General features: G+C 60.4%; 1 protein-coding gene across 8 annotated transcripts; it reads right to left on the bottom strand.

The window, feature by feature from the left end:
- Positions 1 to 352: 352 nt before the first annotated feature.
- Positions 353 to 45,278, bottom strand: SH3BP2 (SH3 domain binding protein 2). 8 transcript variants are annotated; one of them, XM_003776416.5, is made up of 14 exons: positions 45,159 to 45,278; positions 28,353 to 28,403; positions 16,060 to 16,199; positions 13,646 to 13,748; positions 11,952 to 12,069; positions 11,486 to 11,556; positions 10,042 to 10,130; positions 9,689 to 9,757; positions 7,227 to 7,887; positions 5,697 to 5,805; positions 5,398 to 5,453; positions 4,980 to 5,061; positions 4,328 to 4,387; positions 353 to 3,679 (listed from the first exon to the last, which is right to left on the bottom strand). In XM_003776416.5, exons 3-14 carry the CDS (start codon positions 16,193 to 16,195, stop codon positions 3,542 to 3,544), a joined length of 1,692 nt encoding a protein of 563 aa, XP_003776464.1. In that variant the 5' UTR covers positions 16,196 to 16,199; positions 28,353 to 28,403; positions 45,159 to 45,278; the 3' UTR covers positions 353 to 3,541. The 8 variants fall into 8 exon arrangements, with proteins under 8 accessions (XP_003776464.1, XP_003776463.1, XP_054410898.1 ...); XM_003776415.5 differs by lacking the exon at positions 28,353 to 28,403 and having other exon boundaries at positions 45,159 to 45,270; XM_054554923.2 differs by lacking the exons at positions 28,353 to 28,403; positions 45,159 to 45,278 and adding an exon at positions 24,322 to 24,416.
- Between the last annotated feature and the right edge of the window lie 7,034 nt (positions 45,279 to 52,312).

Raw genomic sequence — 52,312 nt, 5'->3', positions numbered from 1 at the left:
GCTCTGCACAACATGGCCCAGAAGGAGCAGTGGGAACCGAGGCTTCTTCTGGTTCTAAAAACATCTTTTCAAGGCTAGGCGCAGTGGCTCACGCCTGTAATCCCAGCACTTGGGAGGCCAAGGTGGGCGGATCAGTTGAGGTCAGGAGTCCAAGACCAGGCTGGCCAACATGGTGAAACCCCGGTTCCACTAAAAATACAAAAATTTGGCAGGCACCTGTAATCCCAGCTACATGGGAGGGTGAGGCAGGAGAATCGATTGAACCCTGGAGATTTGCAGTGAGCCGAGATCACGCCAATGCACTCTAGCCTGGGCGACAGAGTGAGACTCTGTCTCAAAAAAAAAGAAAAAATCTTTTCACAATAAAAATCTTTATTCACGGAAGGCACGGGGCTTACCACAGTCCTTCGGATGGAACCACAGGAAAAGAAGCAGCATGTTTCACCCTGGGCTGGGGGTGCTTCCCAAAGCCACCCTTTCCCCAAGCCCCAGAACTAAGCCCACCTGAACTCATCTTGAAGGTAGGCACGTCAGTGAGTCCTCTCAAAGCCTCAGTTTCCCTACCTATAAAATGAGGAAGCAGGACTGCCCCTGGGGCAGGGCCTAGGCCTCCTGCCAGCCCGCCCTCACAGACCCAGAGGGCAATGCAGGCTGAGGCGGGGCAGTTTCACTCCCCAGTACCATGGCCCCCTTGGTTGAGTGAAAGCACCTCCAGAGCCCTAACCCTAGCCCTGGGAGCCAGGCAGAGACCCCCACAATGACCATCAGAGGCCGTGAGGGGTGGCAGGGAGCCAGGCAGGGGCCAGGGTCTAGGATCAGAGCAGTGAAGGATAGATAGGGTCACATGCCAGTTAGTGGGAGAGGTGGGACTTGAACCCAGGCCTCTGTGAGACTTGGTTCTCTCACCTGTAAAATGGGTCTAATAGCAGCTGCTTCTCCAAGCAAATGATGTCAAGCACCCAGCTCGGCACCTCACAGATGTGCTCAGTAAATGGTAATCCCAACCCTACCCTTATATGTGGACTAGAACATTTATGGCAAGTCTCGAGAAGTCGTGGGAACCCCTCATGGCTCCTTCTTCATGCTGGAGGACCATGGCCTGCCCCCTACCCCACCCCAACACACTCTTGAAACTGAGGCCCTCGGCCTAGAGCAGCTCACACAGAGGTGGACAGCTGTGCTAGCAGGTGCAGAGTCTGGGAGGCGAGGCTGGACCAGGACCCCAGCTGGGCTTCAGGTAACCATAGGCCTCAGCTGTCCAGTTGGCCAGAGGGACCTATCACCTGGCTCTAGGCCCCAGGATGCTTTAGCCACTTGAGCCGGCTCCAGGTGACCGTGTAAGTGAGATAAAGCAAAGGTGTCCTGGAGTGCACCACTCACTAGCTCAGCAACCCAGGCACCAGGCTGGAAACCACATCTCGTACCCAATTCTCCATTTAAAAATTTTACAGGAAGTGGCTGGGCACAGTGGCTCATGCCTGTAATCCCAGCACTTTGGCAGGCCGAGGTGGGCAGATCACCTGAGGTCAGGAGGTCAAGACCAGCCTGGCCAACATGATAAAACCCCGTCTCTGCCAAAAATACAAAAAATTAGCCAGGCATGGTGGCGGGCGCCTGGAATTCCAGCTACTCGGGAGGCTGAGGCAGGAAAATCGCTTGAACCGGGGAGGCGGAGGTGGCAGTGAGCGGAGATCACGCCATTGCACTCCAGCCTGGGCGACAGGGTGAGACTACATCTCAAAAACAAAAAACTAAAATAATAAAATAAAATTTTACAGGAAGAGAAACTATGGCCACAGTGGGGAGTGGCATGACTCCCTAAGCAAGTTCAGGTCAGACAGGGCAAAGAATTCTGACCGCAGGGAGGAGGAATGGCTGGTTTTCCAGAGATAGATCAGAACAACAGAAGCTCCCTGTGCTCCAACCTCGCCTGTGGTGCACCGACCTCTCACCCCAGGCAGGCTGAAGAGGAAACCCCTGCAGAGGTGGCCTTGGACATCTGGTTCCTGGAAGCAGCTGGCTGCCGTCATCTGCAGAGCCTGCAGTTCCACCGCACCCTATGGCCCCCTAGGGCCACAGCATCCCACATCCGCTAACCAGCCTCATCACTTGTTTCCGTCAGCAAACCACAGGCCCCCAGAACACACCCGGGGGAAGGGGGCCGCAGGACCTTCTCCCCCAGTCAGTCACTGTCAGTGGGCACAAGTGCTGGCCTCAGTTTAGGTTTCCCTGACATAAAGTTATAAGAAAAATCACAAGGATCCTAGGGTCCCTGCCAGCCCCTACCTCCCCGAGTCTGTTTCATTAAAAATCCAGCCTGGAAGATGTGCCAGGGAGAGTGACCTGCTGGAACTCCATGGCAGAAAGTAAGGGGATGGATTGGGGCTGGGCCTCAGCCAGGTATTGCCTGGAATACTTGGGCATCTGGGTACCACCGTCCCTACCCACACTTGGCCTGCTTAGGGTCCACTGTTCCTGTCCTATCATAGCTGTCACTTCCTCCAAAAAATCTTCCTGGAGCCCCCAGTCCCTGCACACACCCAGCTGCCCTGGACACTATGCCGTAAGCACCTCATACCCAGCTGTCCCCAGACTGGGCTGTGAACTCAGCCAGGCCAGAGGCCCCTGTATGGAATGGGACCGGGCATGCAGGAGGTACCCAATAACTGCTCACTAATGCAAGGAATGAAGCAGCTGTAGCTGCAGGGCCTTCTAGCTCTGTAGCCCACTCAGTGTATGCAAGTTCTGAACGGGGACAGCCACTCAGGAGGTATCCAGTAACCAGGCACTAATGCAGGGAATGAAGCAGCTGCTTCTAGCTAGAAGCAGAGCTTCTAGCTCTGCAGCGGCACTGCCCTGGCCTGACCTGAGGCAGCAGAACTGGTGCGTGGGGTGTGGGCTCCCAGCCCAGACTGCCCAAGTTTGGGTCCTGATCTGTTACTCACTGTGCACCCTGGGGAAGTCACTCAGTGACCTGCACCCTGGAAGACAAGACAACCAACTGTTGGGGTTCCTGGGTACTGCTGCGGTCACCACTTGGACATCAGCGTAGGCACCCAGTAAGCTGGTAATCCCCTCCTTCCCAATCAAGCCCCAGCCACCAAGACAAAGCTCACTGCTGCTTTATTGGAGGCAACAGCCCCTACTGGAGCCTGTGTCTTAGCGTTCCTGAGGGTCCCAGGGCCAGCCCCGGCCCCCACCCAGCTGCCCTGGCCCTGCCTGGGGTGAGTGTGATGAGGGGAACCAGTGTTCCTGTCCTCGGAGCCCAGGCACGGCTCGGTCCTGGGTTTCTGGGATTGGGACAGGGCAAGTTAGTGTGGGGCAACAGAGTCCCCTCGTCCTCTGGAGCCTGGAGCCTGGTCCAGCCCTCATCAGCCTGCTGGATGAGACTGGCTGGGTCCTACGAGACGTCCATCACTGAGGCCCTAGGCAAGCACGGCCTTGCTCCTGCTCACCCTCCCATGTGGGCCCGTGTCCATCTGTGTGGCCTGGGGTCAGGGCCCCTGTGACTGCCTTGGCCTGGCAGCCACACGGGCTGGCATCACCTAGGCCCGGTGTAGCCGTAGGGGTGCCGCAGCAGCAGGCTCTGGTGGCTGGGCAGCACGTGGGTGTGGTAGTGCTCCACCATGCTGCCCACACTCACAAACAGGACCTCGCCCTCCAGGTAGAACTTAGAGTCCTATAAGAGAAGAGAGGGGGAGCGTCAGCAGGGCCAGGCCACTCTGCGGCTCTAGGCCTCAGTCTCCCCGTCTGTAAAACAAGGCAGCAGCAGCAACAGTGGCATCGCCAGGCCAGCCCCTGGCTGTCGGTGGTGCCCCCGAGGTGGCCTCCGCATCAGGCCTGTGCTCTCCATGTTCCCACCTCACTTCCCCTCCGTCCTCCGTGTCCAGGAGCCTCTGCACCCAGAGCACTTCAGACAAAGTCAGGAAATGAACCTAGGCCAGGCACGGTGGCCCACGCCTGTAATCCCAGCACTGTGGGAGGCTGAGGTGGGAGGACTGCTTGAGCCCCAAAATTTGAAACCAGCCTGAGAAAGACAGTGAGACCCCTGTCCCCGCAAAAAGAAAAAGACAAGACAAGCAACCCAGGGTCTAGGGCTGACCACCCACCCCCACTAGGGTCAGTGGAAGACAAAGGTAGGCCAGGAGAGGAGGGAGGCTGAGCAGGAGGGGTTGGGGGTGAGCGATGGTGGAGGGGAAGGGGAGGGCGGTATCCCGGAGGTGCCAGTCTCAGTCTACCCGCTGCCTATGCTTGATCAGGGAGATTCTGCCCTGCCCCTTGTCAGGCCATGCGGCCAGGGTCCCCGTCCCACCCAGAGCCCTCTCACCTTCTCAAAAATGCGATAGTTCCTCACTTTGTTAGAGGTTTCATCCCACACAACCAGGACCTACAGGAGGGAAGCGGGAAGCTGACGGCTCCCTGAGAAACAGCGGGACCAGCCTCGGGAGATCATGGGCTGGGGATAGGGGGGCAGAACCATCAAGGCTGGGTGCTGTGGCCCTTGGGGGGTGGAGAGGGACTCCAGACCACCTGCACAGGGACAGTGGGGACGACACTGGCAGCCCTCAGAGAGCCTCTGATGAGCAACAGTTCATAACCACCAATAACCACTCCGACACACCCGGCAGAGCATGGCTCAGTGAGGTCACAACTTCACGCTCGGAGGGACACGGGCAGACCTGGCGTTCCCACTGCCCCACGTGGCCTCCCCCACCCCAGAGCATGAGCTCTACCCCACCCGAGTCCTGACCCCCACTGGGAGGTGACCATCATTGCCCCCAATTTGCAGATGGAGATCTATTAGGGAATAGATTGGGAGGTGCTGCTGGGCAGAGAATTCAGCTGAGACACCAAGTAAGAGTCCACAAGGGGAGTGGTTTAGGAACTGTGGAGTCCTGGGCCCACCCACAGCCTGGGTGTGTGGAGAGCCAGAGGGGCCAACCGCATGGGGCCCTGGGGCATCTTCCCCTGGCGCCTACCTTCCCTGACTTGGTAGAGGAGTTCCGGATGCAGTAGAGTCCATCCTGGGGCTCTCCCCGGGGGCTTGTAGCCTTGAACAGCCTAAAATGAGACAGTCATATTGGCGGGTCCGGGCAGCTTTCACAGGGACCTTCCCGCCCCGCTCCCAAGCCTGGCTTTCTGTCCTCTCGCTCTTGCAGGTCTCAGGCGCTGAGCGTGTCAGGCTGCCGTGAGGCTGACAGAAGCAGCACAGCAGAGCCATGGCCAGCCAGGGTGCCAGCTGGGCATGGGACAGAGCGGGGGGGTCCACTCCTCTGGTTTCTGCTGCATGCAGGGCCATGTACTTGTGCCAGCAACTCCCCAACACAGAAGCTAGTGAGAGGGACACAGAAGCCAGGCACAGCGGGGGCCCCAGCACATACAGGGCTTTGTGCTGACCTTTCCACTTCGCAGGACTCCGTGGTGTTGATGAAGACCGAGTTGGGGAGTGGCACCTGCAAGAGGCTGACGGTGTCAGTGCCAACATCGGAGTGATCCACCCGCACCACCACTCCCTGGATGGTGGCCAGCCGGTGCTGGGATCCGGGGCTTTACATGGTGCCGTGTCCCCCTAGGCTCCCGGGTTCTCAGGGGGTCCTTGCTCAGGACGGTCTGTGAGGGGCCGCCCTGGCCTATGGCTTTCCCACCACCTGTCTACCTACTGGCCACTGGGACCCGGGCTTGCTGCTCAACCTTGCCTTCTCATAGTCCTCGTCCGAGTCGTCCCCGCCAGTGTCAGCCGGCAAGGGTTGCCGGGGCTTTTCAAAGGAGAAGCTCCTGAAACTCTGCCCATCAGGGGGTGATCGCCTGGAGGGGCAGGGAGAGGAAGGCAGGACCATTTCACTGTCAGACACGGGGCAGGCCACCCTCTGCTCCCCTCCCCACTCCACCCTCTGTGTGAGGACAGCAAGCTGCCTGCTATGGCCCCTGTGACCATAAAAGGCCCAGGACAACAGAGATCCGGGTAGGGCCCGTGCTGACTACCCTGGGACAGCAGGAATCGCCCGACACCTGAGTCAGGGGTCAGGGCTGCCACGGATGCTGGCAAGGGGGGCCAGGGGCCCGAGCTCGGTGTCATCACACCGTCAAGTGCTCTGGATGCTCGTGGGGAGGGGAGGTCCGGCCATGGCCAAATCACAGCCCACTCAGAGCCACAGGGGAGCGGACGTGAACTGGATGAACAATGCAATGTGACCCCAAGGGACGCCCATGGCGTCCCTGCACCCCTCCCTGTGTGGCTAGCTGGTCCTGCTCAGCAAAGCCTCAAAGGCTCTAGGGAGGATTAACAGGCCACGCCAGCACGGGCGGCCAGCCTGTGGGTGAGGCTGAGCCCTGGAACCGCTATCCCCACAGTCATGGAAAAACGTGACTTCCGAATATCTGCACCTCTGCAGCCCTTGGTGAACTAGAACCACGAGTGTGACAAGGGCTGCTCACAGGCACTTCCACGCAGGCAGCAGTCACCTCAGAGGTGTTCGCAGAGCCCTGGGAGAAGGGCACTGTGGGCAAGGGCATTCGGGGGTACGCGTGCCGGCCAGCACACCCATGCAAAACCTGCCCCTGCAGTTCCTGGACCCATTGCCTGCCAGGCAAGGCAGGAAGCCCACCTGGGGTCCCAGATGCCTTTGACCACAGCCATTGGTGTAACTCTGTGGGAGTGGGGGACAAACTGGTCTCCTGGCACTTCCCAGAAATAAAGTGGAAAGCATTTCAGCCGGATGCGGTGGCTCACGCCCGTAATCTCTACACTTTGAGAAGCCAAGGCAGGTGGATCACTTGAGGCCAGGAGTTCAAGACCAACCTGGCCAACATAGTGAAACCCCTGTCTCTACTAAAAATACAAAAATTAGCCGGGCGTGTTGGCAGATGCCTGTAGTCCCAGCTACTTGGGAGGCTGAGGCAGGATAATCACTTGGACCCCGGAGGTGGAGGTTGCAGTGAGCTGAGATCGCACCACTGCACTCCAGCTTGGTTGCCAGAATGAGATCCTGTCTCAAAAAGAAAAAAAAAAACAAAGCATTTCCAGCAAGCTTCAGGGCTGAGTCATGGACATGCTCCACATATCACCAAGGTGGACTGCAGGCATCACGGAACCTTCCTACCTCTTGCACCTGGTACCCCGTCGTGGGCTAAGAGTGCCAGGAGCAAGGTGGGCAGAGTGCCTGTCAGAGGCCAGGCCAGGGTCCCTGTAGCTGGAGGCAGGGCTTGCAGCCGCCACACAAACTCACTGGAGGTGGGGGAGCTGCGGCTTCTCTGGCCTGGGCAGGACTGCGGGCCGCGCCGTGGCCTCAGGCACTGGCAGCTTCAGCGCAGGAGGCCGGGGAGCCACGGGGGACACAAAGAGTCCGGGCATGGCTGCCTCCCTTGGGGGGTCCTCTTCAGCTGTCTTCAGGAACTTGGGCTTGTTGGCTGGCACAGGTGGGGGCTGAGATGTGGGCGGTCCTCGGGGGGACAGGTGGAAGGACTTGAGTTTGTCACAGTTTCTGGAGGTGGCAGTGGCCATGATGGCAGCACTGGAAGTGGAGCAGGCCCCGTGGCCAGGGGTCCAGGGCTCCGGGCTGGGGCTGGGGCTGGCACTCTCCCGGAAGCAAGGGGGTTTCCGTAGGCCGGGTGCGGTGGGCATGGTGCTCAGAGGGGGATCACTCATCCTTCGGGGGGTAGCAGGTACCCTGGGGCAAGGCTCAGCCCGCCTCGGGCACAGGGGGTCCCTCTTGGAGTCCTCGGCAGCCAGGCCAACATCTGGGAGGCCGTGCTTAGGGGGCGGGGGTGGCAGCAGGGGACCGGGGCCCTTGGAGGTAAAGGAGTGGGCCCGGGGCATGTCAGAGAAGGCTGGCTTCCTGGGCGTGGGCACTGGGGGTGGTGGGTAAGCCGGTGGGTGCATCAGGGCATCTGCAGAGCAAAGAGACCCAGGTTGGACCCTGACAGAGACTGGGCCAACACTACCCTCTGCTGGCAGTGGTCAGCCAGCCCAACCAGGAGTGCAACCCATGGTAGGCCCACCCCACAGCCTGCCCACCCAGCAGCCCAGCACCCAGCACTCCCATCCTGCCTTCCCCAGGGTCCTAGACCACCCACCACCCCCAGCCCTCCCCATTCATCCTCCCTGTGTCAGCCTGTGGACGCTTCCTGAAGCCTAGAGGACACCTGAGGAGCCCATCAGGTTCCCAGAGGCGGAAGGAAGTGAAAGGAAAAGAAGTCAAGAAGGATCTCAGGGCTTGGCAGGAGCGAGAGGGAGGACGGAATTCCCAAGGACAGGGGAGGGGAGCAGCTGGGAGGAAGGTGAAGGCCCGTGTTTGCTCAGAACACGTCCAGAAAGCTGGGAGATGCCAGGGGATACGGGGGCAGGGAATGTGTGCAGAGTTCAGAAGTCCCGGCTGGACGTGACTCAGAGCCGGCAGCCTGCAGATGGCCCAGGCTGTCACCCAGGGAATTCAGGAGAGGCGTGAGGCCTGAGTCCCAGGCATCCCTCATGGGCCAGCACAGGAGCTGAGGAGAAAGAGGGCCCCGGGAGCACGGGGCGCCTGGAGGACGGGCTGGCAAGGAACAGGGCAGGCGCCAGGCTGGTGTGGCTCAGGACTGAGCGCTGGAACTGGGAATGGGGAGGCCACAGGGGTCCTGGACGAGAAATGTTTTGGGGAGAGGATGAAGGGGGTACAGAGGGAGGGTGAGTGGAGCAGGAGCACGCAGGAGCACCGGTGGCTCCCCAGGGCCATCTCTAGCCTCACTGGGCCGCAGCTCAGGGCTGGGCAGACGGAGTCCGAGCTCACCAAGGCTTGGCCAGCCAGGCTAAGACGGAAGGCAGTAGTGTGTGGGCGAAGGGACAGGCATGGTGAACACTTTGAGACGAGAGCTCTGCATGGAGGGAAACTGAGGCAAGCGGCCCACAGATCCTGGTGGGCTGAATGACTGTTGGCACTGGGACCCCAGAGGGAAGGAGGAAGGGAGCGGCAGAAGAGGGACTGGACCCGGGAGCCTGAAGGTGGGTGGGGATGGGAGGCAGAGAGGATACGGGGTCAGGGGCTGGGGTTGGCAGAGGCCAGGTCAGTGAGGACAAGAGGCTGGAAAACAAGGAGGCAGGGCGGACGCAGGGAAAATGGAAGGATCAAGGATCAGCCCCAGACATGAGGAAATTGACAAGATGAGGGGGCTGGAGAAACAGTAGGGAGGGAGGGGACAGAGGAGGACAGAGGCACGTCCTCCCCACCCAGCTCGTGCTTCCGTCATCCACGTGTGACCACCTGTATCAGCCTGTCTGCTTGACTAGGCTGTGTGCTGCAGGAGGTAGCTGGACACTGGGATGGGATAGGGTGGGGTGGGACAACGACCTGGCCTGCAGCAGTGTCCACACAAGCTGGCAGCCATGGGGACATGGACCTGCCCTGAGCCCGCACGCTCCTCAACGTCCTTCCTTCCCCATGCTTAGCCCCCAGGGCCACCCTGGCTCCACCTGCCACTTATCGCCATGGCCTGTCCCTCCTCCTGGGAGATGGGAGGAGAAAATGAGCAGAGGTGGCAGCAGGTACACCTCTTCTGCTCCAATCCTCATGATACTTGGGACACAGCAGGGAAACGGAAGCCACCCAGAGCGGTACCTGGGCCAGCATCCCCAGCCTCGGATGGGCTCTGCTCCCGGTCCCGGCCCCTGCTTCCCAGGCACCCAGAGCTCCCCAGGCCCACCCGCCCCACCTACCCTCAAGCCTTCCGGGCTCCGGGGAGTCGGGCTCCATGTAGGAGTCATCCTCGTCGTCGTGCTCATAGTCTGCATGGGAGGGGTGGGTGGTGAGAGCCAAACCAGCCCAGGCCATCTCCGAGCAATGCTCCATGCACGGGGCTGAGTCCAGGAGGCAAGGGGCAAGCACCCGCTGGGAGGACTGTGAGTCCAGACCCTGCTGCTGAAGGCCAGAGCCCAGGGATGCTACTGCACACTGCCAAAAGGCCAGAGCAAGGAGCACAGCCGAACACACCTCCCTCTCCTCCACAGTGGCCAAGAGGAGGCCAGGTGGGGAGAGGCGGACGGGCAGTGGACGCAGAGAAAGACCTTACCTTCATTGTCCGTGGGGTACGGGGAGAGGCTGATATCCACAGGCCGCTCGACTGCGCCGTAGAAGCTGTCTGTGTCCGAGCTGGAGTCGCTGCAATGCAGGGTGCGTTGGGGCGGATGGTGAGCACCAGGCCTGGGAGGTCCCTTGATGCTCACACAAAAGTACACACAGGCACACGCGGATACACGGACAGATACACAGATGCACACACGGATATGCTGACAGACACATGCACACATGGATAAGCTGACAGACACACACATGCACACATGGATATGCTGACAGACACACAGATGCACACATGGATACGCTGACAGACACACATGCACACACAGATACTCTGACAGACACACAGATACACACGTGCACACATATGCACACGCAGGAACACAGGCACACAAACATGGATATATATACACAAAGACACGGGGACACGTGCAGACATGTAGACACACAGACACAAGGACTCCTTCACACAGACATGGAAGTACACAGATAAACACAGATACAGGACAAGCACAGATGTTCACACACAGACACGGAGCAACACGCGGACACGCACACACACACAGCAACACGCGGACACGCACACACACACAGCAACACGCGGACACGCACACACACAGCAACACGTGGACACACACACACAGCAACACGTGGACACGCACACACACACAGCAACACGCAGACATGCACACACAGTTACAAGGACAGACACAAGAACTGGAGGCTGTGGTGCCTCCACTAGGTGCCCCTCCTGGCCCACAAGGATGGCTGCCCTGACTGTGCCCACGTCTCCACCTGCTCTTGCCTCAAGAGGGCTTGGGCGACTCTGGGCTGGGCCCAAGGCTGGACAGCTTGGACCAGGGGACAGGAGCTCGGGGTCAGGCAGGGACCTACAGGGCAGCCTTGGCTGTGCCCAGCCCTCCCTGGGCCTCCCGTCCCCACCTGTGAAAGGACAGGAAGGTTTGTTCCCTCCACACCGTCTCGGGCCAGGCAGTCCCAATCCAGAGAGTATCTGCTGCACATCGGGCCAGCTCACGGGGGAGGCTGCCAAGGCTCAGACTGCCCAGCGGCGCCCCACCAGGAGATTCATTCTGGTCTCACTCTGAGTGAGGCAGGGTGGGCGTAGGGGGCTGGGAACCCAAAGTGCCCAGCTGCTGCCATGCCAGGCCTCCCCGGTGGCAGGCGTATAAACACACATGATCCCCTAACAGGAACTACCCATGGCAGCAACACAGAAACAGATGTGACAAGATGGGGCTGGAGGTAGACAGGAGCAGAGAGGTGCATGCACGCCCATACACGCAGCCCGGCTGGCACCTCCAGGAAACCTTTAAGGAGGGAATTCTATGCCAAGCCCAGGGCTGGGAGGCGGACACCCGGGTCAGGCCCAGGCACCCCAGGGACCCTCACTGCCCGGTACGCCCCGGGCCCGGGCTCACCTGGTGTCCAAGGGCAGGTCTTTCTTTTCGTGGAAGTGGCCAATCTCCCTGCGCAGCAAGGCCATCCAGCTCTGCAGGTCAGCGGGGCTGTGGTGGGCATGGTGCCACCAGGGTGGGCCCCACCGCACCCCGCCACCCTCACTGCCCTGCCTACTCTGCTGTGACTCCCAAGGTCAGGGGAGGCGACCCGGCTGGATACAACATGGCTGTGTGGCTCTCCTCAGCCCACAGGGGCACCTCCCAGGACAGCATGTTCCTTGTGTGGGCACTGGCACCAGGCTCTAGGCATGGGGATGGGGCTGGGGCGGTGCCCACCCAGCTGCCTGTGTCCCGGCCACACCTTCTCTTTGCCCAGGGCTGAGAGGCCAGCGCCCCATGACCAGCGAGCCCCCAAGGCAGGTCCAGCCTGGTGCCTGCAGGCCCACACCCCCAGTCACCTTGCACTCGTCCTCGGACCCCCAGTCACCTTGCGCTCGTCCTCGGAGGAGGCCGAGAAGAACCACGTGCGGTGCTTCTTGCTGATGTGGATGATCTTGAAGGGGAAAACGTTGTTGGACGTGGTCTCCTCCGCCGCCCGCATCACCCTGGGGGCACAGCGCCAGGGGTCACGGCCTGGTTCACAGCCGTAGGGATGGCCTTCCCACAGCACCCCCCTGTGAACGCATCTCGGCACCAGGACCACGCCCCAATGGAAGAGGGCAGATCTGGGTGGGCCCTGGCTGCTGATGCTCCAGGTAGTGAGCTTCATGCCCAGGCAGGCGTAAGGGGGCAGAGAGGGGCGTGAAAGAGGGGTGCTGGGTGGGCTTCCTGGGAGCAGCAGTGCACAGGAGACAAGCACAAACCTGCCTCGATGCCTGCCAATGCCACTTTACATGGATGCCACCCTCCCACCTCTGGCCCCATTTGCCCAGGCCTGCTTGGCCTGCCTGGGGGCCCCCACAGGGCTCTGTGCCCCTGCGGCCCAGCAGCAGCCCTGAGTGCATTTCAGGGAATGACTCGTGCCTGCTCTGTGGCCCACTCACACAGCCAGGATGTGGGGTTTGCGCTGAGTTTATCATGTGGGGAGCCCTGCCAGCCAGGCACCGGGGCAGGTGCACTTATACGGCCCATAAGAGCCTGGCCAAAACTCCTCAGGCCCAGCATTCCCTGATGGGCTAGACAATTCCCTGGGGCATGATTGCATCTGCCACTGGGCCCAGGGTTCAAGGCATGGCTGGCACATGCTGGAGGCCGGAAGGCGCTGTGTCTGTCTGCGGAAAGGGAATGACCTTCCCCAGGGGACCCCAGCACTCTGTGCCAGCCTGGGGGCCTGGCACCGGGCTGGGTGCTCTGGCAAGGCTGCCCTACCAGGCCTGTGGCCAGGGTGCAGGCTGGGGCCTAGAGTCACTCCGAAGGTCCCAGTCCCACTACTGATACCATGTGACCCTTGGTTCCTCATAGGCAGGAGGGGCTGGGCCCTTAAGGGGTGGTAAGAGGCATAGATGAATGCTGTGGGGTGCAGGGCTCCGATGGGATAGCAACCAGAACCAGAGCTGGGTGCCAGCATTAACCCTTTGTGTGGGCCCCAGGCCATGGGCTGTGCCAGTGTACTCCCCCACCCACCTGCCACCTGGCCACCGCCCACCTGCCTGTTAGTGCAGAAGGCTCTCCAGGGCAGCTCATGGCCCATCACTGGATAGAGCCCAGCCCAGGACATGCGTGAAGCTGGAAACTGATCCCGGCCTGGGAGGACCCTGGAGCAGGGAATCCTGGGGCCCAGCCTGTGTTTGGGACAGGGCTTGGGCTGGCTGGGGTCTGGGCTGCCTGGAAAGAGGTCACGGTGGGTGAAAGGGCAAGGTGGGGAGGGAGGAGAGATGCAGAAGTCACTGGGTGGTGGCCGAGTGGAGACCCTGGAGAGCCGCCTGTCCAGGCCTCTGGGACCTGTGCACAAAGCCACAGGAAGACCCTGGCACACCCGAGGTCCTGGGCCTGAGGGCAGGACACGCGGAGAGGGCGAGGCACTGTGGAGGCTGGGCGGGGAGGACAGGGGATGGGTACGAAGGCTGCTTCGGGAAAGCACTTTCCTTGGGCGGGAATAAGGGGCAGGCCCAGCTGGGGCTCTGCTGGGAGGTACCCACTGGCTGTGGGGGCCTGAGGTCAGCAAGCAGGTCGGGCACTTACCGGTTATAGCCACTCAGGGAGAAGGCGCCCTGCGGGGAGGCGGAGGTGCTACTCTTAAAGTAGTAGACGCAGCGTTTGTGGATGATGACAAAGCGCAGGGGCCCTGTGGGAGGTGGCAAGGGCAGGAGGGTGAGCCTGGAGGGGCAGCTGCCAAGACCCACTGTAAGGACCCTCCCCAGGGCAACTTGGGGCCAGGCCTCCTGCCTCCAAGCCTTACCAAATGGAAGAGCAGGGAGCAAGGCTGGCATGCTGCCCCCTCCCCAGGAGCCCACTCTGGGGCCAAATATGGAAAAAAATTGTAGGCACACTGGCTAGCCCCAGAGTGCCACCCGAGGGCAGGCCTGGCTGCCCACAAAGAAGGGGTAGATTTGGGGGCTGTGTGGAGCCAGCACGAGGAAAGGCAGAGCCAGGACCAGAGGCCCAGGGAGGCCACAGCTGACTTGCTGGGTTCTGCAGGGCTCTTGGAGGCTCCCACTACCCCAGAGCTAAAAGAGGGGGACTAAGGCCGGGTGCAGTGGCTCACGCCTGCGATCCCAGCACTTTGGGGGCCAAGGTGGGCAGATCACCTGAGGTCAGGAGTTTGAGACCAGCCTGGGCAACATGGTGAAACTACATCTCTACTAAAAATAAAAAATTAGCCAGGAGTGGTGGCACACGCCTGTGATCCCAGCTACTCAGGAGGCTGAAGCAGGAGAATTGCTTGAACCCGGGAGTCAGAGATTGCAGTGAGCCAAGATCATGCTACTGCACTCCAGCCTGGGTGACAGAGTGAGACTGTCTCTAAAAATAAAAGATGGGGTGAGCCTGAGCAACATGTGAAACTCCATCTCTACAAAAAATACAAAACTTAGCCAGACACGGTGGCATACACCTGTAGTTCCAGCTACTTGGGAGGCTGAGGTGGGAGGATCATTTGAGCCCAGGAGGTCGAGGCTGCAGTGAGCTGTGTTCATGCCACTGCACTGCAGTCTGGGTGACAGAGTGAGACAGAAAAATAATAAATAGGCCAGATGCGGTGGCTCATGCCTGTAATCCCAGAACTTTCGGAGGCCGAGATGGGATCACCTGAGGTCAGGAGTTCGAGACCAGGCTGACCAACATGGTGAAACCCTGTCTCTACTAAAAATACAAAAATTAGCTGGGCATGGTGGCACACGCCTGTAATCCCAGCTACTCAGGAGGCTGAGGCAGGAGAATTGCTGGAACCCGGGAGATGGAGGTTACAGTGAGCTGAGATCAAGTCACTGCACTCCAGCCTGGGCAACAGAGCAAGACTCCATCTCGAAAAAATAAATAAATAAAAAACAAAAATAAATAAAAAATAGGCTGGATGCGGTGGCTCACACCTGTAATCCTAGCACTTTGGGAGACCAAGGCGGGTGGATTGCCTGAGCTCAGGAGCTCCAGGCCAGCCTGGGCAACATAATGAAATTCCATCTCTACAAGAAACTTTAAAAAAATTAACAGGGCATAGTGGCATGCCTGTAGTCCCAGCTGAGGGGATCACCTGAACCTGGGAGATTGTGGCTGCAGTGAGCCATGATCATGCCACTACACTCCAGCCTGGGCAACAGAGCAAGACCCTGTCTCGAAAAAATAAAATAAAAGAGGGAGACTCAGGAGCCCGGAGAGTTTGCCAGTGAGAGCTACTGGTGTGGGGCCACCCCTAGGTGGAAAGTTACACTGAAACCACCCTAGCTCCACTGCCCCAGCCCTGTCCCAGGCTGCGGAACAAGCCAGTTACAGCTCCTCCAAGGAGCCTGTCTGTGCAAAGAGGAGAACAGCTCAACCAGTGCCCACACAGGAACCAATCAGTCCAGCCAGGACATCTCAACCAGGCGGCCCAGGACCAGGGAGTCCCTGGCAGAGAGCACTGCTACCGCAAAGGCATGGAACACCTGCTGCTCAGGCCCTGATGCTCTTGGCCTTCAGTATCTCAGCATTTAGGTATCTCTCAAGCCTGAGGCCTGCTTCTTCCTCCCAGCCAGCTGTCCTGGGGGCCACAGCCTGGGTCTTGTGCAGCTCCAGAGGTCCAGTACCCAGCCAGGACTTGACACATAGGTTCACTGTGGGCCAAGTGACCAACTAACTCGCTGAACACTCACGGATTCAGTGAGGGCAGCACCAGAGGCCAGACCTACCTGGCCACCTGTGGTCCCCGGGTCTTGGCTGCAGGCTGCAGCTCCCCTTGCCAGCTGGCCAGCACTGTGCACCACCCTGGACCCTGCTACAGTCCTGGGGGCTAGGAAGGTCAACCTCTGCTTTTCCAGGGGTGCCAGCCACCAGAGAGGGAATGGGAAAATCCAGAGGGCACACCATGTGAGGAAGCAGAGGCTTGGAGAGGATGCTCACTTACATGGCTGGCCCTGCCCCCACGCCCTCCTACTGTGCTCCCTACCACCTCAGGGACTCACATTTCAGCAGTTGCAGCTGGGTACCGCCCTTCTTGTGCAGGTAGCCAGCCTTGGCCACGCCCCCAGGCATGGTTAGCAGATTCTGGGCACCAATGGCCTTCATAGGGACAGGCCAATGCGTCTCTTCAGCCGCCATGAAGCTGCAATAAAGGACAAAGGCACATCGCTCAGCTACGGTCAGGCAGGAGATGGCTGAGCCAGGGGGCTCAGGGGGACACTGCCAAGATCCAGGACACAGCATGGAAGGTAGGGCCATGACAGGCAAGGAAACACCTTTTCTGAGGGCCTTGGGCTTCCAGGTGGGACCCCAGGGAGAGACAGAGCCACTTGGTCCACTCAGTCAGCCCCTGGTCCACTCAGCCACGCACCCAACCCCAAGATCCTGAGCGCTACATGCAGCCTTTTCTCTCCACTGGTTCATTCTGCACACAGCCACTGAGCGCAAGGCCCCATGGGGGCTGGGTAGAGATGAACGAAGTCAGAAAACCGCCAGCCCAGGTAAGTCAGACCTCAGGCCATAACTACTTCAAGTCCCAGTGCCAGGTAAGCCTATAAGGGGCCTAGACAGGAAGAAAGCAAGTGAGCAGCCAAGAGCCCCCAGTTCCCAGGTCAAACGACCTGGGCTCCCATCCTGGTGTGACTTTCTGGGAGATCCCAAGCCTCAGGTGCTGGAGGACAGAGTGGACACCCAGCCCAGGACACAGCACACTGTTGTCAGCAGTGGCTGTGACCACCATTTGGTGGGTTGGCTGCTATCCACCCCACCAGCCCAGGATATCACTCCCCTTCCCTCTGAGCCCAAGCGAGGACCACACAGTCAGTAGAGGACCAGTGACCGCCTTGGGGCTAACCCAGGCCCACGGGACCCAACATCATGCCCTGCTCCCTACTCCAGCCCCCCTTACTCATGCTCCAGCTGCTCTCCTTGAGATACACCATGCTATTTAATGCTTCCTCCTCTGCCTGAAATGACCTCCACCCCTTCCCATGCAGAGAACTTCTACTCATCCATCAAGACCCAGGTTAAGAGTCTCCTCTTCTGCTAGGCACCCTCGTTGCCCACTTAAATCCAGCATCTTCCTCATCTCTTGTCCCAGTGAACAGTACCCCCCCACCCTGCACTGTTTGGTCTGTGCCTGCCCTCACTCCATCCTGGGTAGGGTCCCTCCTGTGGCCCCAGTGGAGATGGATGGGAGCAGGCCTGTGGCCAGTGTCCTGTTAAGCCCTTAGTGGAGCAGCTAAGGTCAGACCCAGATGCCCAATGGGGCTGGGACTGGTTCCACTACAGCTCCAACCCCAAAACATACATAAAGAAAACTAAGCCAGGGCAACATAGCAAGATCCTATCTCTAAAAAAAATTTTTTTTAATTAGTCAGGCATGGTGGGGCGCATCTGTAGTCCCAGCTGCTCTAGGAGGCTGAGGCAGGAGGATCACTTGAGCCCAGGAGTTTGAGGCTGCAGTGGTCTATGATCGTACCACTGCACTCCAGCCTGGGCAACAAAGTGAGACACTGTCTCTATAAATAAATAAAATAGCCGGACGCAGTGGCTCACGCCTGTAATCCCAGCACTTTGGGAGGCCAAGGCAGGCAGATCACTTGAGCTCAGGAGTTCAAGACCAGCCTGAGCAACATATAGAGACCACCACCTCTAAAAAATAATTAGCTGAGCTTGGTGGTGCACACCCATAGTCCCTGGAGGAGGCTAATCCAGGAGGATCGATTGAGCCAGGAGTTCCAGGAGGCAGTAAGCTATGATTGGCCACTGCTCTCCAGTCTGGGCAACTGAGCTGGAGCTAAAAATTAAAAATTAAAAACGAAATAAATAAAAAGAAAAATACTCTCCGCTTTTAGCAAACCAGCACCCTCCAACAAAAGTGCAAGAGGAAGTCTTCAAGGCATCAGGCTGTCTTCTGCCGGCCTCGGCCTGGGTCACCCGCCTGGACCCCACCAGCTCCTTCTGCACCCAAAGACAGCCCCTCTGGGCGGAGAGGGGTCAGGGGCGGGTCCCAGCCGCAGGACCTCCAACCACAGGCCAAGGTTTGGAACAAAGGCGCCGCCACACCCCGGCGCCCGCCCTACCGCGCCCGGCCGAGGGAGCCCCGCAGTGGGGATGGAGGAGGGAGCCCCGTGCCCAGTCCGCCCGCGGGGAGCTGCCCGCAGACCGACAAGCCCCGTGCCGGCCTGAGTCCCCCATCCGCCCGCCGGGAAGGTCCACGCCCGCCTTTGTTCCCCCAAGAAGCGCGTGGGCGACCAGCAGCGCCCGGGGCTCGCGGCCCCGGTTCAGGGGCTCGGGGTGCGGGGTCCAGACCCGAAAGCTCGCGGCCCGGGTCCCGGGGCTCGGGGTCGGGGGCCGGGGCTCGGTACTCACGGCGTCCACGCGGCGGGCACGGCCGGCTTCCCCGGGGCGGTCCACGACCGCCTCGCCTGGGAGCACCGGCACGGCCCCGGGCCGCGCCCCCCGGCCGCCGCCGCCTCGTCCCGGGCGCCCGCCTCCCGCCGGCCCCAGCTCCGCGGCCGCGGCCCGGACCCCGCCATGCCTCCCGCCGGCCCTGGCCCGGCAGCCGCGGGCTCCTCCCCTCTCGGCGGGGGACGGGGCGGGCAGGTGAGGATCCCGGGCCCGCCCCTCCCGGCCCCGCCCCCTGCCGCGTCACCGTTCGCGGCAGCCCCCTGCCGGCCTCAATTTCCCCACGCTGCAAGGAGGTTGGTGGGCGCTTGGGACAGGAGACCCACATCTGTCGGTGCAGCCTGGAATCAAGAAGGCTTCGATGCAAACGAGGCCTCCCGCTCCACTCCCCCAACACCTGCGAGTCCACACAGCTTGGTTGGAAATCCACGGCGGGCGCGGGAGCCTCGGCTCTGAGGCCCCGCCCAGGTCCCATCTCGCCGGGCCCTTGCAACCAGCTCCCTCGGGAAAGTGGCCTCGGCAAAACGGCACCTGCATGAGGGCGGCAACGGGGCAAGGGATCGGGCACGTGCCCCGCCCTCACCTTCTCCACTTTCCCGTGGGACTCCATGGGCCTCCAGCCCCGGATTCTCCAAGGAGCCAGGGGTCTGGTCCTTGGCACCTCCCACCTGCTTGCCCAAACGCAGGCGCCTCACCCAGGAGAGTCCCCTGGGGTGGCCAAAGGCCAGCAGAGGCCCTTGCTGGCCTCCCAGGCATCCTGCCTCCTCCATCTTCCACCTGCACACAGGCTGCCACCAAGATGGGCCAGGTGCAGATGTGGCTCTAACAGCCTGGGCCTGACCCTACCTAGCTGTCCATCTGGGCACCCACCCTGGTTTCAAGGCCCCACCTCAGGCCCACTCTCTGGGCTTCTTCCCACTGCACCCAGCCTTCGAGGCTCTGTCCCATCTCTGTGCCTCTGTTCTCAGTGCCCTTGTCTGGCCTGCCTCAACGATCCCACCTCCTTCCAGCCACCCTACCAGGCCCCTCTCCATTGCCTCTTGGCAGCCCCCTCCACTTCCTCTCCTCAGGCCTCCTCTGCCTCCAGCCCCCTCCACCCAGCACAGAATCAACATGCACACCATTCCCATCACTGCTCAGTGCTAAACCTCTAGGGCCTCCTCATGCCAACCTGGCCCTTCCTGATTCAGCCACTCCTGCCCTCTACCTTCTGTGCTCTTATGCCAGCCAGACCCTATGGCTCCAGTTACCTGAATTGAGCAAGCACCCACTTGCAGGCCTCAGCCCATGCTGTTGCCACAGCCTAAAGTTGAAACTGAACTAACCCAGCCATCAAGAGTTGGCTCAAAAGAACATGGCTCCTTCACAAACTTCCAGAAAATAGAAGAGGAGGGAACTCATTCTATGAGGCCAGCATTATCCCAATACCAAAACCAGACAAAGACATCACAAGAAAACTACAAACCAATATCCCTTATGGGTATAGACATAAACATCCTCAACAAAATACTGGCCAACTGAATCCTGCAACATATAAAAGGGATTCTACACCAAGACCATGTGGGATTTATCCCAGGAATGCAAGGATGGTTTAATATTCAAAACAATTAATGTAATACACCATATCAATAGAATAAAGGACAACCACATGATTTTGATAGATGAAGAAAAAGTGTTTGACAAAATTCAACACTCCTCCATGATAAGAACAGTCAACAAACCAGGAATAGAAGGGAACTTCCTCGACTGATAAAGGGTTCTATGAAAAACGCACAGCTAACATACCTAGTGGTAAAAGACTGAAAGTTTTTCCCCCAAGAACAGGAACAAGGAAAGGATGTCTGCTCTACTTCTATTCAGCATAGTACTGGAGATTCTCACCAGATTAATTAGGCAATAAAAAGAAATAAAAGGTATCTGGAATGGAAAGAAAGAAGAACAATTATTCACTGATTAGATTATTTTACATACAGAAAATTCCAAGGAATCCACTTAAAAATTATTAGAATAGCCATGTGCAGTGGCTCACGCCTGTAATCCCAGCACTTTGGGAGGCTGAGGCAGGCAGATCACCTGAGGTCAGGAGTTCAAGACCTGCCTGACCAACATGGTGAAACCCCCATTTCTACTAAAAATACAAGGTGGCAGGCACCTGTAATCCCAGCTACTTGGGAGGCTGAGGCAGGAGAATTGCTTGAACCCGAGAGGTGGAGGTAGCAGTGAGCCGAGATCGCGCCATTGCACTCCAGCCTGGGGAACAAGACGGAGACTTCATCTCAAAAAAAAAAAATTATTAGAATAAATGAGCAGCAAGGTGGCAGGATATAAGATCAACATACAAAAATCAATTCTATTTCTATATACTAGCAACAATCCAAAAATGAAAGGAAGAGTTAGTTCAAGCATTCCCTCTTCCAGGCAGTCTCCCATAACCTCTCTGGAGTCCTGTGTCCCTCCCTTGGGGCTGGCATAGCCTTCTCTGCCCCTAATACTAACCACACTAGTTGGTCATTGTCTTCCATCCTCACCGGCTCAGACCCAGCCCAGGGGGGACACCCAGGGAGCCCCAAAAGAAGGATGGAATGTTCACCCCGTGGGTGACGGGGACTGCAAGTTGCCTGGAAGGCACAGGAAGCTGAAACAGAGCCCCTACCCTGGGGCATCACGCCCCACTGTACCCCCGCCACCCAAAAGCTATAAGGCCTGGCCTGTGTGTCAAAGTGGGAGGAGCCACTGTGAGAACAAATGGAACCCACCACCTCCTCCTGGCTCCACACCTGGACAAGGCTCAGCAGGAAGAGTTGCAGGGACAGGTTACAGTCCTACATGGGTCCAGCTCAGTGGCCAGGTAGAGGCAGGCCTGTGAAGGGCTCGTTCCTGCCTGGCTGCTGTCCCGCTGTGGGCAGGATGAAGGCTCTTAGGTGATCATCAGCTGACCCTGGGCAGGGGGGCAGGTCATGACAAGGGCAGGTCATGTGGCACCCTCACCTCCCCTGGGAATTCCTCGCTTCAGGGACAGACGCTGACACCCACAGCCCCTCTCCAGAGGAGGGGCCATTCAAGGGGAAACCCACCCCTGCCACCTTACTATCCTCTGCCCCACCTGGCCCTGCCCTGTGCCAGGGGGTGGTACCTGGCCAGGAGCCCAGTGCCAGGCCAGGCTGAGAGCAGAAAGGGGAAAGGTCGGCTGAGGCTGAGGGTGTTGATGGGCCATGGAGGCCATGGTGACCATGCTGCTCTTGGGGAATTTCAGCCCAGCTTGCAGACTTTGGCTCCACCTGTGCTCGGGAAAACCAAGGGGCATCCCCAAGGAGCACCCACACTCCTAGCTAGCCAGGCCTCCCTGGCTGTGCTTCTCAGTGCCCAGCCCCTCTTCCAGGGACCTGATGGATAAATTCCATTCATTCATTCCAGGGGACTCCACAGGCCTACCTGCCAGCTCTCTGGGTGCTTCAGTCCCTTCCTCTGTAGAGGCAGACACCCTGGGGGGACCTGTCACCATGCTGCTGCGGTGTCGGCTGAGTTAACATGGGCAGGAGCTGTGAAGGAGAGTGCTGAAGATCTGGGTTCACATCCTTCCTGGGGCCCCTTCTTCCCCTGAGCCCCCACCTCCTCCAGTGTAAAGTGGGTATGGAGGAGTCTACTTTCAGGCTCCCCTGACACCTCTGCAGCTACTCTCTGGGGCAGGGCTCTGGAGACACATGGGCCAGTGTTGAGTGGCCAAAGCTGGTGGTGGCTGCTGGGCTCCATGAGCCCTTCCAGACAGTATGTGATCTTTGCATGTGTGCACACGTGGAGATTTGCATTTGAGCCTGTACATTTGTGCGTGTGTGAGTGTGTGTGTGCACGTGCACATTAGGGAAGACGGGGCACCTGGGATACACTCTCCAGGTCTCTGTTTCTGTGCTTATCTCCCTATCTTCTCTCAAAGTTGCAATTGGTTCAGGTGACCCCAAGGCCTGAGGCTGCTGGGGTGGGGGGCAGAGCAGTCAGGTGAAAAGTGCTCAGTCCCACAGAGACACCCCATCAGGTTCCATTTAATGCAGGCTCTGTGGCTCCCACCACCCTGGGGCCCCATGAGCCCTGAGGCGTGTGTGGTCATGGCCTGTGCAAGCCCTCATGTGCGCCGTGTCTCTGCACACTCCGTTAATGTCACAGGTGGTGCACTCACACAGGACGTGCACATGAGCTGCACGGCCCGTGTGCACACAGGCGTGAGCCCCTGCATAGGAGCAGGTGGGGGCTCAGGAAGGCTGGGCTCCTGCAGGATCATCCTGGCTGTGGTGAGGGAGCCAGCACCTCATGTGACCACAGGGTCAAGGACTTACTGTTAGTGGTGATCAGGTTGGCCCCATTTGTGGGAGCCAGAGGGCAAGTTGGGGCTGGGGAGCCAGCCCAAAGGGAGAAGATACCAGGTCACCCTGTGCACTTATTCACACACTCATGCATGCTGTCATACTCACGCATGTACAGTTAACGCTCACACCATCCATATTCAAACATATACGTGCACTCATTCTCCCGTATGCCCACTCGCTCTCATATGTTCTCATACACACTCCATGCACTCATGTCTACTCATACGTGCACACTCACACCCATATGTATACTGATATACACATTCATCACACTCACTCATGCATATGCAAGCACTCATTCACACACACACAGCCTCCAACGACCAACAAGACCTGTCATGTGCGGTCTTCAGTGTCTCAGTGTCCTGCAGCCTGAGCACAGAATCATCACCACCACTCCCAGCCCTGCCAGGGCCCAGTGCCAAGCTGTACCTCACAGCTCATTAAATCGCCCAGGGTCCACCTGAGCTCAATACTTTACTTCTATTTTACAGACTTGGGTATAGAGGCTGGGAGAGCATCAGGCCTTGTGCCGAGTGCACTGGGCACTCCCTGTGGGCCAAGCTCTGTGCTTCTCAGCAATCGCCCCATCATCCAACACCTTGAGCTTCAAACCAGAGTCCCCCCCCAAGTCACTGACGAAGAAACTTGGCCAAAGTCACACAGCCAGTAAATGGTGGCTCATGCACCACCCCCGGCCCAGCACAGCCACGGCCCAGCTTGGCGCACAGTGGGTGGCTGGTGGCGGGGGTGGGATGTGCAGATGGGGCGGCTTCCACCGTGGAGCCCTGGCTGCCCTGCCTCCTCACAGCTGTCTGCTCTTCCTTTTCGGTTTCCCTTGTTTTCTTCCTGTTCCCAGAATCTTTCTCTGTTAACATAATCAAAACCAAAATTCTCCAGTAAGGGCCCAATAACCAGCTACGCCAGAGAAGCACTGCCGGCCAGGGGCAGGGTGACCCAGCCTGGGCTCCGTGAGCACAGCCCCAGCCCGGCGGTCCCTGCGGGTCCTCCACATTGCACCAGGTTTCAGAGCATGGCACTCCCCAGTTGGGCAAGGGACCTTGTACAGCTCTCTCTGTTACCCCCCCACAACAGAAACACACACTCACATACACAACATGTGTGTACTTAGGACCCAAACACCAAGGCCACCCTGCAGGCTGTATCACGGGAAGTTCCCGGACCTGGGCCCCACCCCAGCAGGCTGGCCCCCGCCTCCCTATCGGCCGCACGTGATGGGGGGGTGGGGGGGGTTCTAGCATCACATTCCCTCTCTGGCCTCCCCCTGTGCCTGCCAGCTCGGGGGCCTCTCAAGCCAGACAGAGGCCACTCTCCTCAGAGCCTGTTGCCTTTTGCAGGCCCAGGGCCACCTCCTGTGGGCCCCCACGGCCAGCCCCGAGGAAGGCTGTGGCTCCCACGTGGGGCCCCCTTACTGGTTCTTCAGGTGCTAGACCAGTGCCGCCTCCCGAGCCCCAGTCCTGGGGCCGCCCCACTGACCTGATGGTGCTGACCCAACACATGGCCCTCCGTCCTCGTGACCTGCTCAGGGCCGGTGTCCTGGGGCCCAGGGAGGCCATGCGGCTCAGGGGCCACCAGCCCAGGCAGCCTGCATCTCCCAGACATGTGAGGCCTCACGCGCCTGGCTGCCCCACAGCTGTGCCCACAGCTCACTCCTGCTGCGTCTGAGGCCTGTGGCAGCCAGTGCTTCCTCCCCACCCGGGACTTCCTGTTCCCTGCTCCCTGGGCAGCACCAAGTAGCCGGCACTTCCTGCCTTCTACCCCGTGAGGTCCTGAAAGCTGCTTGGGGCCCAGGGCTGCCCCTCATCCATCATCCGGGTTTTAACCCCTACCTTCCACTGCTCCTGCCCTCCTATCCTGTGGTCAGAGACCAGGGCTCTCTGGCTCCAGTGCAAGGTCAGCTGCATCCCTGGGAGGAAGCTCCCTACTGCCTCCCCCCAGGGCCACCTCTGAATACTTGGCTTCTCCCTAGCAAACCATGAAACAACTTGCACCCTGGGTGTCAGGCCCAGCACAGAGCAGCATTTACAGCACACACAGGGATGGTGTCACCTTACCAGCACGCTCTTCCTGCCAGGGCAGCTGCTGCCGCCCTGCTTTGCCATCTGAGGCCACACAGAGGGCTGTTATGTCTTGCACCCGGTTCTATGAATTTCAAGGTGGCCACCTCTGAGCCCTTTGACACCAAGGGACTGAGGGACTAGGCCTGGGCTCTGGTGAGAGGTGACAGCATGCTGGCAGTCCTCACAGCCCTCGCTCGCTCTCGGCGCCTCCTCTGCCTGGGCTCCCACTTTGGTGGCACTTGAGGAGCCCTTCAGCCCACCGCTGCACTGTGGGAGCCCCTTTCTAGGCTGGCCAAGGCCGGAGTCGGCTCCCTCAGCTTGCAGGGAGGTGTGGAGGGAGAGGCGCGAGTGGGAACCAGGGCTGCGCGCAGCGCTTGCGGGCCAACTGGAGTTCCGGGTGGGCGTGGGCTTGGAGGACCCTGCTGGCCCCGGGCAATGAGGGGCTTAGCACCAGGGCCAGCAGCTGCGGAGGGAGTACTAGGTCCCCCAGCAGTGCCAGCCCACCGGCACTGCGCTCGATTTCTCTCTGGGGTTTAGCTGCCTTCCTGTGGGGCAGGGCACGGGACCTGCAGCCTGCCATGCCTGAGCCTCCCACCCCCTCCGTGGGCTCCTGTGCAGCCGGAGCCTCCTCGACAAGCACCACCCCCTGCTCCACGGCTCCCAGTCCCATCGCCCACCCAAGGGCTGAGGAGTGCAGGCGCACGGCGCAGGACCGGCAGGCAGCTCCACCTGCAGCCCTGGTGCGGGATCCACTGGGGGAAGCCAGCTGGGCTCCTGAGTCTGGTGGGGCCTTGGAGAACCTTTATGTCTAGCTCAGGGATTGTAAATACACCAATCGGCACTCTGTATCTAGCTCAAGGTTTGTAAACACACCAATTAGCACCCTGTATCTAGCTCAGGGTTTCTGAGTGCACCAATCGACACTCTGTATCTAGCTGCTCTGGTGGGACCTTGGAGAACCTGTGTGTCCAAACTCTGTATCTAACTAATCTGATGGGGACATGGAGAACCTTTATGTCTAGTTCAGGGATTGTAAACGTACCAATCAGCACCCTGTCAAAACAGACCACTAGGCTCTACCAATCAGCAGGATGTGGGTGGGGCCAGATAAGAGAATAAAAGCAGGCTGGCCGAGCCAGCAGTGGCAATCCACTCGGGTCCCCTTAAACACTGTGGAAGCTTTGTTCTTTCGCTCTTTGCAATAAATCTTGCTACTGCTCACTCTTTGGGTCCACACTGCTTTTTTGAGCTGTAACACTCACCGCGAAGGTCTGTAGCTTCACTCCTGAAGCCAGCGAGACCACGAGCCCACCAGCAGGAACTAACAACTCCAGACACGCCACCTTAAGAGCTGTAACACTCACCGCGAAGGTCTGCAGCTTCACTTCTGAGCTAGCGAGACCACGAACGCACCAGAAGGAAGAAACTCCAGACGCACCACCTTAAGAGCTGTAACACTCACCGCGAGGGTCCGCGGCTTCATTCTTGAAGTCAGTGAGACCAAGAACCCACCAATTCCGGACACACTAGCATTTCTGAATTCCTACTCTACCCCCAGCCTTTTCGTGTCCCCACACCCAAACCAGCTCTACTAACATCTGGTTTGCTAGAAAGCACATTATGGCTGAGTGGCAAAGCCCACTCCCGTACTCACCAGCCCCTGCCCCCGGACCTGCTCAGAATCCTGCTCCTCCCAGGGCTGCTCTGCCCCCACCAAGCCCAGTGCCCTGCCCAGGCCCAGAGCCCAGAAGCGGGGAATGGGGATTCTAGCCATTGGGTGCTGAGCGCCCTCCCTCTCCTCCCAGAACTTGCCCAGGGAGGACAGGACCCCTGGGCAGAGGCAGCTGGAGAAAGGGGCTTTCTGGGGCCTGGGGCCACCCTCACAGCAGGATTTGAGGGTGACAGAGGCCACAGAGCACAGGGCCGCAAAGCTGCGGGGGTCTCATCTTGCCTGCCAGGCTTCCTAGGGCACGGCCCCCTGAATTCAGCCTCCCAGCAAACCCTGGACTCCAGCCCCGTAACCGGCTATGCAGGTCCCAAGCTGTCCCATAGCCTAGGTGTCGGGTCACTCAAAAAAGGCAGCTCCCGGGCTAAGGAGCTGCGTCTCCCCAGCTGTGTCTGCAGCCCCAGCCCTGCTGCCAAGGCCCCCCTCGGGGCCCGTTTGAGCTGCAGACACCCCGCTGTCTCCTAGAGGGTGAGGAGCTTGGGCTTTTAGGTCTGGGGCCTCCTTAGCATGGGCACAGCCACCCTGGCGTCCCCAGCCTGTGCCAGCCTCAGTCCCCTCAGGTGGCCAAGGGCAGACCATACCTTCAGCAGAAGGCTGGCCACAGCAGACAGACAGACAGACAGAGGGCGGCGAGGGGGGCACGGACAGAGTGGGGCCTCTTCCCATTCTCCTTCCTCCTTGAAGGAGGGTTGAGATCAAACAGCAGGTGAGGAACCCCTGGGCCACGGCCCAGCCTGGACGATGAGGCAAGCAGTTCTCAGACAGTTGGGGCTGCAGGGTCCAGAGGAGGGGCCAGGCCCTGTGGGTGCTGGACTGGGGAACGCCTCCCAGAGGAGAGGCCCAGCTTTGATGGAGGAGGAAGTTTGCTGGAAGGGGACGGGGTGAGGGAGCCACGGGAGGAAGGAGCTTGGGGTGAGCACACCCCAGGGTTGGGAGGAATCCACAGGCAATGAGGTGGCCAACGCACAGCTTCAGGGATGACAACCCATGAGGATAAGAACCCAGAGGCAGCCAGCACTCTCGGGAACACGCCACCCCTTACTGGACAGGCAAATGCAAGAGCAGACAAGGCCTGAGCTGGAAGCAGAAGCCAGGCTCGCCCCTGCCCTTGCTTCGCCAAAAGCCCCACGCTCATAAGCTCAGCAGAGGCGGAAGCAAGCAGAAGACCCACGTGACCCTGGCCCAGGCCCATTCCCCCCGCAGCCCTGGTCCAATGCTGTGATGCTACAGGGGGAGTCCAGCCCAGAGGATAGGAACAGGCCAGGTGAGGGGACGCTGGGGGTGGGGGACAAATCCACACCAGCCCCTTCCCCAACCCTAGCTTCCCAGAAGGAAGCTGGAGCTGGGAGTCCTGGGCTGCTGGGTGATCTCTGCAGACCCCTCTTCTCTGGGCCTTAGCTTCTCCAATTGCTCTCTCAACTCCTCTTCATCTCTGCGGCATACGACACTGCCGTTTATATTCCTAAACACAGGCCATTCTCCCCTCCTCAGCCATGGCCACTCCTTGACCTTTACCCCGTGCTGGTAACCGTGGAGATGACCCCATGCCTGCATCCAAGCAGGGGGTGTGTGCAGCGGGGCATGGCTGGGGCCGCCTCAATGGGCAGCCCTGGTGTCCCTCTCCATCCTTCCCAAGTTGCAGCTGCTCCCCTGCCCCTGAGCTGGTGCCTCAAACTGCCAGGCTTGGGGACTTCCTACCATGCCAGACACAGGGCACTTACCAGGATGAGTGGGAGCCAGCCGGCAGGGCAGGCAGAGGGCCAAGGGTCAGCCTGAAAAAGAAGAGGGAGGGAGCTTTTACTGGGTTCTGGGGGCCTTCAGCCCGCTCAGGAGTAAGGCAAACACCCAGCACAGTGGGTGGTATCTGCAGCCACCACAGAGCTGACCCTGCCCTGGCACCTCCTGCCTCACGGCACCTGCCTCATCTCAAGGCTCACAGCCCAAGAGGACAGTCCTGTTGCCATCTGCATCTCTGGGGTTCAGAGAGGAAGCTAGGGATCAGTGGCATGGGGACTGGCATCCAGGGACCCTGTGCCCAGCCTGGTGCCTGCTTGCCACCTTCAGGAGAGGCTCAGGTGCTGAACACGCCAAGGAGGGTCTGCTGAGCTCAGGGAGGGCACTGAGCCCGGGGAGGGAGGGAGGGCACTGAGCCCGGGGAGGGAGGGAGGGCACTGAGCCCGGGGAGGGAGGGAGGGCACTGAGCCCGGGGAGGGAGGGAGGGCACTGAGCCTGTGGGAAGATGGGCATCAAGCCTGGGGAGGGAGGGAGGGCACTGAGCCTGGGGGGAGGTGGGCACTGAGCCCGGGGAGGGAGGGAGGGCACTGAGCCTGGGGGGAGGTGGGCACCCCCGGGGGAAAATCTCAAGCTCTCAAAATAAGATGTTTTGCATCAGCCCTTCCCATGGGACCTGGGTCCACTCCACAGCCAGCCCTGGGACCCTCCCAGGCTCTCCCCAGCCAGAAGCCCCTTCCCTCTCTGCCCCATTCTGATTGCTGTCCCATGATGCAGGACCAGGAGGATTCCCGGGAACTCGGACTGGGCACTACCCAACTGGGGCACAGGGAGAGGGCACCCTAGAAAGAAGGACCCTGCCTGGGGTCACATGGTGTAGTGGGCTGAATGGTGGCCCCCAAAAGTTTTGTCCACATCCTAATCCCGAGAACCTGTGAACACGACCTTATTTGGAAAAAGGATCTTAGATGTAATTAAGTTAAGCAGCACATCCTGGATTGACCAGGTGGGCCCTAAATCCAAGGCAACTGTCCTGTAAGAGATGGAGTAGGAGAAGGCGCCTGGAAAGGACCATGTAAGGATGGAAAAGAGGCTGGAGGGATGTGGCCGCACACCAAGGGCACCGAGGATCGCCGGCCACCAGCAGAAGCTGGGAGGGGAGGAAGGGGCTTCCCCAGAGCCACTAGGACAACGCAGCCCTGTAGACCCCTCAGCTTTAGACTTCTGGTCTCCATAATTATGAGAGAGTAAATTTCTGTTGTTTTCAGGCCCCTCGTGTGTGGAGCTTTGTTAGGGCGGCCCCAGGAAATGAGTCCACACGGGCACTCACCTGAGTCCTTCCCCAGGATGAACTGCAGGCTCCACTTAGTCTGATCCCAAGTGTGGGCGTGCCTGTCAGGGAGAGACAGGCTCCACAAGGCTGTGACCAAGCTGGACAGGCACTGCTGAGCTTGCCTCCGCGGACGCCCACAGCCTCCTGAAGGCTAGGTTCTCCACCTCCCATCCTCCTGCACACAGGGCCCACCAGCCTCACCTGCCATGCCTGACCCACACCCACCAGGCTTGCTGACCCCACCTCCTGGCCTCGCGTTCACCCCTTTGGCCTGCCCTTCCTTGGCTCAGGCCGCATCCACCACGGCGCAGCGGCGAGGTTGGTTCCCTGTCCAAGTGGATGGGGTGCGGCGCCTGCTTTCCCTTCCTGCGCTGGGCCCCCAACACTGGACCTGTCATGCACTTGCCCCATCCTGGTACCTGCAGTCACCTCCACATGGAAACCAAATGCTCCCTCATCCTTTGAGGACGGAACCATCTAGAACCTTGCCCTCTTCTCTGAAATCTCCAAGTCAATGGCACAGTTCTGCCACCAGCGTTACCCCATGTGTCCCTGGCACTCCCCACAGGTCCAAGTCCCACTGAATCTCCAAGGCCCAGGTGGACACCAGGCCCATGGCAGGACCCAACAGAAGGACAGACAGACAAACAGATGAGTTCACTGTCATGTCCATACATGAGGCCAGACCCCAGCGAGGTTGTAACCAGTACATCCTTCAGAGCTCAGAGTGAAAAAAATGTGACTTAGCACTAATTGGACTCTCAATGACAGAGATTTTCAAAGAACTGGAGTGCAGCACGGCCACAGCTGAGGCCCTTCCACACCCCTGGACCTCTGCCCAATGAGACAAGCCGCCGGCCAGCCCTGGGCACGCACGTGAGGCTGCTCGCTGCAAAACAGAGAAAGGCTGGTGCATTGGAGACAGCAGTGTTCCCAGAAGACGCAGTGTGATCGGGGCTCAGAGGCCCCAGGGCCTTCACAGAGCGGTGCAGGGTGGAGGCAGAGACGGTCAGGCCGCTGCTGTGTGCGAGGGACACAAGGAATTAAGAAAAGCGCAGACAAGGGCCCTGTAGGCACGGCTGCCTGCATGGCACCTGGGCTTCAGAGGGCAAGGCCAAGCTGTCGGTGGATGCTTGGCCCTCAAGCTCTGTCCTCGGAGGGAAGCTGCAATGTTCTCACATCTCCGGGTGCCCCACTGGGCCTTCCTCTCTCAGGCCTGGTGTCTCTGTCCCCAGGAATGGTTCTCCAGATGGGCATGGGAGTCGGGACTGCCCGGAGGCCTCCACACCTGGGAGAGGGTTGTCCTAGGCAGAGCTCTGGCCTGGCCAGGCAGGGGCAGCACACTGGCTGGAGGGAGGAGGCCAGGGCGGGCTTCCAGGCTGAGGGTGATGAGGGTGAGGTGGGGCTGGGGACAGTGAGGTGAGGCGAGGTGGGTCTGGGGGAAGCCACTGCTGGCACTGCTGCTCGCCTGGAGCCACTCTCCAGTCTCAAACCACAAGCAGCAGAGGCGGCTCAGGATTCACACTTCAGTTCTTCACAAACACTGACGAGTTTCCACCTTTTAATCGCTTGAGAAAAAATTCTCCAGAGTCCTGACGTGTGGGGTGGGCCGGGTCCACCACCCCAAGTTCCTGGCCCCCACCCAAGGCTGGGGCCCACCTCCTCCCCGCCCTGCCTTGCCTCTCCTGGCCTGAAGGGGTTCACTGTCCCCTACCGCAGCCAGCCTGGGCACCCCATGCCCCAGCCCCACAGGGTCCCGAGAGGGGTGGCAGTCCTGCCTCACCCAGTGGCTCCCACCCGAGAAGGCCACTCCACGCATGCCTCCATTCTTGGCAGGCAGAATAGAACCGTGGTCAGCGTGCAGGCTTTGGTGGGAACAAGCCTGGCTCAATCCCCTCCTCCTGGCCTGTGGCCCACTTGGAGCCTCAGTTTCCTCACTTGAGCAGTGGGGGTGGGGCAGCTGGCTGCTGGGCTTGCTCTGGTGTCAAGGGAAGGGAGGAACCGCCCCGCTCAGCGTCTGGCCGTGCTTTCCCTTCGTGCCTGCGGGCCTGGCCTCCAGAACACGCATCTCCCCGCAGCCCTTGGCACAGACAGAGCCACATTCCCAGTGCCACACCCCTTCCCTCTCTGCACCTTGGCAGCAGCAGTGCCCTCCACCTGGAACGCCACCCTCTCCACCTCCTCTGCCCCGCCCTTGCCCCTTGGCCCCTCATCTAGACCACACTCCCCTGGGCTGGACCCCAACCCGCAGGCCCTGGGCCTTCTCCCACACAGGCTCACTCCACGGCAGGGACTCCACTCCTCAGAGAGGCGGCCCCCACCCGGCACCCCCGACGCTGTGGCATTTTCAGCATGTCTGTTGGCTATCTGCCCCTCCCCTGACACCAGTTCTGTGGGGAGAGATCTCTGCATGTCCATCCCCCATGTCCTTGGCGCCTGAACAGTGCCCAGCGTGACACTGGCACCAGGTGCCTCCTGCAGCATAAATAGACCTCGTCCACACCCCAGCTGGCTGGAACCCCTACTCTCTGTGGGGCCTAGCTCACGGGCTCATGTGCTGAATTACACTATCTAGCCAGCCCCAGGCACCCCACTTCTTCTATCTCGGGGGGCCTCTGGCTGCAGGAGGGGGGCACTCCAGGGGCTCTGCACCCACCAAACGCAGCCTGGGCCTCCAGGGTGACCTCCAAGCCCCAGCATCCTCATCGACAGGCAAGGGCAGCAGCAGTCACTGAGCAGATCAGCTGTGGCCAGGACACCCCACGCCCACGCCAGCCTGGCTGCTGACCCTCCGGGCCCAGGGGGTGTGCTTAGGTGGGAAATCTGCCAGGCACCTTCCTCATCTAGAGGAAGCAGAAGCAGAGAGCTCCCGCCAACCAGACCCTCCTGGGATGCGTGGGATGCCTGGGCCATGGGCACAGACGGTGTGATGGTTGGGGGTGCTTCCCTGCCCACAGTCACCTCTTGTGATAGGAGGGCTGGGCTTCTGGAACAAGGGAGGGGAGGGGAGCCCCCAAGGAAATGTCCACTGTGTTCTGAGTGCGCCAGCTCCATGCCCACTCATGCGCCAGCTCCGTGCGCTCGCCAACTGCTCGTTTTGTTCTCCTGATTAGGACCTCGAGGCTGAGTCCTAGCCAGCATGGCTAGTGTCACCCAGAGCCTGGGGCCACCTGGCCCACCCCTACCACACAACCTGAGGGTGCCCCAAAAGCCTATGGCCCTGGCAGGGCCCCTACCAGGCATTTCCTGCTGAGCCTGGCTCTGGGATGGGTAAGAAGGAGAGGAGAAGCCCCAGGCCCACTCTCAGAAGGAAGCCCACCAACCTCAAGGACAGTGGGGGTGGGCCCTGGCCTCTGTGGAGGGGGCAGGGCTCTGGGCAGGAGGCCAGGGGACACAGGGTGGGCCACGCCATGTGGGGTACAGGGAGGAAGCTACCGCAGGGCCCAGCTCAGCAGGACAGGAAGGCCTGGGGAAGCAGGGGCTCCAGCCCACCCTTGAGGAGTTAGGAGCTGCTTCTGTTTTAAACTGATCCCAAGAGCCCCTGGGGAGGCTGGTTGGGAAGCTCTCCCAGGCCACAGCCCCCTTTTGGGTCCCGCTCAATGCTGCTGGTTCCCTTGAAGAAAGAGTGGTCTGGTGCTCACCCTAGAGAAAACTCTGGCAAAGAAGCAGAGCCCCAGTCCTCAGTTTCCCCAGGAGTAATTGGGGCAGTCCCAGGAGCTGCTGGACCCAGGACTTAATGCTGAGGCTGCACAGAGAGCGGGGTCCACACATCCGCAGAGACTCGGATGAGGAACAGGAGCAGGCGGTGCCGGGACAGAAGGAGACCCCCAGAGAGTCGCCGTGGAACCCACCAGGCAGCCGAGGAAACTGAGAGCAGGAAACCGAGGCCAGGGAATGGTGGAAGGTAGCCCACCTATCCATCGGGCTCGGCTGGAGTCATGGTGAGGCTGGTCAGCTGGACCCTGTCTCTCTTGCACAGTGTCACTCCACTCGGCCTGAAGTCTCATGGTATCGGGCACAGGGGAGGCACTCAGGCACTGTGACTACAGGCAAACGCCACACCCTGCACCCGGGATCCAAGCTACTGTCACCCTCTGTCTGGGCTCCCAATCTGTTGGGGAGGCAGCCACCTCTGACTCACATCCTTGTGACATCTGTTCCACCCAGACACGTTGACACATCCGCCAGAGTCCTGGGAGCAATCTTCCACATGAGTTAGCCAAGCATGGGATTACACAGAGTCAGACAGAGCACAGCTTGTGCAAAGGCCCTGGGGTTGCAGGTAAGAGAAGGCACCCACCTTCTGACATGAGAGACAGACGTGGGTCCTAGTTAGAACCGCCAGTCCAGGCCACATGCCCAGGTGAGGCAGACAGCATCTCAGACCTTCCCTGGGATGAGCTCCTGGGCACTGTTCACGCCTGGGCTCCAGTCCCAGCCTTGGTCCCTTAAGCTGGAGACTAGGGGCAAGTCACTTCACTCCCTGAGCCTTGCTCCCTCCTCCCCCTCTGCGCTTCTTAGCAACAGGACTCTGAGGACCAAACCAGACCGTTCCCAAGCACTCTGCCATAGGCACTTGGCCCAGCACTGGGTCCCTAGGCCCTGGAAGTGGAGAGCACCCTGCTTATCCCAGATCCCAGCACCAGGGCGAGGTAACAAGGGAATAGAGCGGAGATGCCGAGGCCATGGGGCTCCTGCTGGGGTGGGATGCAGTAGGGGCGCCAGTCAGAGAAACCCAGCCCCACTGCTCCCGCCCAGAGCCAACAGGAGAGGTCAGGAGCCACCACGATGGGCACCCTGTGTAGGCAGCTGTGTAAGCCCTACAGGGTAGGCCTTGGGACTGTATAGCAGTAAGTGGCCTGAGCGTCCTGCATCACCTGTCCCTTTTACTCATCACTGTGGTACTTTTTGTACCATGGCGGCCTTGGTGGCCTCGCTTGGACCGCAGAAAACCATGAAGCTCCTGCACGCACCTCGGGCTCAGCCCAGGCACTTTACGGCATTTTATCTGGACAAGCTCCTGGGTTGGGGCAAAGCACGCTGGGGCCCAGGCGTGGCCCCCATCACGGCTCCTCTGTGCACCACTGGGGGTCCTTGGGCCCCTCGCTTACCCAGGAACCCCGTCACCATCTGTCAGCGGGTGCCACAGGCTGGGACCCACCAAGGCTGAGTCAGCATGACAGGGTCCCTTCCCTCTGTCCATTCATTTCAGCACTTGAGGGTTAGGTCTTTCTGCTGCCTTAATGCATTCGCTGTGATCCCTTTTCCCTAACGTTATGTGTGTGTGTGTATATATACACATACATATACATACACACATATATACACATATATGTACATACACACACGCACGCACACATATATGCACGTGCACACACGCACACACACATATATGTACACACGCACACACACATATATGTACACATGCACACACATATGTACACACGCACACACACATATATGTACACACATGCACACACACATATGTACACACATGCACACACATATGTACACACATGCACACACATATATGTACACACATACACGCACACACATATATGTACACACATACACACACACATATATGTACACACATACACGCACACACACATATATGTACACACATACACGCACACACACATATGTACACACATACACGCACACACACATATATGTACACACATACACGCACACACACATATGTACACACATACACACACATACACATATATGTACACACATACACGCACATAACATATATGTACACACATACACGCACATACACATATATGTATACACACACATATACACATATGTATACACATACACGCATATATACATATATATGTATACACATACATATATATGTATATACATACATATGTATATACACACACATATATATACACACACATATATACATACACACACACACACACACACACACATATATTTTTTTGAGACAGTCTCACTTTGGTGCCCAGGCTAGAATGCAATGGCACGATCTTGGCTCGTTGCAACCTCTGTCTTCTCGGTTCAAGCAGTTCTCCTGCCTCAGCCTCCTATAGCTGGGATTACAGGTCATACCACCACACCCAGCTAATTTGTATTTTTAGTAGAGACAGAGTTTCACTATGTCGGCCAGGCTGGTCTTGAACTCCTGACCTCAGGTGATCCACCCGCCTCGGCCTCCCAAAGTGCTGGGATTACAAGTGTGAGCCACTGCGCCTGGCCCCTTTTTTTTGAGATCGGGTCTCACTCTGTCACCCAGGCTGGAGTGCAGTGGCACAATCTTTGCTCACTCCAACCTCTGCCTCCCAGGTTCAAACGATTCTCACGTCTCAGCCTCCCGAGTAGCTGGGATTACAAGCATGCACCAACACGCCTGGCTTATTTTTGTATTTTTAGTAGAGCCGGGGTTTCACCATGGTGGTCATGCTGGTCTTGAAATCCTGACCTCAAGTAATCCGCCCGCCTTGGCCTCCCAAAGTGCTGGGATTACAGGCATGAGCCACCACGCCTGGCTAATATTTTTAAACTGTTTTCAAACATGGGTTTTTTTTCTCGGATGTTGTTCGTTTTTACTCTCTGGGTTTATTATTTTATTCCCTCGCCTTCTGCTTCTTGTCATTTTTTATTCCTTAGTAAGTTTTAGGTTGGCCTCAGGAGGTTTCCTATCTAGGCTGGGTCTTATCCTTGCACTGGCTTCCTCCTGGGGCCACTCACAGGCCAGCACAGGTGGGCTCAAGGTGACAGGCCAGCCCCTCTGCTGGGGCTGCGACAGGCAGTGGGGTGGGAGAGCCGGCCACAGCCACTCCTGGACCGGGGTATCTGGCTGGACAGGGGGAGATGCAGGCAGGTCCAGCAGCCAGAGGGAGGCCCCAGGAAGAGGTGCTGACAGAGGGGCAAAAAGAAGGAAGAAGGAGTGGGCCAGACCCCCGGTTGGGGAACCGAGAGCTGTGTGTTCCTCCGCAGCCTGGGAACCCCAGAGCCTCGGGGCCTGGGCAGGGGACGGGATGACTCATGCCCGCTGGCTCTTGTCCTCACCCTCAGCGTGGCCCAGAGGGGGCCTGGGTGACCTGAACGTTCCCAGGCCCCTCACAATGCTCCACTGTTCAGAGGCCCAGTGAGGACAAGGGTCTGGCGGTGGGCCCGGGCTGCCGGGAAGGAGCCCAGCCCCCAGCCTCTCCCGCAGGCTCCCTGTGCCCCTGCAGTCTGGCTCCAGTCCTCCGTGGTCAAGACAGGCAGGGGCAGAGTCCGGATCAGGGTCTCCTCCTCTCCTCCTCTCCGCCCCCAACCATGCAACTGTGCTGTCCCTTTCCCAAGGCCAGGCTGGCCACAGCCCAGCTCCTTCCTCCCTCGGAGCCAGCCTGTCACAGCCTTTCTGCTGCAGCCTCAGCAGAGGTGGCTCTCAAAGACAGCTCCGCTCAGCCTCAGGGCTCAAGGCCACCCATGCTCTACCTCGCCGGACACCTCTCAGGCCGTTCCATGAGTTCCTCGTGCCATTCCCCACCTGCAAACTCCTGCCTGGCCTTCTACCCCAGGCCGGGTCACCCCAAGACACCCCCAATGCCCTTACTGCTCCCTGGGGATGGCGCTCCAGGCCAGGTCCATCCTCAGAGGGGTGAATGGCTCTAGTCAGGGCCCCCAACCACCACAGCCCCAGACCTGTGGAAGCCGAGGCCTGAGCTCTCCTGTCTGCCCAGCCTCCCTGCACCCACCCCTGGCACGGGAGCCTGAGACGGCCTCCCCAGAGCCCCCAGGCGAAGTGCCACCTGGCCCGTCATCAGCCCAGGGAGGGTCCCAGGACAAGCACCTCCATTTAATGCTCTTGTAGCAGTAAGACTCTGGAGGCAGGAGGGATTCCAGAGTCAGCAGGGCCTGTAAGCAAGCCCGCCGGTGTCTGCCCCTAAGGCCTCCTCCTGGCTGGGAAGCAGCTACGGGGCAGGCTCAGGCAGCTCAGGCAGGGGCAGGCTGCACCAGGCAGGGAGGTGGCACAGCCCGATGGACACTCTGGGGACACAGCCTCAGGAGTGACTTGGGGATGCCCTTTCCCCCCCCAGGGAGGCAGCTCTGGACCATGCCACTGTCTGCCAGAAAAACCAGCCAAGAAGGAGGGAGACTGAGCCGGGGACAGTCAGTACCACCAGGGCCAATATGCCACCCCAATCTCACCAGTCTGCTTCTCCCTCCCCTTTCATCCCCAGTAGCCCCTGTGCAGGGGTCACCAACCCCATCCTGGTCACGTCACCTCCTCCACTCCCACCCAGCCTTCCGCAGCCTCCACGAACCCACTTCTCTCTGTGGCAGCCCCCACCCTTTCCCCAGACCCCGCCTGAACTCATGGTCTTCCTGTGGCCGCTGCTTGGAGGGTGTGTGTTCAATGGTGGTCTCCAGACCCCAGAGTAAGCTTGAAAACATAAGCCAGTCCCTGCTGGAAACCCCGCCAGGCCCTCGGGCCCCACCTCTCTAGCCCCTCTCCCTTTTCAAAACCAGGGTGTCTTTCACACAGCCCGAGCCCTCAGCCAGGCCCCTCCTCCTGCTCCCCCTCAAGGAGGCCCCCCCGGGGGGATCCGTAAGGCGCCCCTGGCATCTTTGGTGCTGCCTTTTCCCAGCTTCGTACTGGAAGGGCCAGGACCCTGCCTGCCGCAAGGGCGGCTCTGGGTAGGTCTTCAAGGGGGCCTGAGTGCCAAGTGGGTCCCCCCTGCTTCTCAGGACCGCAGCCCTGGAACAGCTGTCCCCTTGATGCCAGCTGGCAGGAACCCTGGCATGGGGCAAGGCCCGCTAGATCCTCTGCAGAGGTGGGGGTTGGGGGTCCTTTCTCAATCTTCTTCCTTCCCCAGCAACTTCCTGCCGCAGAGGCAGGCACAGCCACTCCGACCACAAACATCACCCTCCTGGTCACATCCTCAAGAAAATGGGAAGGTTGATCTCAGAGAGCCCCTGCCCCAAGTAGCAAACCTTCCTGAAGCCAGCACCCAGGACCCCAGGATGGCTCAGGGCTCAGAGGTGGCCACTGCCCCTCCCTCCACTTTACACACCCAGGGCCCCATCCCACCTCATTAGGCAGCTGCAGCCCAGGGTCTGAAGCTGAGCGAAGTCCAGTCAAGGTGAGGGTCCCCAGGGGAAGGCATTTCAGAGATTCCACCCTCAGGGTCCCGCCTGGGAGCAGCTCCTCCGGTGGGGAGGAAGGAGCCACCTGTGGGGACAGGCAGCCAGCAGCGGTACAGCAGGAACAAGGTCCTGAGGCAGGGTGGGTACAGGTGGCGGGTGGAGGCTGAGGCTGCACCCCTGAGCGCCATTAGTCCTGGTCAGCCCGGAGGCCTCGATGACCTGACGCCGGCTTTGGAGTTTCCGAGGCCCCGTGCTGCGTGCAGCTCCTGGGGGGCCACTCCCACACACCCCGCCCCAGCAGCTGGGTGGGCACCCCCTCACCCTCACGTATCCCATGAGGCTGCACTTCCTGTCCCTGCCCTGCCCAGAGAAGGTGGAGGATGCCCAGGTCACACGGCCTGGCCTGGTGGAGCCATCTGAGCCACCCAGCACCTGTGTTCCTAGAGGTCTCAGCCTGGGAACGCCTGAGGCCACAGGAGGTGATGGCAACGGGAAGTCACCTTCCCCCACTCGGGGGATGCAGCCACGTCATCTTCCCCTCTGCCCTGGTCAAACTCACTCTGCTGACCACTGATCTGCCTGCCAGGCCAGGCCCCAGCACTATCTGCCCAGCCATCAGCGGAGCGCCTGGGGCAGCGCCAGCCACTCGCCCCACTGGAAAGGGGCTTCCCTTTCTGGCTTCAAGTAGGAGGAGAGGAAGCAGCTGGGGTCAGGGAGGGGTGTTTCCGAGACAGAAGATGAGTGCTGAGTTTCCTGGCCTGCCTCCTCTGGCTCTGAGCCTGGTCTCCATGCAGTGCTGTGTCCCCCGCACCTGCCACTCAGGGCTCCCAGGCCAGCTTTTCTGTATCTTTCCCCATCGCCCTCCTAATGGTGAGAAATCGGCCTTTAGCTTGGACCTGCCTCAGGTGCCAGCTCTATGGGACCCAAAGCCCTGGTGGCACAGGGAGGCCAGGCTAACTCCAATCTTGCGCCAACACACATGTTTAGGAAGAGCAGCTACAGAGAAAGAGCACTTTCGTTCAGGGAAAGGACAGGGGACACCAACTCAGCTCGGCGGCTCCTTCCTCACCAGGCCTTGGTCCTCTTATCTACCGCTGGCAGGGCCACCGAGACCAGGCCCAGAAGCAGCTGGGTCCCTGCTGCCGGGTGGCAGGCAGCGGTGGCTGTCACAGAGCAGCCCGCGGGGGGAAGGGAGGAGGCTCTGATGGAAACCTGAAGAGTTTCGTGGGAGGCCAAAGCACAACAGTCTGATATTATCTGATTGGAAACTCCACCAACTGGGCGGCAGCTGCCAAGCTGACTGGCACATTAGGCTCTGATGCTCAGTAGAGAGTTAAACACAGGTGGGGGGAGTGACGAGCCACCTTCAAAGAGCTTGGCACAGCCCGCCCGCTGCTCGCGCCACTTGTCTGCCCAGGAGTGGGAGGCTGGGAGAGCCCGCACTCCCCTCACCCTTCCTCTGGGACAGGCCCACATGGGCACCACCAGGGCATGGGCTGTCAGATGCGACCCTGTCCTTCCTGAGTTCCCAAGCAGGAGGGGCAGGCAGACAGGTCACCATGGATGGGTCAACATGCATGGTGGCCATAGACCAGGCTGGGGGCTCAGGAAGGCACCCAGCTCAGGGTGGAGTTGGGGGTGGCCAGGGAGGGTACCCTGAGCACCAAGCAGGACAGACACTTATGCGTTCAGCTGAAATTGCTTCTAAGGGAGAGAGTGGCAAGGTGGGCCAGGCAGGCGAGCTGCTACCCATGGGCACCTGCCAGCGGTCCTGCTGTCTGACCTGTGGCCTGTCTGCTCTTGTAGCACATGCCTAGCCCAGGGCCCAGTACACAGGCACCCAGCGTTGCATGAGCGGGGCCCGGGGCTGGGCAGCAGCCTTCTGAAGGAGGTCCACCACTGCCCCAGAGGCAGAGACCTGGGTGGGTGGTAAAGGCGCACCACTGCCCCAGACTCCCAAGGCTGAGACACAGCCAAGGACCGCCCAGCATTCTAGGCTCCCAGACTGGCCCCTGACTCCTTCCCACCTTGTCCAGGGGCAGCCAGCAGCAAGGGCCCACCCCTATGTCTGGCTCAGGACAGTAGGCAGGGCTGCAGGGGCAGCCCAGGGCATGGGGACCCAGGGCCCTCAAATGCCACAGAAGAGCATCACTAGATTACAACACCCCTGGATCAAGGCTGAAGGAACTCCCCCAAACGGAGCTGCCCATTCACACAGGGTCAAGGGCAGGGAGGCCCCAGCTCGGGTCTGGGGATCTGGCCTCCCGTGAGTTAGACCTACTTTCACCCCATTTCACAAGGAGGATGCTGAAGCCCTCAGACGAAGCCTGCTCTGAGCCCAGAAGTCAGCTCCCCTCTGGTGCCTGAGAGAAGCTCTGTGCCTCCTCCCTCAGCCCCTGCCTCGCTGCCTCAGCCCCGTGTGCCATGGCACGCACACTGCCTTCTTGAGACTGTTGCCTGCCAGCCTGGCTGACCCTGGGGCGGGGACCTGGCCTCCCTCTGCAGGCTTGAGCAGACAGGCACCCTACACCCCACCCAGCTGCCTGGAGCAGGCTCAGCTGGAGCGCAGTAAACATCTGATTCACAAGGAAGCAGAGGGCACTTCTTGGAATCAGCTCAGCTACAGGGATCGGGGTATGGATACTACGAGGGTGCTCTGCCAACCCCTCGGGGCTCCTCTGATATCCCCAGGCCACTGCTCCAGGTGGCCGAGCCCACATTCTTCCCAGAGGCCAGCTGGCAAAGATGGACCAGATGTGACTAGAATCCATGAAGAAAGGGCCAGCCGCCTCTGGGTGTTGGGGCCAGCAGTTCCAGCATGATCTGTGATCGGGGGCTGGGAGACCAAGCAGGGCCTGACCACTCTCATGGCCTTGGAAGTTACAGAGCCTGGGGAGAAGAGAGGAGGTTGGGGCAGAGCACCTTTGTCCCCTCCTGGGAGCCTGCACCACCTCAAGCTCCTCACCCTGAACTCCTGTCTGACCCAGGTCTCCACCGGCCCCGAACCTGGGCACATGCTTCTCTCGCATCACCCTTGAAGGATGAGTGTAGTCAGGGGCCCGGCACAGAACCCAAATCCAGCAGCCACGCTGGACTTCTCGACACTGGGACTTCTGGCCCAGAGCCAGGGACTTCTGTCATCCCGTTTTGCAGAATAGGAAACTGAAGGTCAGGAAGTGCAATTCGCCTACAAGGCTCAGGTCTCCTGGCCCATGGCTGAGAGGCAGTCCCTTGCTCTTGGCACCATCCTGTCTGCCCTCCCGTGCACAGGCCAAGGGGTGGTGAGGAGGGCTCCAGTGCCCCAGGGAGGAGGGCCAGCCAGTGAGCCCGAAATGCTCCCTACCACCCCCTCTGGGACTTAGGCAGCCCACATGTGGGACTGTCTCCAGCCCCTGGGTGTCCAGACAGGGCCACCGAAGAATGCAGAGGCCTTCTGGGGAGGAGCCGCCTATCCCGGAGGAAGGATTCCAGGGTCTGCACGGCCCCTTCTCGTTGCCTCCCAGGCTCCTCCATATCCTCACCACACCTGGCATACACAGGCCACTCCCGTCAAACTGGTCTGCCACCCTCTCTACCGCCTGCCTTTGGCTCGGTCTGTCTGTACCTGCATGGCTGCCCGCCCTGCTCAGATCCCTCCTCCTGACGGCACACCCTGTATTCATTTGCCCAAGGGGTGGGAGGCAGCCCACTGCGTCTGGGGTAGCACAGCTCTCACCTTGTGGCAAATTCCCCGTCTTTTCCCTGCCAGCCTGCCCTTGTCCTCATCCGCCCAGGCTGCACAGTGAGGGCCAAGCCACCCAGTTATTAAAGAACTATATACTCGGCCAGGCGTGGGGGCTCACGCCTGTAATCCCAGCACTTTGGGAGATGGGCAGATCATGAGGTCAAGAGAGGCCAGACAGTGAGGAGGGCAGAGCCTGCCAAACATAGTCACTGACCTGGGGTGTCCCCACAAGGGAGCTTTTGAGGACAGAACCCAGGAAGACCCAGGGGCTGCCCAACACTGGCCACTCCTGATGGACTCAGGCCTTAGACCAATGTGGGCAGGAACCTGGGAGCCTTGCCCTTTACCCAGGCCTCTCCAGGCCAGGCCCTGCCCCCACCCAAGACAGGACATACAGCGGCCCTGAGGACCAGGGAGAGCACCCTCAGCGACCCACTGTCACTGAATACGAAGCACATGTCACCACCTCTACCATCCCCCCCCAGAGACACTCATAGCCACCCACCAGGTAGAAAGTGCTTCACAGCCCTCAGGTCATGGATGAGAAAATGGAGGCGTGGCAGGGGGAAGCCTCCTGGCCATGATCGCACAGCTGGAAATTGGTGGCATCTGAGTTCACACCCAAGATCCTGGCTGAGTTTGTGCCCTTCCTCCCTGCCCCTCAGGAACCAAGGCTGGCCATCTTGACTTCCTGTCTGTGGGCCTGCTTGTGTGCATGCATCCCTAGGGGGTGGGGAGCTCCAGCTGACTCAGCACCCTGCTTCCCCTGTCCATGTGGGCAGAAAGGGCCAAGGCAGGCCCAGAGCCTGCCCTCCCTCTGTCTGCCTCTCCAGGCCAGCCTCCTTGGTGGGCTCCCCCATGACCCTGGAGGCCTGGGGACTCCCTGAAAGGCCAGGCCCCCTGTCAGCACCCCTCTCACCAGATGGCCCTGGCTGTCAGTTCCTAGACACGGCTGCCTATCTGTCTTCCTTCTGCCTGCCCCCTCCAGGGTGTGCCCAACGCAGGGCACAGAGCCAGGCAATGGGAGCCTGGTGGGTGGCAGGGAGAGGGTGTAGACAGTTTCCGCACTCCCTTGCAGCCCTCGTCCCAGGCCTCCTGTCCTGCCAGGAGTGGAGTGCTGGGAGTGGGGCCCTGAGGTTGGGCTCCAAGAGGGCCCTTCGAGGGTGTCTACGTAAAGGAGACAGTGGACACAGTGGGAAGAACCAAGAGGGGGTGGGGCCCAGCCCCTCCTCTGGTCCCACAGGGCCTGAGCCAGTGAGGGCAGGGGCTTGTCCAGGCACATGGAGTTGGTACAGGGCTGACCTGAACCCAGAGTCTTCGGTCAGGAGAAGGCCATGGGCCCTGCCTTCAGGCGGTTGTGGAAAGAATTCTACACATTTCATCACCAGCCCATGTCACCTGCAAGGCCACACACATGTCATCCAGGCAGGCTGTCCACCCCAGCAGCCCACACGGAGTACCCGCCCCTGGCCACAGCCAATTCGAAGGACTTAAGTGTGGCCACTAGACCAGGAGGCACAGCTGTCCCCAGTGTCAGCAGATGAGCAAACTGAGGCACAGAGAGGGGATAGGAGGTGCTCACGGAACGCAGCACCAGCAGAAGGCTCCCCACAGCAGGGCTCAGGCCCTCAATGCCCCCAGGGAGCCGAGGCCCAGAGCAGCAGGAAAGTGCTGGGCTGCAGGGAGGCCGGCGCACAGGTGGAAGGGGCTGTCCCCTCCCCCTAACTCCTCCAGTCCCTCTGCCATCCCTGAGATTCCCTGTTGCCCATGAGAGTCTCAGACGCCCGGCTATCAGTCACTCACACTTCAGTATGAATCAGCGCCAGTGGGCGGCTTCTCTTGCCGTCTGTGAAGCGCGGCCGCTGCAGAGGGAAGGGAAGTTTGGATTCCGGGAAGGGTGGAGAGCGAGTGCCCGCCGCAGCCTTTTAGTCTTGTGGGGAGGGTCGCGTAAAGGGGCCCCGCGGCGGGGCCAGAGGGGCGCGAGGGGTACGAAACAGATGCGTCGTACCGCCTCCCACCCCTGAGCCCCCGGCAGGGGACACCCGGCCCCCGCCCCGAAGCCGCGCTCCCTCGGGCAGTGCCCGCCGTGCCCAGGCCCCGTGCGTCCTTTGGCAAGGACACGGAGGCCCCGGGGCCCGGGGGAGGCTGCTGAGCACCCGAGACCCCCGAGACCCGCCAATACCTGCCGCCTTGAGACTCCCCCGAGACCCCCGAGACCTGCCAAGACCTGCCGGGACCCCCGAGACACCCTGGAGACTCCCCCCGACACCCCCGAGACCCGCCGAGACCTGTCGGGACCCTGAGACTCCCCCGAGACCCCCGAGACCCGCCAATACCTGCCGGGACCCCGAGACTCCCCCGAGACCCCCGAGACTCGCCGAGAGCCCCCAGACCGCCGAGACCCGCCGAGCCCCTTCCAGACGCCAAGACCTGTCGGGACCCCGAGACTCCCCCGAGACCCCCGAGACCCGCCAATACCTGCCGGGACCCCGAGACTCCCCCGAGACCCTCGAAACCCGCCGAGAGCCCCCCAGACCGCCGAGACCCGCCGAGCCCCTTCCAGACGCCGAGACCTCCCCCCCGCGAGACCCCCGAGACCCGCCGAGACCCGCCGCCGAGGCTTACCCGCCGAGCGCTCTCCTGGCCCACGGGCCCTGGGTCGAGGCGGCGGCTTGACTCGGCCGCCAGGCGCTCCCGCCCGCGGGGCCGGCCGCCCGCAGCTCCGTCCCGCCCGCGCCCGCCCAGTCCGCCCTCCTCCTGGCCTCGCCCCGGGCCGGCCCCGCCCCTCCCGGGCGGGTCCCGCAGTCCTGGAGGTCCGAGCTGGGCGTGGGGCGGGGCCGGGACCTCAGGGTGGGCGGGGAACTGCACGTGGCCCCCGCGGCCCCGGGACTAGGCCCCTGGGGGGTGAGGGCTGGCGTTGTCGCGGGCTTAGACGCCGGGTCCACAGTAGGTGCTTAGTTCTCGCCCGTGAGTGAGGTAGCGTGTCTGTTCCTCCTGCTTGTCCCTCCCTGTGACACCCCGGTGCCCAGCGATCCAGGTGGAAAGGGCGCTGTCCACCCCCCCAGCCCCGTGGTCCTGATCCTGGGCGGCCCCACCCCTGCCCCGTGAGTGCGACTTAGGCCCAGGCCAAGACAAGAGCAGGGGAGGCAGGCGAGGGCTTGCTGGGCACCCGGGAACCTTGTCTTTGTTTCCAAATGGTACTTTTCAGGCACTTCCCAGGGGGACCTCGCCCCTTGGACCAGGTCTGGACCCCGGTGGCCCAGAGGTCGTCTTGGGGGCTGGGAGGCACAGGAGACCGGGTGCTTTACACTTGGCCTGCTCTGAGGCTCCCTTTCCTCCACCGTCCCCCTCTCCCTAATAGTAGGCCCAGATTCCTTGGTTTAAGGGCAGGGGCGAGAAGAGGAGGCGGCTTCCTGGGAGAAAATGGCTTCCCTGGGGAGCCCTCAGGGCCAGGTGGGTGGAGGGAGCTGTGGAGAGAGTGAAGAGGCTGGGGAGACCAAGCCGGGCCTGCAGAGCTTGAGGGCGACCAGACCCCCCCAGTGCGGGGGTCAACTGCTTGGGGTGTGGGGGGACTCCTCCCCATGAGGAGTGGAGACTGGACCCCAGGTCCCAGAGCCCAGGAAGCTGTGAGCAGAGGAAGGACAGGATCTTTCTGGGAACCCAAGGGAGCTGGGGGTGGGTGGTGGTGACCTGGCCCGGTCCAGGCAGGAGGCCAAGGTCTGACCCTCTGTGCTGAGCACAAGGGGCCAGAGTCCAATGACAGGGGCTGAATTGGCTGCTCCAAATCAGGCAGGGGCAGGGGTGTCCAGGGCTGGCCCTGCAGCAGGTGAAGGACTGGGTTTGGGTCCTACAGGTTGAAATATCTGAGGGCCTCCAGGAGACACAGCCAAACCAAGCAGGTTCCAGGGTTGCAGCTGGACCGAGTGTGGGCCAAGTCACCGTCCACCTGTCCCAGAGCTGCCCAATAATGGGTCCCAAGCCTCAGAAAGGGGATCCCTGGCTGCAATAGCCCTCCTCCCTGCTGGAGAGACACACTTGGGATCAGAGAGGTTAACTGGGGAGGGGAGTAAGTAGGAGGAGCCAGAAAACTAGGTGGCCAGGCCCTGAGCCCAGGCATGGAGGAGGAGCAGGTGCCTACCAGGAAGTGACCAGGACCAAGGCAGGGCCTCTGGAAGGGAAGGGACAAAGCAGGGGATGGCAGAGGCAGGGGAGGATATGGGAGAGTCTTCAGACAACAGGGCCCCTTTTCCCCATCTGTGAAATGGAGGGGGACCTCTACTGGGGAGGCGGCAGGAGAAGTGGATGGGGCATGAGAGCAGGCAGTTACTCACCCTACCTGGCCCAGGGCCACCCCTCATGCCGGCGCTGGGGCTGTGACTCTACCCACCCACAGTCTAGTTCTCAGGGCTGAATTTAGACCCCAGTGAGGGAGTAGATGGGTGCTGGCTGGCTGGGGTGCTCACTCTCTGGGGTGCCTGCTCACATCCTCACCTGTAAGTGTCCTGGGCCTGGCTCCCCAGGTCTCAACTCTGCTCGTCCCAGCCTTGGGTAGCCTGCAACTCTTCTGCCCACCCCCCACCCTGGGCTATTTCACGTTTTCCTAGCAGGGAGGAAGAGGTAGGAACTACAGCCATTGTGGAAGTGGTTGGGCTCAGCCCCATCCGACGTTCAGTGCTGCCACTGTTAGCACCGCATGGGGCTGCGTCACCCCTGTAAGAGGCCACATGCAGAGGGGGCTCCAGGCTGGGCCAGGCTGGGCTAAGGCTCCTGACAAAACACTCATGACCTTGGGGCTGTACATCTTGATGTCCCTGATGTCCAGTTCAGCTATAGAAATGCCTGGCCCCACACCAGACCCCGGGGACCCAAGATGATACAGGGAAGTCCCTACCCTTGTGGCCCATGAGAGGAGCAAATGGACAAATGAGCAGATGCCATTGGGTCACAGCAAGTGTCCTGTTCCCAGGGGGCCAGCTGGGGAAAGGGGCAGAGACCGGGAGGGGAGTGGAGCAAAGCCAAACGTCAGTGCTGCCCCGCCAGGGCCTGACTGCAGGGCAGGGTGTGCAGGGCTGGCCTTAGATGCCAAGCTCAGAGTTGACAGAGCAGGGTCACTGCAGACAGTGTGGACGGACCAGGTGCCTAGAGAATGATCACCCAGAAATGCAAATCGCCTCTGTGCAGGGCACCTCGGCCACACAGGGGAAACGGGTGCAGCCTCCACCTTGGGGAGAATTTGACACCTCGTATTACTCCCCTTCTCCCTTACCAGTCCAATCCCAGGGCGTGGGAGGAAGGAACCCTAGTTGGGGCCTCAGGGCAGCTCCCAGCAGCCCATCCGAGCAAGAAGCTGCTGGAGGCTGTGGCCAGAGCCTCTGGGCACCCAGGGGTTCCGCTGAGGCTGACAGGGCAGGGATGGGTGAGGAGGATGACCTCGCCTGCTGGGAGGGTATGCAGGGCAGGTGAGCCAGGCGAGGACCCCTGGCTGGCAGGGAGCTGGGGAGCAGACCTCTGCAGGGAACATCTGGGGTAGAAGCCCATGGTGATGCCCCAATCACACTCACAGAACAAGGCCAAAGAGCAGGGGGCTGGTCCCCCGCCACACCCATCCTCCGCGTGCCATCGGCCATGCCACTGATTTGGCAGGACCCAGAACAGGCAGAGGCAGCTGCTGTCTGGGGGGTAGGGCAGGACCTGCTGAGGGAGAGACTGGTGGTTAGGATAGTGAAGGAGAGATCTGCCGCTGGCCTACAGGTCACAGGCGTCCCAGCAGGGGGCTTTATGCGCCAGCAGCCAGGGACCCCTCCCGAGTCTCTTTTTCCTTCCCCGGGCCAGCAACCCTGGAGTCACCCGCATTGATGCCTGTCCACTCGTCCCACATCCCATCCGCCCTGAAGGTTCTGTCAGCAAAGCGCACCTGGAATCCTGCCCTTCTCAGCCCCTGCCTGCCTCACCCTCCCTCTCCTGCCCTTGCCTGGCAGTGTCCATCATCACACCAGAGGGATACAGTCACAGTGTGAGTCAGGTCATGTCACTTCTTCACTCAGAACTTTCCGTAGATCCTGCCTGCCCCAAGGCAAATGCCTTCTGTCCTTGCATGGGCAGGGCCCAGACCGAGCCTGTGCCACCTGCCTGCTCCCTGAGTCCTCTCTCCGTAGCCCTGCTCGGCGTTGGCCACACTGACCTCCCATCTCCTCCAGCGCCACAGGCACATTCCCACCTCAGGGCCTTTGCACTTGCCATTCCTGCCCCTAGATCACCCTTGGCTGGTGTGCCTGGACCCCTCGCTTCCCTCGGTCTGGGCTCTGCTTCCAGGGCACCTGAGTTACAAAATAGACTCCCAGTGCATGATTGGTGAATGAACAGACAAAGGCCTCAAGGGGCAGCCCCAAGGAAGGGGCTAGGTAGGTTTTGTTTTTGTTTTTTTGTTTTGAGATAGGGTCTCACTCTGTTGCCCAGGCTGGAGTTCAGTGGCACTGCAGCCTCAACCTCCTGGGCTTACTGCAGCCTCAACCTCCTGGGCTCAGGTGAGCCTCCCACCTCAGCTGGGACTATAGGCATGTGCCACCACACCCAACTAATTTTTATTTATTTTTATTTTTTTATTTTTTTTTAGAGATAGGGTCTCACCATGTTGCCCAGACTGGTCTCAAACTACTGGGCTCAAACGATCCGCCCACCTCAGCTCCCAAAGTGCTGGGATTACTGGCATGAGCCACTGCGCCCATCCTAGCCAGGTTTTGGAGCTGCCAATTGGGTCCCCTGTCCAGAGGACCTTGGAAGCATGGACCCTGCCCTCCCACCTGTCCCTGTCCCCAGGAGTGGCCCCACAGTGATACCGTGTACCACCTCACCAGGCCGCCTCGCTAGGAGAGGCAATTCCTGAGTACGGCCAAGGCCACGGGCTGCCCACCTGCTTCCTTGGGGATAGGAGGGGACAGGTTCCCACCCTACCTCCCCCAATCCCTACTCCCTGGGGGAGGCTGTTTGGAGTCATCCTGCCACACAGTCCAGTCCAGTCCTCTGGCCACACAGCCCAGCACTGGAGGGAGGGGCAGAGGGGGTGTGGGGGAGGATGTGGCTCATGGGAAGAGGAGTTTGAGGAGGCAGGCTGGGCCTCACACGCAGGCATCAGGCTGGCTCTGAGGACAGGGCTGGGGGCTGGCATCTCTCCCAGGAGGCTGGGCTGGTAGCAGGCACTCTGGCAGGCAGGGCAGGCTGGACAGGAGTGTCCCCTCCCAGGCTCTGGGCCATCTCTGCAACCCAGGCCAGGCCTGGCTTCCTCACGCCTTGCCCTGGGTGGGATGGGGAGTGTTTTCTCCTTTGCCAAACGAAGGGGAAAGGAGCAGCCCGGGGCTGGAGGGGGAGCAGTGGAGGTTGGGTGGGATAGTAGAACGTGTGTGCTGGGTGAGGGGTGGAGGCATGGAGGCCCGCTCAGGTCTCAGCCAGACCCCACGCCAGAGTTCCCTGCACGCTGGCCTCCTCTCTGCCTCCACTGCCCTCCAGCGTCATCCCAGGAAAGCCAGCTCAGTAGCATTACCCCAGGGGACCTCCCCAGACCCCCACAGTCATGCCCAGATGTGCACCTACATCCCACTACACTGCCCAGAAGTAGCCTTCCTCACCACCCCATCCCACCCCCTAGGCTGGGGTGCCTTGAAGGCAGGGCTCTTCCAGTGGCTCTGGTCCCCAGGATGGTCCAACACGGGGCCCTGCTCAGAAAAATCCTCAGTGGTGGCCCCAGCCTGTGGGCTTCTGGCCAGCTGCCCTCAGTGAGCCTGTGGAGGGCGAGGCCCACAGCCAGCTCACCCACTGCCCCTTGTGCCTGGGACAGGCCTGGCTTTCTGGCCATCCTGTGAGCCAGTAAAGGCTGACGAAGTCAGTGAAGGCTCTTTGGGGACAGTAGGACTGAGCTGGGCTCCCACAACATGGGAGGACTCTTCTGGCAGGGGCACAGCCCTAGAGGGCAGAGTGAGGGAAATGGAGCCAGAGTTCATGCCAGGTCAAGGGCCAGCCAGCGCCCCCAGGCCACCAGCACTGCCCAGGCGGGCCTGCCCTGCCTGCCTGGCCACCACACCTCTAGCCCAGGTCAGCTGCTGGCTGTGTCCTCTGAGGTTTGCTTGAGTCAATTTTCTACATAAAATGAGAGTGTCAGGCAGGTCCCACTAGGAAGCTCTATTTTGTAATACCAGGCCTGTGGGTGGAGGACCCAGGACCCACGCACGCACTGGCTTTTCTATTTTTACATCCAGTTGCCTGCTCTCACCCCCGGAGCCCAATTTGGAACTTGAAAGCAACACATTCTATTCTGGGGCCACTTCCGGCCCCTGTGCCGTGGGAGGTGGGTGTTTGTACACAACAGCCTGCCCCACCCGCCTCCCTCCAAAACACCCCCTCTCCTGTCACCCCCCACCCCCACCACCGCCCCCTGCCAGCCACGTGACCTTCAGGAACGCATTGAGATCTGGAAGGGGAAGCCCATGTGGGGCTTGGGAAGGGGAAGCTGTGGCCTTCAACAGTGTTGAGGTTCCCACGTCACCCCAAGGGGTCCCCACCTATCACCCCAGCCCAGGGTCAGGAGAGGTGGCCAGCCCTTCCCCAGCCAGCGCTGGACACTGAGACATGAGGGTGCAAGGTGGCCTGTGTGACAGCAAAGCCCCTTACGACCAGAGCAGGAAGGAACAGGAGAACAGATGAGCCTGGGAGGCCTCCCGGGAGAGGGGACCCCAGGAGACACTGGAGGGCTGCTCCCACCTCTACTCCCCAGGCCTCTCCCAGGGCCGTTTCAGGACGGGGCTGCCTTGGCAGGAGTGAATGAGGGACTCACCCCACTGGGACCCGGAACTCCCCGTCCTACCTGGCCTCAAGTGGGTTCTGAAGGGGTCTCACCAGGCCTTCAGCCGCCTGCCCAGCCCAGGACCCAGAGGACCACTCCCTCCCCCTTCCACTTCTCCATCCTTGGGAGTGGACCTTGGCCTTAATTCCACACTTGTGGGTCCCCTAAACCATGCTGGCAGCCCTAAAGACCCCCACTACGGCCCTGAGAACACCCCTCCCCAAAGTGCCACCCTCTGCCCAATGACATGGGCTCTTATGTGCGAACCCCCGACACTGTGATGCCCTACAGTGCCACCTCTCCACTCAGGGGCACCCCTGATGTGCCCAGCCCAGGGTCAGGAGTGGCCAGCTGCCCTCAGTGAGCCTGTGGAGGGTGGGGTTCTATCAGTGGTTCGACTGGGGCCCACCAAGTAGCTCAGAATGGCTCTGGCCCAGTGGCCCTGTCTCTGCGCCCCCAGCCTGCACTGCCCCTCCTCCCGGCCTCTGATGGGGGGTGAAGCTGGAAAGATGAGCTGCCCCACCCAGCCCAGAGCTGGTGGGAACAGCAGAAGACTCAGGACCCCAAGGGTGGGGACTTTCCCATCACACTGAGGAGGCGGCAGGGGAGTGGGGGGGTAGGTGATGACACAGAGCTGAACAAGGTCTGGCCTGTGATGGTGTGAGGCCCAGTCGGGGATGTGCACACCCTCAGCCCTCCCGGAGAACCTGCCGTGCCAGGTACAGTACCAGGTGCTTTTCACATCCTTACACCTTCTCATCCCTGAAGCCACTTAGCAGCCTGGCCAACATGGTGAAACCCAGTCTCCACTAAAAACACACAAATTAGCCAGGTGTGGTAGCACATGCCTGTAATCCCAGCTACTTGGGAGGCTGAGGCAGGAGAGTCACTTGAACCCGGGAGGTAGAGGTTGCAGTGAGCCAAGATGGTGCCACTGCACTCCAGC

Source organism: Pongo abelii, chromosome 3, assembly GCF_028885655.2.
Source record: "Pongo abelii isolate AG06213 chromosome 3, NHGRI_mPonAbe1-v2.0_pri, whole genome shotgun sequence".
In the NCBI taxonomy this organism is placed as follows: domain Eukaryota; kingdom Metazoa; phylum Chordata; class Mammalia; order Primates; family Hominidae; genus Pongo; species Pongo abelii.
This window is presented reverse-complemented; position numbering and strand designations above follow the sequence as displayed.

Coding starts and splice junctions, on each gene's coding strand:
- SH3BP2 (XM_054554922.2), bottom strand. CDS start 18,597: ATGGCGGGGTCCGGGCCGCGGCCGCGGAGCTGGGGCCGGCGGGAGGCG. Junction 10,131..11,485: donor GACCTGCCCTTGGACACCAG/GTGAGCCCGGGC, acceptor CCTGCATTGCAG/CGACTCCAGCTCGGACACAG. Junction 7,888..9,688: donor GGAGCCCGGAAGGCTTGAGG/GTAGGTGGGGCG, acceptor TTTGCTCTGCAG/ATGCCCTGATGCACCCACCG.